Source organism: Bubalus bubalis, chromosome 11 (assembly GCF_019923935.1).
Source record: "Bubalus bubalis isolate 160015118507 breed Murrah chromosome 11, NDDB_SH_1, whole genome shotgun sequence".
NCBI lineage: Eukaryota > Metazoa > Chordata > Mammalia > Artiodactyla > Bovidae > Bubalus > Bubalus bubalis.
The window spans coordinates 63629886-63701974 of record NC_059167.1 but is presented as its reverse complement, the minus strand read 5'-3'; positions in this window follow the sequence as shown (position 1 = coordinate 63701974).

Below are 72089 nucleotides of genomic sequence, written 5' to 3'. Positions count from 1 at the left end.
ACCTGTATCTCCTCCCTCCCCCTTCTCTTCTCTACCCAACTCTGTGAATCTCTCTGGGTGTTCCAGGCTGTGGAGAACACTTACAGAACAGATTACTAGATCTAGAGGCTATATCTGTCTCTCTCCTTTTGATCCCACCTCTTCTCCTCCTGGTTACCTCTATCTCCTTCCTCCCGCTTCTCTTCTCTATGTAGCTCCATGAACCTCTCTAAGTGTTCCAGACTGTGGAGAGCACATAGGGAATTGATTACTGGCCAGATTGCTTTCTCCCCTTTTGACTCCCCCTCTTCTCTTCCTGGTCACCTCTATCTCCCTCCTCCCTCTTCTCTTCTCTGTGTAACTCTGTGAACCTCTCGGGGTGTCCCTCACTGTGGAGAATCTTTTCACCATTAACCTAGATGTTTTACCATCAGTGCTGTATGGATGGAGAAATCTTGAGGCTACTGTAAGAATAAGGCTGAATGTCAGAGGTAGGAGGCTTAAATCCAAAACTTGAGAACACCAGAAAACTCCTGACTCCAGGGAGCATTAATTGACAAGAACTCATCCAAAAGCTTCCGTAGCTACACTGAAACCAAGCTCCACCCAAGAGCCAACAAATTTCAGAGCAAGACATACCAAACGAATTCTCCAACAATGTAGGAACATAACCCCTGAGCATTAAAATACAGGTGGCCAAAAGTCACACCAAACCCATAGACACCTCAAACCTCACTACTAGACACTTCATTGCACTCCAGAGAGAAGAGATCCAGCTCTACCCACCAGAACACTGACACAAGCTTCCCTAACCAGGAAACCTTGACAAACCACTCATCCAACTCCATCCACAGGGAGCAACCTCCACATTAAAGAGGAACCACAAACTTCCAGCATACAGAAAGGCCACCCCAAACACAGCAATATAAACAAGATGAAAAGGCAGAGAAATATTCAGCAGGTAAAGGAACATGATAAATGCCCACCAAACCAAAGAAAAGAGGAGGAGATAGGGAGTCTACTTGAAAAAGAATTCAGAATAATGATAGTAAAAATGATCCTAAACCTTGAAAACGAAATAGAGTTACAGATAAATAGTCTGGAAACAATGATTGAGAAGATGCAAGAAATGTTTAACAAGGACCTAGAAGAAATAAAAAGGACTCAATCAATAATGAATAACACAATAACTGAGATCAAAAGCACTCTGGAGGGAACCAACAATAGAATAACTGAGGCAGAAGATAGGATAAATGAGGTGGAAGATAGAATGGTGGAAATAAATGAAGCAGAGAGGAAAAAAGAAAAATGAATTAAAAGAAATGAGGACAACCTCAGAGACCTCTGGGACAATGTTAAATGCCCCCAACATTTGAATCATAGGAGTCCCAGAAGAAAAAAAGAAAGATCATGAGAAAATACTTGAGGAAATAATAGTTGAAAACTTCCCTAAAATGGGGAAGGAAATAATCACCAAAGTACAAGAAACCCAGAGAGTCCCAAACAGGATAAACCCAAGGCAAAACACCTAAAGACACATATTAATCAAATTAATGAAGATCAAACACAAAGAACAAATATTAAAAGCAGTAAGGGAAAAACAACAAATAACTCAGAAGGGGATCCCCATATGGATAACAGCTGATTTTTCAATAAAAACTCTTCAAGCCAGAAAGGAATGGCAGGACATACTTAAAGTGATGAAAGAGAAAAACCTACAACCCAGATTACTGTACCCAGCAAGGATCTCATTCAAATATGAAGGGGAAATCAAAAGCTTTACAGACAAGCAAAAGTTGAGAGAATTCAGCACCACCAAACCAGCTCTTCAACAAATGCTAAAGGATCTTCTCTAGACAGGAAACACAGAAAAGTTGTGTAAACTCAAACCCAAAACAAGAAAGTAAATGGCAAAGGGATCATACTTATCAATAATTACCTTAAATGTAAATGGGTTGAATGCCTCAACCAAAAGACAAAGACTGGTTGAATGGATACAAAAATAAGACCCCTATATATGTTGTCTCAGAGAGGGCAATGGCACCCCACTCCAGTACTCTTGCCTGGAAAATCCCATGGACGGAAGGGCCTGGTGGGCTGCAGTCCATGGGGTCGCGAAGAGTCGGAGGCGACTGGGCAACTTCACTTTCACTTTTCACTTTCATGCATTGGAGAAGAAAATGGCAACCCACTCCAGTGTTCTTGCCTGGAGAATCCCAGGGACGGGGGAGCCTTGTGGGCTGCCGTCTATGGGGTCGCACAGAGTCAGACACGACTGAAGCGACTTAGCATTAACATTAGCATATATGCTATCTACAAGAGACCCACCTCAGAACGAGGGACACATGCACACTAAAAGTGAAGGGCTGGAAAAATATATTTCGCACAAATGGAGACCAAAAGAAAGCAGGAATAGCAATACTCATATCAAATAAAATAGACTTTAAAATAAAGGCCGTGAAAAGAGACAAAGAAGGACACTACACAATGATCAATCCAACAATAAGATATAACAATTATAAATATATATGCACCCAACAAAGGAGCACCACAATATGTAAGGCAAATGCTAACAAGTATAAAAGGAGAAATTAACAGTAACACAATACTAGTGGGAGACTTTAATACCCACTCACATCTATGGATAGATCAACTAAACCAGAAAATTAGCAAGGAAACACAAACTTTAAATGATACAATGGACCAGTTAGACCTAATTGATATCTATAGGACATTTCACCCCAAAACAATCTATTCATCTTTTTCTCAAGTGCACAAGGAAACTTCTTCAAGATAGATCGCATTCTGGGCCATAAATCTAGCCTTGGTAAATTCAAAAAAATTGAAATCATTCCAAGCATCTTTTCTGATCATAATGTGGTAAGATTAGATGTCATTACAGGAAAAAAAAAAAAACTATTAAAAATAAAAACATACGGAGGCTAAACAACACACTTCTGAATAATCACAGAAGATCAAAAAAGAAATAAAAATATGCATATAAATGAATGAAAATTAAAACACAACAACTAAAACCTATGGGGTTCAGTAAAACAGTGCTAAGGGGAATGCTCATAGCAATACAGCTTACCTCAAGAAACAAGAGAAAAATCAAATAAATAACCTAACTCTACACCTAAAGCAACTAGAAAAAGAAGAAATGAAGAACCCCAGGGTTAGTAGAAAGAAAGAAATCATAAAAATTAGGGCAGAAATAAATGAAAAAGAAACAAAGGAGGCCATAGCAAAAAATCAACAAAGCTAATTCTTCGAAAAGATAAATAAAATAGACAAACCATTAGCCAGACTCATCAAGAAAAAAAAGGAGAAGAATCAAATCAACAAAGTTAGAGCTGAAAATGGAGAAATCAGACAACAAACAATACAGAAATATAAAGTATCATGAGACTACTATCAGCAACTATATGCCAATAAAACAGCCAACTTGGAAGAAATGGATAAATTCTTAGAAAAATATAACTTTCCAAAACTGAACCAGGAAGAAACAAAATCTTAACAGACCCATCACAAGCACAGAAATTGAAACTGTAATCAGAAATCTTCCAGCAAACAAAAGCCCAGGTCCAGACGGCTTCACAGCTGAATTCTACCAAAAATTTAGAGAAGAACTAACATCTATCCTACTCAAACTCTTCCAGAAAATTGCAGAGGAAGGTAAACTGCCAAATTCATTCTATGAAGCCACCATCATCACCCTAATACCACATCCAAACAAAGATGCCACAAAAAAGAAAACTATAGGCCAATATCACTGATAAACATAGATGCAAAAATCCTCAACAAAATTCTAGCAAACAGAATCCAAAATCGTATTAAAAAGATCATACATCATGACCAAGTGGACTTTATTCTAGGGGCGCAAGGATTCTTCAATATTTGCAAATCAATCAATGTGAAACACCACATTAGCAAATTTAAAGATAAAAACAATATGATTATCTCAATTGATGCAGAGAAAGCCTTTGACAAAATTCAACATCCATTTATGATTAAAAAAAAAAAAACCCTCCAGAAAGCAGGCATAGAATGAACATACCTCTTCATAATGAAAGCTATATATGATAAACCCACAGCAAACATTATCTTCAATGGTGAAAAATTGAAAGCATTTCCCCTAAAGTCAGGAACAAGACATGGGTGCCCACTCTCACCACTACTATTCAACATAGTTTTGGAAATTTTAGCCACAGCAATCAGAGAAGAAAAAGAAATAAAAGGAATCCAGATTGGAAAAGAAGAAGTAAAGCTCTGACTGTTTGCAGATGGCATGATCCTCTACATAGAAAACCCTAAAGACTCCACCAGAAAATTACTAGAGCTAATCAGTGAATATAGTAAAGTTTCAGGATATAAAATTAACACACATAAATCCCTTGCATTCCTATACAATAACAATGAGAAAACAGAAAGAGAAATTAAGGAAACAATTTCATTCACTATTGCAATGAAAAGAATAAAATACTTTGGAATAAATCTACCTAAAAAAAAAGACTTATATATAGAAAACTATGAACACTGATAAAAAAATCTAACATGACACAAATAAATGACATAAATAGATGGAGAAATATACCATGTTCACAGATTGGAAGAATCAATATAGTGAAAATGAGTATACTACTCAAAGCAATCTATAGATTCAATGCAGTCCCCCTCAAGCTACCAATGGTATTTTTCAGAGAACTAGAACAAATAATTTCACAATTTGTATGGAAATACAAAAAACCTTGAATAGCCAAAGCAATCTTGAGAAAGAAGAATGGAACTGGAAAAATCAACCTGCCTGACTTCAGGCTACACTACAAAGCCACAGTCATCAAGACAGTATGGTACTGGCACAAAAACAGAAATATAGATCAATGGAACAAAATAGAAAGCCCAGAGATAAATCCACACACCTATGGACATTTTATCTTTGACAAAGGAGGCAAAAATATACAATGGAGAAAAGACAATCTTTTTAACAAGTGGTGCTGGGAAAATTGGTAAACCACTTGTAAAAGAATGAAAATAGAACACTTTCTAACATCATACACAAAAATAAACTCAAAATGGATTAAATATCTAAATGTAAGATCAGCAACTATAAAACTCCTAGAGGAAAACATAGGCAAAACACTCTCTGACATAAATCACAGCAGGATCCTTTGTGACCCACCTCCCAGAGTAATGGAAATAAAAGCAAAAATAAACAAATGGGACCTAATTAAACTTAAAAGCTTCTGCACAATGAAGGAAACTATAAGCAAAGTAAAAAGACAGCCTTCAGAATGGGAGAAAAAATAGCAAATGAAGCAACTCACAAAGAATTAATCTCAAAAATATACAAGCAGCTCCTGCAGCTCAATGCCAAAGAAATAAATGACCCAATTAAAAAAACAGGCCAAAGGACTAAAAAGACATTTCTCCAAAGAAGACATACAGATGGCTAACAAACACCTGAAAAGATGCTCAACATCACTCATTATCAGTTCAGTTCAGTCTTTCAGTCATGTCCGACTCTTTCAGTTCAGTTCAGTTCAGTTCAGTCGCTTAGTTGTGTCCGACTCTTTGTGATCCCATGAATTGCAGCATGCCAGGCCTCCCTGTCCATCACCAACTCCCGGAGTTCACTCAGACTCACGTCCATCGAGTCAGTGATGCCATCCAGCCATCTCATCCTCTGTCATCCCCTTCTCCTCCTTCCCCCAATCCCTCCCAGCATCAGAGTCTTTTCCAATGTGTCAACTCTTTTCATGAGGTGGCCAAAGTACTGGAGCTTCAGCTTTAGCATCATTCCTTCCAAAGAAATCCCAGGGCTGATCTCCTTCAGAATGAACTGGTTGGATCTCCTTGAAGTCCAAGGGACTCTCAAGAGTCTTCTCCAACACCACAGTTCAAAAGCATCCATTCTTCAGTGCTCAGCTTTCTTCACAGTCCAACTCTCACATCCATACATGACCACTGGAAAAAAGAAATGCAAATCAAAACCACAATGAGGTACCATCTCACGGTGGTCAGAATGGCTGCCATCAAAAAGTCTACAAGCAATAAATGCTGGAGAGGGTGCGGAGAAAAGGGAACCCTCTTACACTGTTGGTGAGAATGCAAACTAGTACAGCCACTATGGAGAATAATGTGGAGATTCCTTAAAAAAAAAAAAAAAAAAAAAAAAAAAAAACTGGAAATAGAACTGCCGTACAACCCAGCAAAACCACTGCTGGGCATACACACAGAGGAAACCAGAATTGAAAGAGACACGTGTACCCCAGTGTTTATCGTAGCACTGTTTACAATAGCCAGGACATGGGAGCAACCTAGATGTCCATCGGCAGATGAATGGATAAGAAAGCTGTGGTACATACACACAATGGAATATTACTCAGCTATTAAAAAGAATACATTTGAATTAGTTCTAATGAGGTGGATGAAACTGGAGTGTATTATACAGAGTGAAGTAAGCCAGAAAGAAAAATACCAATACAGTATATTAACGCATATATATGGAATTTAGAAAGATGGTAACAATGACCCTATATGCAAGACAGCAAAAGAGATACAGATGTAAAGAACAGTCTTTTGGATTCTGTGGGAGAAGGTGAAGGTGGGATGATTTGAGAGAAGAGCATTGAAACATGTATATTATCATATGTGAAATCGAACCAGTCCAGGCTCAATGCATGAGACAGGGTGCTCAGGGTGGGTGCACTGGGATGACCCTGAGGGATGGGATGGGGAGGGAGGTGGGACAGGGGTTCAGGATGGGGAACACATGTATACCCATGGCTGATTCATGTCAATGTATGGCAAAAACCACTACAATAGTGTAATTAGCCTCCAATTAAAATAAATAAATTAATTTTTAAAATAATTATAATACAGCCACTGGATAAAGTAGAAAGTGTTGCCTTATAGACCACTTAGAGTCTAAACTATGTATCTAGGCCATTGATACTTTTTTTAATTAATTTTTATTGCAGGATAATTGGTTTACAAACATTTGTTGTTTTCTGTCAAACCTCAACATGAATCAGCCGTAGGTATACATATATTTCCTCCTTTCTGAACCTCCCTCCCACCTCCCTCCCCATCCCAACCCTCTAGGTTGATACAGAGCCCCTGTTTGAGTTTTCTGAGCTATACAACAAATTCCCGTTGGCTATTTATTTTACATATGGTAATGTAAGTTTCCATGTTACTCTTTCCATAATCTCACCCTCTCCTCACCTCTCCCCATGTCCATAAATCTATTTTCTATGTCTGTTTCTCCATTGTTGCCCTGTAAATAATTTCTTCAGTACCATTTTTCTAGATTCCATATATATGTGTTAGAATACAATATTTATCTGACTTACTTCACTCTGTATAATAGGTTCTAGGTTCATCCACCTCATTAGAACTGACTCAAATGTTCACCTTTTTATGGCTGAGTAATATTCCATTGTATATGCACCACAATTTCTTTATCCATTCACCTGTTGATGGACGTCTATCTTGCTTCCAAGTTCTAGCTATTGTAAATACTGCTGCAATGAACAATGGGATACACGTGTTGTTTTCAATTTTGGTTTTCTCAGGGTATATGCTTAGGAGTGGGATTGCTGGGTCATATGGTGGCTTTATTCCTAGTTTTTAAAGGAATCTCCATATAATCTTCCATAGTGGCTGCATCAATTTACATTCCTACCAAAAGTGTGACAGTGTTTCTCCACACCCTCCAAAGCATTTATTGTTTGTAGACATTTTGATCATGGCCATTCTGACTGGTGTGAAGTGACATCTCATTGTAGTTTTGGTTTGCATTTCTCTAATAATGACTGACATTGAGCATCTTTTCACGTGTTTGGAATTTGTCTGTCTTCTTTGGATAAATGCCTGTTAGGTTTTTTCCCCACTTTTTTATTGGGTTGTTTGTTTTTCTCTTATTGAGTTGTATGAGCTGCTTGTATATTTTGGAAATTAATCCTTTGTTAGTTGTTTCATTTGCTATTATTTTCTCCTATTCTGAGGGTTGTTTTTTCACTTTACTTAAAGTTTCCTTTTCTGTGCAAAAGATTTTAAGTTTAATCAGATCCCACTTATTTACTTTGTTTTTTATTTCCATTACTCTAGGAGGAGGGTCATAGAGGACCTTGCATTTGATTTATGTCATCGAGTGTCCTGCCTATGTTTTCCTCTAAGAGTTTTATAGTTTCTGGTCTTACATTTAGGTTTTAATCCATTTTGAGTTTATCTTTGTTCATGGTGTTACTAAGTATTCTAATTTCATTCTTTTACATGTAGCTGTCCATTTTTCCCAGCACCATTTATTGAAGAGGCTGTCTTTACCTCACTGTATAGTCTTGCCTCCTTTGTAAAAAATAAGGTACCCATGGGTGAATGGGTTTATTTCTGGGATTTCTATCTTGTTCCATTGCTCTATATTTCTAGTGTTTTTTTGTTTGTTTGTTTGGTTGGTTTTTTTTGCCAGTACTATATTGTCTTGATGACTGTAGCTTTGTATTATAATCTGAAATCAGGTAGGTTGATTCCTCCAGCTCCATTCTTCTTTCTCAGGACTGCTTTGGCTATTTGGTGTCTTTTATGTTTCCATATGAATTGTGATTTTTTTTTATTCCAGTTCTGTGAAAAACGCCATTGGTAATTTGATAGGGATCGCATTGAATCTGTAGATTGTGCTTCGTAGTCTAGTCATTTTCACAATATTGAATCTTCTACCCAGGAATATGGAATATCTCTCCATCTGTTTATGTCATCTTTGATTTCTTTCATTCAGTTCAGCTGCTCAATTGTGTCCAACTCTTTGTGACCCAATGAATCGCAGCACGCCAGGCCTCCCTGTCCATCACCAACTCCCACAGTTCACTCAAACTCATGTCCATCAAGTCGGTAATGCCATCCAGCCATCTCATTCTCTGTCATCCCCTACTTCTCTTGCCCCCAATCCCTCCCAGCTTCAGACTCTTTCCAGTGAGTCAACTCTTTGCATGAGGTGGCCAAAGTATTGGAGTTTCAGCTTTAGCATCAGTCCTTCCAATGAACACCCAGGAGAGATCTCCTTTAGAATGGACTGGTTGGATCTCCTTGCAGTCCAAGGGACTCTCAAGAGTCTTCTCCAACACCACAGTTCAAAAGCATCAATTCTTCGGTGCTCAGCTTTCTTCACAGTCCAACTCTCACATCCATACATAACCACTGGAAAAACTATAGCCTAGACTAGACGGGCCTTTATTGGCAAATAATGTCTCTGCTTTTGAATATGCTATCTAGGTTGGTCATAACTTTCCTTCCAAGAAGTAAGCGTCTTTTAATTTCGTGGCTGCAATCACCATCTGCAGTGATTTTGGAGCCCCCCAAAATAAAGTCTGACACTGTTTCCACTGTTTCCCCATCTATTTCCCATGAATTGATGGGACCAGATGCCATGATCTTCGTTTTCTGAATGTTGAGCTTCAAGCCAACTTTTTCACTCTCTTCTTTCACTTTCATCAAGAGGCTTTTTAGTTCCTCTTCACTTTCTGCCATAAGGGTGATGTCATCAGCATAGCTGAGGTTATTAATATTTCTCCCGGCAATCTTGATTCCAGCTTGTGTTTCTTCCACCCAAGCGTTTCTCATCATGTCCTCTGCATATAAGCTAAATAAGCAGGGTCACAATTTACAGCCTTGACATACTCCGTTTCCTATTTGGAACCAGTCTATTTTTCCATGTCCAGTTCTAACTGTTATTTCCTGACTTGTATACAGGTTTCTCAAGAGGCAGGTCAGTTGGTCTTGTATACCCACCTCTTTCAGAATTTTCCACAGTTTATTGTGGTCCACACAGTCAAAGGCTTTGGCATAGTCAATAAAGTAGAAATAAGTGTTTTTCTTGAACGTTCTTGCTTTTTCGATGATCCAGCAGATGTTGGCAATTTGATCTCTGATTCCTCTGCCTTTTCTAAAACCAGCTTGAACATCTGGAAGTTCACGTTTCACATATTGCTGAAGCCTGGCTTCGAGAATTTTGAGCATTACTTTGCTAGCGTGTGAAATGAGTGCAATTGTGTGGTAGTTTGAGCATTTTTTGGCATTGCCTTTCTTTGAGATTGGGATGAAAACTGACCTTTTCCAGTCCTGTGGCCATTGCTGAGTTGTCCAAATTTGCTGGCATATTGAGTGCAGTAGTTCACAGCATCATCTTTCATGATTTGAAATAGCTCAACTAGAATTCCATCACCTCCACTAGCTTCATTCATAGTGATGCTTCCTAAGGCCCACTTGACTTCACATTCCTGGATGTCTGGCTCTAGGTGAGTGATCACACTATCGTGATTATCTGAGTCGTGAAGATCTTTTTTTTACAGTTCTTCTGTGTATTCTTGCCACCTTGTCTTAATATCTTCTGCTTCTGTTAGGTCCATACCATTTCTCTCCTTTATTGAGCCCATCTTTGCATGAAATGTTCCCTTGTTATCTCTAATTTTCTTGAAGAAATCTCTAGTCTTTCCTATTCTGTTGTTTTCCTCTTTTTTTTTTTTTGCATCGATTGCTGAGGAAGGCTTTCTTATCTCTCCTTGCTATTCTTTGGAACTCTGCATTCAGATGCTTATATCTTTCCTTTTCTCCTTTGCTTTTCGCTTCTCTTCTTTTCACAGCTATTTGTAAGGCCTCCCCAGGCAACCATTTTGCTTTTTTGCATTTCTTTTCCATGGGGATTGTCTTGATCCCTCTCTCCTGTACAATGTCATGAACCTCCATCCATAGTTCATCAGGTACTCTGTCTATCAGATCTAGTCCCTTAAATCTATTTCTCACTTCCACTGTATAATCATAAGAGATTTGATTTCTGTGTACAGTTCTTTTTTCTCCTTAGATAAGTTTATTCCTAGATACTTAATTATTTTTGTTGCAATGGTGAATGGGAAAGAATCCCTAATTTCTCTTTCTGATTTTTCATTGTTGTTAGTACATAGAAATGCAAGTGATTTCTGTGTATTGATTTTGTATCCTGCAACTTTGCTAAATTCACTAATTAACTCTAGTAATTTTCTGATATTATCTTTAGTATTTTCTATGTACAGTATCATGTCATCTGCAAACAGTGAAAGCTTTAATTCTTTTCCAATCTGGATTCCTTTAATTTCTTTTCCTTCTCTGATTGCCATAGCTAGGAGCTCCAAAACTATGTTGAAAAATAGTGTTGAAAGTGGACACCCTTGTCTTGTTCCTGATCTTAGGGGGAATGCTTTCAGTTTTTCACAATTGAGAATCATGTTTGCTGTAAGCTTATATATGGACTTTACTATGTTGTGGTAGGTTCCTTCTATGCCCATTTTTTGAAGAGTTTTAAACATCAATGGGTGCTGAGTTTTGTCAAAGGCTTTTTCTGCATCTATTGAGATTATTATATGTTTTTCATCTTTCAATTTGTTAATATTGTGTATCACATTGATTGATTTGCATATATTGAAGAATCATTGCATCCTTGGAATAAACCGAACTTGATCATAGTGTATGAGCTTTTTGATGTGCTGCTGAATTCTGTTTGCTAAAATTTTGTTGAGGATTTTTGCATCTATGTGCATCAGTGATATTGGCCCATAGCTTCCTGTTTTGTGTTGTCTTTGTCTGGTTTTGGTATCAGGGTGATGATGGCTTCGTAGAATGAGTTTGGAAGTGTTGCTTCCTCTTCAATTTTTTGAAAGTGTTTTAGAAGCATAGGCATTAGCTCTTCTATAAATGTTTGATAGAATTGTCCTTTGAAGACATCTGGTCCTGGGCTTTGGTTTTTTGGGAAATTTTTGTTCACTGCTTCAATTTCAGTGCTTGTAATAAGGTTGTACATAATTTCTATTTCTTCCTGGTTCAGTCTTGAAAGATTGAACTTTTCTAAGAATCTGTCCATTTCTTCCAGGTTATCCATTTTATTGCCACATAGTTGTTCATAACAGTATCCTATAATCCTTTGTATTTCTGCATTGTCTGTTGTAACCTCTCCTTTTTCATTTCTAATTTTGTTGATTTGCTTCTTCTCTCTTTTTTATCTTGATTAGTCTGGCTAAAGGTTTTTCAATTTTGTTTATCTTCTCAAAAAACCAGCTTTTAGTTTCATTAATCTTTACTATTGTTGCTTTCATTTCTTTTTCATTTATTTCTGCTCCAATCTTTATGATTTCTTTCCTTCTACTAATTTTGGGAGTTTTTATTCTTCTTTTCCCAGTTGTTTTAGGTGTAAAGTTAGGTTGCCTATTGATGTTTTTCTTGTTTCTTGAGGTAGGATTCTATTGCTTTAAACTCCCCTATTAGAACCGTTTTGCTGCATCCCATAGGTTTTGAGTTGTGTTTTCATTATCATTTGTTTCTAGACATTTTTTGATTACCCTTTTGGGAATTTCTTCAGTAACCTTTTGGTTATTTAGAAATGTGTTGTTTAATCCTCATGTGCATGTGTTTCTTACAGTTTTTTTCTTGAAATTGATATCTAGTCTCATAGCATTATGGTTGGAGAAGATGCTTTCAATTTTCTTAAATTTACTGAGGTTTGATTTGTGACCCAAGATATGGTCTATCCTGGGGAATGTCCATGTGCACTTGAGAAGGTGTATTCTTCTGCATTTGGATGGAATGTTCTAAAGATATCAATGAGATTCATCTCATCTAATGTATCATTTAAGACTTGTGTTTTATTATTCTTCTGTTTTGATGATCTGTCCATTGGTGTGAGTGGCGTGTTAAAGTCTCCTGCTTTTATTCTGTTACTGTCAATTTCTCCTTTTATGTCTGTTAATGTTTGTCTTATGTATTAAGGTGCTCCTATGTTGGGTACACAGATATTTACAATTGTTATGTCTTCCTCTTGGATTGATCCCTTGATCATTATGTAGGGTCCTTCCTTATCTATCTATTTTTTTTTCTTATCTCTTTTAATATTCTTTATTTTAAGATCTATTTTGTCTGATATGAGAATTGCTACTCCAGCTTTCTTTTGCTTCCAATTTGCATGGAAAATAGTCTATATGTGTCTTTAGATCTGAAGTGGGTTTCATGTAGATAGCATATATATGGGTCTTGTTTTTGTATTCATTCAGCCAGTCTGTGTCTCTTGGTTGGAGCATTTAATCACTTAAAGTAAGTATTGATTTACATTTAAAGTAATAATTGAGATATATATATATATATATATATTCCTATTGGCATTTTCTTAATTGTTTGGGGTTGATTTTTTGTAGATCTTTTTTCTACTTTTGTATTTCTTGACTATATAAGTTCCTTTAACATTTGTTGTAAAGCTGGTTTGGTGGTACTGAGTTCTCTTAACTTTTGCTTGTCTGAAAAGCTTTTGATTTCTCCATCAATTTTGAAGGAGATCCTTGCTGGGTACAATAATCTTCGCTGTAGACTTTTCCTTTTCAGTACTTTAAATATATCCTGCCATTCCCTTCTACCTGCAGAGTTTCTGCTGAAAGGTCATCTGTTAAGTGTATGGGGTTTCCCTTATATATTACTTGTTGCTTTTCCCTTGCTGCTTTTAATAGTCTTTCTTTTTGTTTAGTATTTGTTAGTTTGATTGGTATCTGTCTTGGCATGTTTCTCCTTGGGTTTATCTTGTATGGGACTCTTTGTGCCTCTTAGACTTGATTGACTATTTCCTTTTCCATGTTGGGAAATTTTCAACTATAATCTCTTCAAAAATGTTCTCATACCCTTTCTTTTTCTCTTCTTATTCTGCTGCTGGTACTGCTGCTAAGTCACTTCAGCCGTGTCTGACTCTGCGCGACCCTGTAGATGACAGCCCACCAGGCTCCCCCATCCCTGGGATTCTCCAGGCAAGAACACCGGAGTGGGTTGCCATTTCCTTCTCCAATGCATGAAAGTTAAAAGTGAAAGTGAAGTCGCTCAGTCATGTCCAACCCTCAGTGACCCCATGGACTGCAGTCTTCCAGGCTCCTCTGTCCATGGGATTTTCCAGGCAAGAGTACTGGAGTGGGGTGTCATTGCCTTCACCGCTTCTTCTTCTGGGACCCCTATAATTTGAAGGTTGTTGCATTTGATGTTGTCCCAGAGTCTCTGAGATTATCTTCAGTTCTTTCAGTTCTTTTCATTCTTTTTACATTATTCTGCTCTTCAGAAGTTATATCCACCATTTTATCTTCCAGTTCACTGATTCGTTCATCTATTTCAGATATTCTACTATTGATCCCTTCTAGCAATGGCACCCCACTCCAGTACTCTTGCCTGGAGAATCCCATGGATGGAGGAGCCTGGAAGGCTGCAGTCCATGGAGTCACTGAGGGTCAGACACGACTAAGCGACTTCACTTTCACTTTTCACTTTCATGCATTGGAGAAGGAAATGGCAACCCACTCCAGTGTTCTTGCCTGGAGAACCCCAGGGACGGGGGAGCCTGGTGGGCTGCTGTCTATGGGGTCACACAGAGTCAGACACGTCTGAAGTGACTTAGCAGCAGCAGCATTTTTACTTTCAGTAGTTGTGCTGTTTGTCTCTGTATGTTTATTCTTTAATTCGTCTAGGTCTTTGTTAGTTGATTCTTGCATTTTCTCCATTTTGTTTTCAAGGTTTTTGATCATCTTTACTGTCATTATTCTGAATTCTTTTTCAGGTAGTTTGCCTGTTTCCTCTTCATTTATTTGGACTTCTCTTTTTCTAGTTTGTTACTTCATTTGTGTAGTGTTTCTGTACCTTTTCATTATTTTTTTTTAACTTATTGTGCTTAAGGTCTCCTTTTCCCAGGCTTCAAGGTTGAATTCTTTCTTCCTTTTGGTTTCTGCACTCCTAAGTTTGGTCCAGTGGTTTGTGTAAGCTTCATATAGGGTGAGATTTGTGCTCAGTTTTTTGTTTATTTGTTTTTCCTCTGATGAGCGAGGCTGAGTGAGGTAGTAATCCTGTCTGCTGATGATTAGGTTTGTATTTTTGTTTTGTTTGTTGTTTAGATGAGGCATCCTGCACAGGTTGCTACTTTGGTTGGGTGATGCTGGGTCTTGTATTGAAATGGATTCCTTTGTGTGAGTTCTCACTGTTTGATACTCTCTAGGGTTAGTTCTCTGGTATTCTAGGGTTTTGGAGTCATTGCTCCCACTCCAAAGGCTCAGGGCTTGATCTCTGGTCAGGAATGAAGATTCAACAAGTGGTTTGTTATGGCACTAAGTGAGATTAAAACAAATTCCCAAAAATGAGAAATGAAAGATGAACCCCAGACAAATGGCAGTTAAAAAATCAGGCAAATGATAATTAAAATAGTAGAATATACACATATACATATACACCCATCAGATCAGATCAGTCACTCAGTCATGTCTGACTATTTGCGACCCCATGAATCGCAGCACGCCAGGCCTCCCTGTCCATCACCAACTCCCGAAGTTCACTGAGACTCATGTCCATCGAGTCAGTGATGCCATCCAGCCATCTCATCCTCTGTCGTCCCCTTCTCCTCCTGACCCCAATCCCTCCCAGCATCAGAGTCTTTTCCAATGAGTCAACTCTTCGCATGAGGTGGCCAAAGTACTGGAGTTTCAGCTTTAGCATCGTTCTTTCCAAAGAAATCCCAGGGCTGATCTCCTTTAGAATGGACTGGTTGGATCTCCTTGCAGTCCAAGGGACTCTCAAGAGTCTTCTCCAACACCACAGTTCAAAAGCATCAATTCTTCGGCACTCAGCCTTCTTCACAGTCCAACTCTCACATCCATACATGACCACAGGAAAAACCACAGCCTTGACTAGACGAACCTTTGTTGGCAAAGTAATGTCTCTGCTTTTGAATAGGCTATCTAGGTTGGTCATAACTTTCCTTCCAAGGAGTAAGTGTCTTTTAATTTCATGGCTGCAGTCACCATCTGTAGTGATTTTGGAGCCCAGAAAAATAAAGTCTGACACTGTTTCCACTGTTTCCCCATCTATTTCCCATGAAGTGGTGGGACTGGATGCCATGATCTTTGTTTTCCGAATGTTGAGCCTTAAGCCAACTTTTTCACTCTCCTCTTTCACTTTCATCAAGAGGCTTTTGAGTTCCTCTTCCCTTTCTTCCATAAGGGTGATGTCATCTGCATATCTGAGGTGATTGATATTTCTCCCGGCAATCTTGATTCCAGCTTGTGTTTCTTCCAGTCCAGCGTTTTTCATGATGTACTCTGCATATAAGTTAAATAAACAGGGTGACAATATACAGCCTTGACGAACTCCTTTTCCTATTTGGAACCAGTCTGTTGTTCCATGTCCAGTTCTAACTGTTGCTTCCTGACCTGCATACAAATTTCTCAAGAGGCAGGTCAGGTGGTCTGGTATTCCCATCTCTTTCAGAATTTTCCACAGTTTATTGTGATCCACACAGTCAAAGGCTTTGGCATAGTCAATAAAGCAGAAATAGATGTTTTTCTGGAACTCTCTTGCTTTTTCGATGATCCAGAGGATGTTGGCAATTTGATCTCTGGTTCCTCTGCCTTTTCTAAAACTAGCTTGAACATCAGGAAGTTCACAGTTCACATACTGCTGAAGCCTGGCTTGGAGAATTTTGAGCATTACTTTACTAGTGTGTGAGATGAGTGCAATTGTGTGGTAGTTTGAGCATTCTTTTGGATTGCCTTTCTTTGGGATTGGAATGAAAACTGACCTTTTCCAGTTCTGTGGCCACTGCTGAGTTTTCCAAATTTGCTGGCATATTGAGTGCAGCCCTTTCACAGCATCCATAAGCAAAGTCAAAACAGTCCAACAAAAATAAAGTACAATAGATTGATCTGGCAAACAAAGGAAATCAAAAATTATATTTAGCAGTTAAGAACAAAACTAACTAAAGCACAAACTGGAAAACAAAACTAAAACAAGATGCCAAGTGGGGAATAAAGCAATGAAAACAAATTTAACAAATATGTTGAGAGGAAAGAAGAAACAACAGATATGCAAAGTTAAATAGAGGTAGATGAAGATTTATATACATTAAAGATTAACTCCAAGGGGAAAATAACAGTAGGAAAGGAGAAAAAAAAAAAGGAATAAATGTAGAAAAAATATAATAGGTTTAAAAAAATTAAAAATTGTATTTATAAAAAAGAGAAAATAAAATAAAAGGAAGAAGAAAGAAAAAAAAAAGGAAAATGCCACAGAACTGCAAAAGCCCAATGTAAAGACAGAGGTTTATGACAACAATAAAAAGTGTGACTGAATATACACATATACATATACACCCATGAGCAAAATCAAAACAGTTCAACAAAAATAAAGTACAATAGATTGACCTGGCAAACAGACGAAACCAAAAATTATATCTACCAGTTACAAACAAAACTAACTAAAGCACAAACTGGAAAACAAAACTAAATCAAGGTGCCAATTGGGGAATAAAGCAATGAAAATAAAACAAACAAATATGTTGAGAGGAAAGGAAAGAAAAGAAAGAAAGAATAAATATGTGAAGTTAAGTAGAGGTAGCAAAGAAGATTTATATACATTAAAGATTAACTAAAAGAGGAAAGCAGAGACATTACTTTGCCAACAAAGGCCCGTCTAGTCAAGGCTATGGTTTTTCCAGTGATCATGTATGGATGTGCGAGTTGGACTGTGAAGAAAGCTGAGCACCGAAGAATCAATGCTTTTGAACTGTGGTGTTGGAGAAGACTTTTGAGAGTCCCTTGGACTTCAAGGAGATCCATCCAGTCCACTCTAAAGGATAATCAGCCCTGGGATTTCTTTGGAAGGAATGATGTTAAAGCTGAAACTCCAGTACTTTGGCCACCTCATGCGAAGAGTTGACTCATTGGAAAAGACTCTGATGCTGGGAGGGATTGGAGGCAGGAGGAGAAGGGGACGGCAGAGGATGAGATGGCTGGATGGCCTCACGGACTCGATGGACGTGAGTCTGAGTGAACTCAACTTTTGTGGGAGCTCTTAATGTCCTTTCATATATTCCATAGACATAGAGTCTGCCTAGTTGATTGTGTGGATTTAATCTGCAGCTTGTACAGTTGGTGGGAAGGTTTTGGGTCTTCTTCCTTAGCCACACTGCCCCTGGCTTTCAATTGTGGTTTTATTTCCACCTCTGCATGTAGGTCATCATTAGGGTTTTCTTCTGCCCTGGAGGACTTGGGTTTGCCCCTGTGAGGGCCAGGTGTGGAGGTGGTGCAGCTGCTTGGGTTTCAGGGGTTCTAGCAGCACCAGGTACTCAGGCGGCATTGGTGGCTAGGGCAGCAGGAAATACAGTGCTCTAGAAGGATATGACAACTAGTATTGGCCAATACCCTCCAGTATTCTTGCCTGAAGAACCCCCCGCCCCCGACAGAGAAGCCTGGCAGGCCGCTGTCTACAGGGTTGCAAAGAGTTGGTCACAACCAAAGTGACCCTACGTGCATAGATCCAAGACTTTTTTTGCCTGTTGCAGTTCTGCCTCAATGAGAGTTGAACAGGAAGGTGGTGCAGCTGCTTGGATTGTGGGGACCCTGGTGGTGCCAAACGTGCAGGGACACAAACTGCCTCCACTGCAGGAGTTACGGCCCTATCAGAGTCTTTTTTCGAGCCTGTTGTAGCTGGCGATCAGAAGGTCTCTTTGGCCAATTTTTCTCTGTAGCTCCATTCAGGCACTTAGAGGGCTCCCTTGCCTGGGATCCTTCTCTGTTGTTTGGGGCATCAGGCACATAGAGGGGGCCCCCCTGGCTGGGGTCCTACTCTGTATATCAGGCACTTAAAAGGGCACCCTGGGTGGGGTCCTACTCTGTAGTTCAGTGTAGTTCAGTGCATCAGGCATTTGATGGCCAGCCTCCCTATTGTTCAGCTGCTAATGCTGGTGTGTGGGGAGAGAGAAGCTATGGTGATGGCTCCACCCCCTATGCATGATTTAGCAGTATTGCCTTGCTTCCATCGCTGCCTGGCTTTCCTCCACAGGCATTTCCCACCACAATCCCCTCCCTCACATCCCCTCAATCTGTCACTCTGCGGTCAACAGCAGCCCTTGCCCTGGGATTGCTCCACAATCCCTAAACCCCAGCTCCCAGCTGCTGTACCTTCCAGGGGATCTGCGTCCCTGTCCAGGGTATGTATGGTTGCAGTAAGGACTGTCTGATTCTCATTCCATTTAGGCTGCCACAGATCAGCTCTTTCACTCTCATCCTTAAATGTTTCTCCTTTGACTCAGACGATTGCCCCCATGTGGGGATTGGATCCCTGCTTCAGTTCCCCCACCGGCTGAGGGCAGGTCAAGTCCTATTAACACTCCTGTTTTTCCCCCTAGTTCCTTAATCCTACAGAGTTTTGCATGGTTCTATATATTCTTTTCTGCTGGTCGGGTACTCCTGTCTGCTCCCAGCTGGTGTTCTGCATGCACTTCTGCGTCTAAAGGTGTATTCCTGATGTATCCATGGAGAGATATGTACTCCACGTACACCTACTCCTCCGCCATCTTGTTCTCTGAGTTCAATACATTTTAATATAAACTGTACTAGCATACTCAAACTATATGTTATGTATATAAAATGTATTGAAATTATTCAATTTGATTACTACAAAGTTTACTTTACATATAAAAATAAATATATTTTCTTAATTTGTTTTTTAAATCAGGCATTTACAGAAATATAAATATGTGGATTTTTCTCTTCATGCTAATGAAAACCTAGCAAGATATTTAGAGAACAAATCTCTGTTGCAAACATTGACAGAAAATGGACAAGACTGATCAGCCATCTGTACAAGACATTTTTAAAGCTCACTTAATTAATCAGTTCCATTTTACCGTATCAAATTGCAAAAGGCACACTGGTCCATTGAATTTGCCCTAACTGAAATGATACCCAGGCAGCACTTTAACAGGAATGTGCAAGAGAAAGAACTTTCATCACTGAGCTGCTGAATTTGCACTCTCAGGCCTCTAAGGCAAGGATTTTTTTTTAAGTTTGCAGAACTTTGAGTGGAGAATTAGCCTAGGCTCATATGATTCCCACTGATAGTCTTAGATCTAAATGGGTTTATTGCAGTTTTAACTTCAACTCTAAAAGGGAATTATGTTAATAATTGTTTTCCTGATATTTTGAGGTATTATTCATTCAACTTTGTATTTCAGCTTCAGAGTCACCCAAGTCTGCTGATCTTTCTCATATTTTCTTAATTTTCAATTTCAAGATCTATATTTTTAATTTTAATTTTTTAATAAAAATTTTTAATGATAGACTTTTTGATGGAACTTTGTTAAACGTTTTTTGGTTGTCGTTATTGTTGTTTAATTGCTAAGGCATGTCTGACTCTTTGCAATTCAATGGACAATAGCATGCCAGGCTCCTCTGTCCTCCACTATCTCCCTGAGTTTGCTGATATTCATGTGCATTGAGAGAGTGTGCTATCTAACCATCTCATACTTCTTTAAAAAAGCTTTGAAGCCAGGCATTGACTTCTCCTCTCTAACAGTGAAAGTCTTGGAGTAGAAGGCTGTTTAATCTACACTGAAAATCTGTTTTTCAGTGTGGGCACCTTCATTAGTGAGCTAGATTTTCTGGATAACTTGATGCAGATTCTACATCATAACTTTTGGTGCTTTACCTTTCACTTTTATGATATGAGGGTGGGTTTTTCCCTTAATTCTCATTAACCAACCTCCACTAGCCCTAAATTTTTCTTCTTCAGCTTTGTCACCTTTCAGCCTTCCTAGAATTGAAGACAGTTAGGGCCTTGCTCTGGATTAATTCTTTTTTATTTATTTTTAATTGAAATATAATTGATTTACAATATTGTGTTGGCTTTTAAGGTAATGTGTTTGATCTGATATCCTATCCAGACCACTAAAACTTTCTCCCTGTCAGCAGTAAGGCAGTTCCACTTTCTGATCATTCTGTGTTCATTGGAGCAGCACTTTTAATTTCCTTCAAGAACTTTTCCTTTGCATTCACAAGTTGGGTAACTGGCACAAGAGGCTACCTTTTGGCCTATCTGGGCATTCAACATGTCTTCCTCACTAAGCTTTCGATTTAAAGTGAGGGACATATAACTCTTTGCTTGAATGCTTAAAAGCCATTACAGGCTTATTAATTGGCCTAATTTCAATATTGTTGTGTCTCAGAGAATAGGGTAGCCCAAGGAGAGGGAGAGAGATGAGAGAATGCTGGTCAATGGAGCAGTCAGAATACACAATCTATTGATTAAGTTCTCCTTGTGTGAGCATGGTTTGTGGTGCCAACAAGCAATTACAAATTTAACATCAAAGTTCACAGATCACCATAGCAAATATAATAATAATGAAAAAGTTAGAAATATTGTAGAAATTACAAAAATGTGACACAGATATAAAGTAGGCAAATACTGTTGGAAAAAAATGCACTTTTTTTTGGTGCAGGGTTGCCACAGATCTTCAAATTGTGAAAAACACAGCTCCAGTAAAGTGCAATAAAGTGAAACACAATAAAATGAGATAGGCCTCTATTATTAACTATAGTTTCCATATACATTATATCCCCATGACTTCTTTATATTATGACTGGAGGTTTGTACCTTTTGACACCTTCACCCTCTTTCCCACTCTACACGCCACATCTCTGGCAACTATTACTACCAATCAGTTCTCTGTATCTATGAACTTTTTTTTTTTTTTCAAGATTACACATACAAGTGATATCATATGATATCTGTCTTCTTCTTTCAGACTTATTTCACTTAGCATAATGCTATCAAGGTCCATTCATATTTTTGCAAATGGCAAAATTTTGTTCTTTTCATGACTAAATAACATTCCAGTGTGTGTGTGTGTGTATACACATCATAGTCTCTTTATCCATTCATCCATCAATAATGCTGCAATAAGCACAGGGATGCAAATATTTTTACAACTTTTATTTTTTTAATTTTATTTTATTTTTAAACTTTAAATAATTGTATTAGTTTTGCCAAATATCAAAATGAATCCGCCTCAGGCATACATGTGTTCCCCATCCTGAACCCTCCTCCCTCCCTCCCTCCCCATTCCATCCCTCTGGGTCGTCCCAGTGCACCAGCCCCAAGCATCCAGTATCGTGCATCGAACCTGGACTGGCAACTCGTTTCATACATGATATTTTACATGTTTCAATGCCATTCTCCCAAATCTTCCCACCCTCTCCCTCTCTCACAGAGTCCATAAGACTGTTGTATACATCAGTGTCTCTTTTGCTGTCTCGTACACAGGGTTATTGTTACCATCTTTCTAAATTCCATATATATGTGTTAGTATACTGTATTGGTGTTTTTCTTTCTGGCTTACTTCACTCTGTATAATAGGCTCCAGTTTCATCCACCTCATTAGAACTGATTCAAATGTATTCTTTTTAATGGCTGAGTAATACTCCATTGTGTATATGTACCACCGCTTTCTTATCCATTCATCTGCTGATGGACATCTAGGTTGCTTCCATGTCCTGGCTATTATAAACAGTGCTGCGATGAACATTGGGGTACACGTGTCTCTTTCCCTTCTGGTTTCCTCAGTGTGTATGCCCAGCAGTGGGATTGCTGGATCATAAGGCAGTTCTATTTCCAGTTTTTTAAGGAATCTCCACACTGTTCTCCATAGTGGCTGTACTAGTTTGCATCCCACCAACAGTGTAAGAGGGTTCCCTTTTCTCCACACCCTCTCCAGCATTTATTGCTTGTAGACTTTTGGATAGCAGCCATTCTGACTGGTGTGAAATGGTACCTCATAGTGGTTTTGATTTGCATTTCTCTGATAATGAGTGATGTTGAGCATCTTTTCATGTGTTTGTTAGCCATCTGGATGTCTTCTTTGGAGAAATGTCTATTTAGTTCTTTGGCCCATTTTTTGATTGAGTCATTTATTTTTCTGGAGTTGAGCTGTAGGAGTTGCTTGTATATTCTCGAGATTAGTTGTTTGTCAGTTGCTTCATTTGCTATTATCTTCTCCCATTCTGAAGGCTGTCTTTTCACCTTGCTAATAGTTTCCTTTGATGTGCAGAAGCTTTTAAGGTTAATTAGGTCCCATTTGTTTATTTTTGCTTTTATTTCCAATATTCTGGGAGGTGGGTCATAGAGGATCCTGCTGTGATGTATGTCAGAGAGTGTTTTGCCTATGTTCTCCTCTAGGAGTTTTATAGCTTCTGGTCGTACGTTTAGATCTTTAATTCATTTTGAGTTTATTTTTGTGTATGGTGTTAGAAAGTGTTCTAGTTTCATTCTTTTACAAGTGGTTGACCAGAATTCCCAGCACCACTTGTTAAAGAGATTGTCTTTAATTCATTGTATATTCTTGCCTCCTTTGTCAAAGATAAGGTGTCCATATGTGCATGGATTTATCTCTGGGCTTTCTATTTTGTTCCATTGATCTATATTTCTGTCTTTGTGCCAGTACCATACTGTCTTGATAACTGTGGCTTTGTAGTAGAGCCTGAAGTCAGGTAGGTTGATTCCTCCAGTTCCATTCTTCTTTCTCAAGATCGCTTTGGCTATTCGAGGTTTTTTGTTATTTCCATACAAATTGTGAAATTATTTGTTCTAGCTCTGTGAAGAATGCTGTTGGTAGCTTGATAGGGATTGCATTGAATCTATAGATTGCTTTGGGTAGTATACTCATTTTCACTATATTGATTCTTCCAATCCATGAACATGCTATATTTCTCCATCTGTTAGTGTCCTCTTTGATTTCTTTCACCAGTGTTTTCTATATATAGGTCTTTAGTTTCTTTAGGTAGATATATTCCTAAGTATTTTATTCTTTCCGTTGCAATGGTGAATGGAATTGTTTCCTTAATTTCTCTTTCTGTTTTCTCATTATTAGTGTATAGGAATGCAAGGGATTTCTGTGTGTTGATTTTATATCCTGCAACTTCACTATAGTCATTGATTAGTTCTAGTAATTTTCTGGTGGAGTCTTTAGGGTTTTTTGTGTAGAGGATCATGTCATCTGCAAACAGTGAGAGCTTTACTTCTTCTTTTCCAATTTGGATTCCTTTTATTTCCTTTTTTGCTCTGATTGCTGTGGCCAAAACTTACAAAACTATGTTGAATAGTAATGGTGAAAGTGGGCACCCTTGTCTTGTTCCTGACTTTAGAGGAAATGCTTTCAATTTTTCACCATTGAGGATAATGTTTGCTGTGGGTTTGTCATATATAGCTTTGATTATGTTGAGGTATGTTCCTTCTATTCCTGCTTTCTGGAGAGTTTTGATCATAAATGGATGTTGAATTTTGTCAAAGGCTTTCTCTGCATCTATTGAGATAATCATATGGTTTTTATTTTTCAATTTGTTAATGTGGTGTATTACATTGATTGATTTGCGGATATTGAAGAATCCTTGCATCCCTGGGATAAAGCCCACTTGGTCATGGTGTATGATCTTTTTAATGTGTTGTTGGATTCTGATTGCTAGAATTTGGTTAAGGATTTTTGCATCTATGTTCATCAGTGATATTGGCGTGTAGTTTTCTTTTTTTGTGGCATCTTTGTCAGGTTTTGGTATTAGGGTGATGGTGGCCTCATAGAATGAGTTTGGAAGTTTACCTTCCTCTGCAATTTTCTGGAAGAGTTTGAGCAGGATAGATGTTAGCTCTTCTCTAAATTTTTGGTAGAATTCAGCTGTGAAGCCGTCTGGACCTGGGCTTTTGTTTGCTGGAAGATTTTTGATTACAGTTTGAATTTTCGTGCTTGTGATGGGTCTGTTAAGATTTTCTATTTCTTCCTGATTGAGTTTTGTTAAGTTGTACTTTTCTAAGAATTTGTCCATTTCTTCCACGTTGTCCATCTTATTGGCATATAATTGTTGATAGTACTCTCTTATGATCCTTTGTATTTCTGTGTTGTCTGTTGTGATCTCTCCATTTTCATTTCTAATTTTATTGATTTGATTTTTCTCCCTTTGTTTCTTGATGAGTCTGGCTAATGGTTTGTCAATTTTATTTATCCTTTCAAAAAACCAGCTTTTGGTTTTGTTGATTTTTGCTATGATCTCTTTTGTTTCTTTTGCATTTATTTCTGCTCTAAGTTTTAAGATTTCTTTCCTTCTATTAACCCTGGGGTTCTTCATTTCTTCCTTTTCTAGTTGCTTTAGGTGTAGAGTTAGGTTATTTATTTGACTTTTTTCTTGTTTCTTGAGGTGTGCCTGTATTGCTATGAACTTTCCCCTTAGGACAGCTTTTACCGTGTCCCACAGGTTTTGGGTTGTTTTATTTTCATTTTCATTCATTTCTATGCAAATTTTGATTTCTTTTTTGATTTCTTCTGTGATTTGTTGGTTATTCAGCAGCGTGTTGTTCAGCCTCCATATGTTGGAATTTTTAATATTTTTTCTCTTGTAATTGAGATCTAATCTTACTGCATTGTGGTCAGAAAAGATGCTTGGAATGATTTCTATTTTTTTGAATTTACCAAGGCTAGCTTTATGGCCCAGAATGTGATCTATCCTGGAGAAGGTTCCATGTGCGCTTGAGAAAAAGGTGAAATTCATTGTTTTGGGATGAAATGTCCTATAGATATCAATTAGGTCTAACTGGTCTATTGTATCATTTAAAGTTTGTGTTTCCTTGTTAATTTTCTGTTTAGTTGATCTATCCATAGGTGTGAGTGGGGTATTAAAGTCTCCCACTATTATTGTGTTATTGTTAATTTCTCCTTTCATACTTGTTAGCATTTGTCTTACATACTGCGGTGCTCCCGTGTTGGGTGCATATATATTTATAATTGTTATATCTTCTTCTTGGATTGATCCTTTGATCATTATGTAGTGACCATCTTTGTCTCTTTTCACAGTCTTTGTTTTAAAGTCTATTTTATTTGATATGAGTATTGCTACTCATGCTTTCTTTTGGTCCCTATTTGCATGGAAAATCTTTTTCCAGCCCTTCACTTTCAGTCTGTATGTGTCCCCTGTTTTGAGGTGGGTCTCTTGTAGACAGCATATGTAGGGGTCTTGTTTTTGTATCCATTCAGCCAGTCTTTGTCTTTTGGTTGGGGCATTCAACCCATTTACGTTTAAGATAATTACTGATAAGTATGATCCCGTTGCCATTTACTTTATTGTTTTGGGTTCAAATTTATACACCGTTTTTGTGTTTCTTGTCTAGAGAATATCCTTTAGTATTTGTTGGAGAGCTGGTTTGGTGGTGCAGAATTCTCTCAGCTTTTGCTTGTCTGAAAAGCTTTTGATTTCTCCTTCATACTTGAATGAGATTCTTGCTGGGTACAATAATCTGGGCTGTAGGTTATTTTCTTTCATCATTTTAAGTATGTCTTGCCATTCCCTCCTGGCTTGAAGAGTTTCTATTGAAAGATCAGCTGTTATCCTTATGGGTATTCCCTTGTGTGTTATTTGTTGTTTTTCCCTTGCTGCTTTTAATATTTGTTCTTTGTGTTTGATCTTTGTTAATTTGATTACTATTTGTCTTGGGGTGTTTCACCTTGGGTTTATCCTGTTTGGGACTCTCTGGGTTTCTTGGACTTGGGTGATCATTTCCTTCCCCATTTTAGGGAAGTTTTCAACTATTATCTCCTCAAGTATTTTCTCATGGTCTTTCTTTTTGTCTTTTTCTTCTGGGACCCCTATGATTCGAATGTTGTAGCATTTAATATTGTCCTGGAGGTCTCTGAGATTGTCCTCATTTCTTTTAATTCGTTTTTCTTTTAACCTCTCTGATTCATTTATTTCTACCATTCTATCTTCTAATTCACTAATCCTATCTTCTGCCTCTGTTATTCTACTATTTGTTGCCTCCAGAGTGTTTTTAATTTCATTTATTGCATTATTCATTATATATTGACTCTTTTTTATTTCTTCTAAGTCCTTGTGAAACCTTTCTTGCATCTTCTCAATCCTTGCCTCCAGGCTATTTATCTGTGATTCCATTTTAATTTCAAGATTTTGGATCAATTTCACTATCATTATTCGGAATTCTTTATCAGGTAGATTCCCTATCTCCCTCTTTTGTTTGGTTTGGTAGGCATTTATCCTGTTCCTTTATCTGCTGGCTATTCCTCTGTCTCTTCATCTTGTTTAAATTGCTGAGTTTGGGGTGTCCTTTCTGTATTCTGGCAGTTTGTGGAGTTCTTTTTATTGTGGCGTTTCCTCACTGTGTGTGGGTTTGTACAGGTGGCTTGTCAAGGTTTCCTGGTTAGGGAAGCTTGTGTCGATGTTCTGGTGGATGGAGCTGTATTTCTTCTCTCTGGAGTGTAATGAAATGTCCAGTAATGAGTTATGAGATGTCTATGGTTTTGGGGTGACTTTGGGCAGCCTGTATCTTGAAGCTCAGGGCTGTGTTCCTTTGTTGCTGGAGAATTTGTTTGGTATGTCTTGCCCTGGAACTTGTTGGCCCTTGTGTGGTGCTTGGTTTCAGTGTCGGTATGGAGGCGTTTGATGAGCTCCTGTCAATTAATGTTCCTTGGAGTCAGGAGTTCCCTGGAATCAGGGTTTGGACTTAAGCCTCCTACTTCCAGTTATCGGTCTTATTTTTACAGTAGTTTCAAAACTTCTCCTTCTATACAGCACCACTGGTAAAACACCTACGTTAAAGATGAAAAGTTTCTCTACTGTGAGGGTCACTCAGAGAGGTTCACAGCATTACATGGAGAAGAGAAGAGGGAGGAGGGAGTTAGAGGTGACCCAAATGAGATGAGGTGGAATCAATAGTAGAGAGAGTGGGCTAGCCAGTAATCACTTCCTTATGTGCACTCCACAACTGGGCCGCTCAGAGATGTTCACGGAGTTATACAGAGAAGAGAAGAAGGAGGCAGAAGACAGAGGTGGCCAGAAGGATAAAAGGGGGAAATGAAAAGGAGGGAGACAGATCCAGCCAGTAATCAGTTCCCTAAGTGTTCTCCACCGTCTGGAACACACAGAAATTCACAGAGTTGGGTAGAGTAGAGAGGGGTTAGGGAGGAGATACAGGCGACCTGGTGGAGGAAATGGAGAGTCCAAAGGGAGAGAGAGCAGTCAAGCCAGTAATCTCGTTCCCTAGTGAAAAATGGGTCCTGAAGATTGGGTTCTTAAAGGTACAAAATTGGTAACAAATACATAAAAGCAAAAATTAAAAATCTAGAGTAGAGTTTGGAATTTCAAAAATACAATGTTAAAAAAAGAAGAAGAAAAATAAAGAGAGAAAACAAACAAACCAACAAAAACAATGTCGCAAAAATTATAAAGAAAATACAGGTACAAAATTGATATCAAATACCAAAAAGCATAAATTAAAAATCTTGAGTAGAGTTTGGAATTGCAGGTATACGATGTTATATAAAAGAAGAAGAGAAAGAAACAGAGGGAAAAAAAAGAAAAAAAAAAGTCACAGAAATTATAAAAAAAAACTATAGGTACAAAATTGATAACATATACCAAAAGGCTAAAATTAAAAATCTAGAGTAGAGTTTGGAATTTCAAAAATACAATGTTAAAGAAAAGAAGAAAAAGAAAAAAAAAAAAAAACACGGTCCAAAAATTATAAAATATATATATGAAGTTTGCTGAAGAAGAAAAAAAATAGGGTCTTTTTTTTTTTGTAAAGTAATAGTTATAAAAGTGAAAATTAAAGGACAATAGAGGACTTAAAATTAAAAAAAAAATTAAAAAAGAAAAAGAAAGAGAGATTGATCGTAAAAATAGTAAAAATATATCTAGGTCTTTCTCTGGTTTTGTTGTGAGTATTGTGGGTTCAGTTCATTTTTGGCTAGTTCCTTGGTCCGACTTATATTTCTCAAGATCTATAGGCCCCTTCCTATGTAGCCCGTAGTAACCACAGGGTTTTAATCTATGGCCTGTAGCTTCCAAGGTGTTTCCCTCTGTTATAGCTTCTTCTGTTTGCTGGTCTCTTCAGTGTCTGGTTCCCGCCCTGACACAAAGGGGACGGTGGAGGACGCTATTTTTTTTTTTTTTTTATTTAGGCTCACTTGTTCAGCCGCACTGTGGGGAGGGAGGGAGGGATGCTGCAAACAGATAACACTGGCGTGCGCTCGCAGTGCCTCAGCCACACTGGGTCTGCCCCCGCTCACGGCGCGTGTAGCCTCCCTGCCCACACTGCTCGGGCTCTAGGTTGTTCCGCCGGGAACAATCAGAGGCCGGCCCTGGGCTGAGCTCCCAGGTCCAAGCCGCGCAGGTTCAGGCACTGGGGTAGTCCTCAGAGGCGCAGACTCGGTTGGGCCTGCGTTTTGTGCTCTTCCCAGATCTGAGCAGCTCAGGTGATGAGGTGTTTGGCGGGCGCCAATGCTGCGACCTATCGCCTCCCTGCCACTCGGTTATCTGGGTGTAAAACCGGCGCACCTTCTCAGGTAGATGTTGACCTTCCAGACCCCCAAGAAGTTTTAGTTAGCAAAGAAGCCTGCTTACAGTTTTATAGATAGTGTCGCTCTGGGGCTGCGATTGCCCCCTTCCGGCTCTGGCTGCCTGTCACCGGAGGGGGAAGGTCTGCAGCCGGCTATCTCTGTTCAGTCCTTTGTTCTGTGAGCAGGCCTGGCGGTGTATTAGGTTAGGGCTGGCTTTTCGCGTGGTAGATATCCCACAGTCTGGTTTGCTAGCCCAAATTATTTCGCTCAGATAGCGCTCAGGACATTCAGGCCCGATTCTTACTCTAAGGGACATAGCCCTCACTGCGCTTCCCTGCCCAGCCCCCGCTTGCTAATGCCCTGTGCAGGCATCCGCGCTGCTTCTCCGCTGGGGGAGTTACCGTAGGGCTCACAATCTGCGATTTTTTATTGTTTTTTTTTTTTTTTTTTTTTTTTCTCCCTTTTATGTTGCCCTCTGTGCTTCCAAAGCTTGGCACAGATTCGGCAGTGAGAAGGTTTCCTGGTGTTTGGAAACTTCTCTCTTTTTAAGACTCCCTTCCCAGGATGGAACTCCATCTCTCCCTCTTTTGTCTCTTTTTTTGTCTTTTATATTTTTTCCTACCTCCTTTCGAAGAGTTGGGCTGCTTTTCTGGGTGCCTGATGTCCTCTGCCAGCATTCAGAAGTTGTTTTTTGGAATTTACTCAACGTTTAAATGCTCTTTTGATGAATTTGTGGGGAAGAAAGTGTTCTCCCCGTCCTACTCCTCCGCCATCTTGGCTCCTCCCCCCTTTTTACAACTTATAATGTTTCCATTTTCTTTGAGTAAATACTCAGCTGTGGAATTGCTAGATCACATGGTAAGTTTATTTTTAATTTTTTGAGAAAGCTCCATAATGCTTTTCACAGTGGCTGGAGCAATTTACATTCCAACCAACACTGCACAAGGGTTTCCTTTTCTCCATATCCTTGCCAACACTTGTTATTTATTGTCTTTCTAATGATAGCCATTATAACAAGTGTGAGGTGATATCTCACAATGATTCTTATTTTCATTTCTTATATGCAGAGTACATCATGAGAAACACTGGGCTGGAAGAAGCACAAGCTGGAATCAAGATTGCTGGGAGAAATATCAATAACCTCAGATATGCAGATGATACTACCCTTATGGCAGAAAATGAAGAGGAACTAAAAAGCCTCTTGATGAAAGTGAAAGAGGAGAGTGAAAAAGTTGGCTTGAAGCTCAACATTCAGAAAACGAAGATCATGGCATCTGGTCCCATCACTTTATGGGAAATAGATGGGGAAACTGTGTCAGACTTTATTTTTTGGGGCTCCAAAATCACTGCAGATGGTGACTGCAGCCATGAAATTAAAAGATGCTTACTCCTTGGAAGGAAAGTTATGACCAACCTAGATAGCATATTCAAAAGCAGAGACATTACTTTGCCAACAAAGGTCCATCTAGTCAAGGCTATGGTTTTTCCAGTAGTCATGTATGGATGTGAAAGTTGGACTGTGAAGAAAGCTGAGCACTGAAGAATCAATGCTTTTGAACTGTGGTGTTGGAGAAGACTCTTGAGAGTCCCTTGGACTGCAAGGAGATCCAACCAGTCCATTCTAAAGGAGATCAGTCCTGGGTGTTCTTTGGAAGGACTGATGCTAAAGCTGAAACTCCAATACTTTGGCCACCTCATGTGAAGATTTGACTCATTGGAAAAGACTCTGATGCTGGCAGGGATTGGGGGCAGGAGGAGAAGAGAATGAGATAGCTGGATGGCATCACCAACTCAATGGACAAGAGTTTGGGTGAACTCCGGGAGTTGGTGATGGACAGGAAGGCCTGGCGTGCTGAGATTCATGGGGTCGCAAGGAGTCGGACACAACTGAGGGACTGAACTGACCTGAACTGATGATTAATGATGACTTTTTTTTCATGTACTTGCTGACCATTTGTATGTCTTCTTTGGGACATTATCTATTCAGATCTTTTGTTCATTTTTAATTGAATTATTTTTTATTGCTATTGAGTTGTATGAGTTCTTTATATATTTTGGATATTAACCCTTTGTCAGATATATAATTTGCAAATATTTTCTCTCATTTCATAGGTTATCTTTTCTTTTTTTGAATATTGATATTTTATTTTATTAAAGTATATCAATATTTTTATTATTTTGAGAACTTTTATTTTCTATTGGGATATAGCCGATTAACAATGTTATGTAGTTTCAGGTGGACAGCAAAGGGACTCAGCTATACATATACATGTATCCATTCTCCCCCAAACTCCCTTCCCATCCAGACTGCCACATAACATTGAGCAGAGTTCCATGAGCTATACAGTAGGTCCTTGTTGGTTATCCATTTAAAATATAGCATTGTATATATTGCCCATCACAAGCTCTTTAACTGTCCCTTTCCCCTGAAGTTGCCTTTTCATTTTGCTGATTTTTTTTTTCTTTTGCTGTGCAGAGTTTTCAAGTTTGTTGTAGCTCCACTTGTTTAATTTTTTTATTTGCTTTTGATGTCAAATACAAAACATCATCACCAAGTCTGATATTGAGTAGCTTACTGCCTATATTTTCTTCTAGAAGTGTTATGGTTTCAGGTCTTATATTCAGTCTTTAATCCATCCTGAGTTAATTTTTGTGTATGGTATAAGAGAGTAGTTCAGTTTCATTCTTCTGCATATAAATGTCCAATTTTCCCACCATCATTTATTGAAAAGACTGTCCTTCATGTATTGCATATTCTTGACTCTTTTGTGGTAAATTAATTGCCATATGTGTGTAGGTTTATTTATGGGCTGTCAATTCTGTTCCACAGATCTCTGTATCTGTTTTTATGCCAATACCATAATATTGTAATACTATAACTTTGTAGTATGGCTTGAAATCATGTGATCCCTTTACCTTTTTCCTTGTTTCTCAACATTTTGTTTGCTGTTCAAGTTTTCTATGGTTCCATACAAATTTTAAAATTGTTCTAGTTCTGTGAAAAATGCCATTGGAATTTGTTAAGGATTGTAGCAGACATCTTATGTCACTTGCACCTAAACAGTACATTACGAGACTGCTCAGTCAACTTCTACTGGTCAAGAATAACAATGTAAATAATATCAGTCAGTACAGTTGCTCAGTCATGTCTGACTCTTCATGACCCCATGGACTGCAGCATGCCCAACTTCCCTGTCCATCACTAACTCCTGGAGCTTGCTTAAACTCATGTCCATTGAGTCAGTGATGCCATCCAACCATCTTATCCTCTGTTGTCCCCTTCTCCTTCTGCCTGCAATCTGTCCCAGCATCAGGGTCTTTTCTAATGAGTCAGCCCTTTGCATCCAGTGGCTAAAGTATTAGAGCTTTAGCATCAGTCCTTCCAATGAATATTCAGGATTGATTTCCTTTAGGATCGATTGGTTTGATTTCCTTGCAGTCCAAGGGACTCTCAAGAGTCTTCTCCAACACCACAGTTCAAACAATATAAAAGAATCAAACAAGATAAGCAATATAAAAGAATTAAAAAGGACTCCTTCTAAATGTTTTTCCAGAAAGCTATTTAATATTGAATGACTAAATGATATATTGATGTTAAAAATTATTTCCATTCATCACTGGAGTTTAGAGCCGAAAACTGCATAGGTTATGTCTAAATTAACGTTTAGATAAACATTTAGGTAAACACCTTTCTATAATTATCAAGATTTATTAAGTTTATGCTACTTCCAAATATTTTTTGTTCCTCTGAACCCTGTAGTCTTAATGAGTTATCCAAGCTAGATATAAACAAGATATCTTACAATAAATGTTTATATTTATAACGCTATAGTCCATGGGGTCACAAACAGTAGGACATGATTGAGTGACTGAACAACAATAGCAAATCAGTTATTGCAACATTCATGCGACATTGCTTAACTTTATCACTATGGTGACAAGTCAAGTCATGAGCTGATAAATATGATAATACTATATGTTTAATACTTTATAAATTATAAATATATTATTAAAATTATTATTTCTCTGGAACTGAATAGGAGAAAATAATTGCAAACAAAACAACTGACAAAGAACTAGTCTCTAAAATATATAAGCAGCTCAATGCCAGAAAAATGAACAACCCAATCAAAAAGTGGGCAAAAAACCTAAACAGACATTTCTTCAAAGAAGACAGACAGATAGCTAATAAACACATGAAAATATGTTAAACATAATCCATTATTAGAGAAATGCAAATTGAAACTACTATGTGGTATCATCTCATTCTCACTGGTCAGAATGGCCATCATCAAAAAGTCTACAAACAATTAATGCTGGAGAGTGTGTGGAGAAAAGGGAAGCCTCTTACACTGTCGGGGGGAAGGCAAACTGGTGTAGCCACTATGGAGAACAGTGTGGGGTTTCCTTAAAAAATTGGGAATAAAAACCATCATATGATCCAGCAATTCCACCACTGGGTATAAACCCAGAGGAAAACAGAATTGGAAGAGACACATCTACCCCCATATTCATTGCAGCACTTTTTACAATAGCTAGGACATGGAATCAACCTATATGTCCATCAGCAGATGAATGGATAAGGAAGTTGTGGCACATATACACAGTGGAATATTACTCAGCTATAAAAAGGAATGTATTTGAGTCAGTTCTAATGAGGTGGATGAACCTGGAGTCTATTATACAGAATGAAGTCAGAAAGATAAAAAACAAATACTGGATATTAGAGAATATATATGGAATTTAGAAAGACAGTACCAATGATCCTACATGCAGGGCTGTAAAGGAGACACAGATGTAAAGAACCAACTTTTAGACTCAGTGGGAGATGGTGAGGGTGGGCTGATTTGAGAGAGTAATATTGAAACATGTACGCTACCATATGTAAAATAGATGACCAGTGCAAGTTTGATGCATGAAGCAGGGCACCCAAGGTCAGTGCTCTGAGACAACCCAGAGGGATAGGGTGGGAAGGGAGTTGGGAGGGGGTTCAGGATGGGGGGACACATGTTTACTGTAGCCAATTCATCTTTATGTATTACAAAAATCATCACAATATTGTAAAGTAATTATCCTCCAATTAAAATAAATTAATTTAAAAATAATAAAATTATTATTAGTATGAAGGGTTTGTATTTATAAAAATACTTCTAGTATTTAATCAAATGTTTCCTTTCATTCTTAAGCAATTCTTTTTGCCTTTTAGTTTTACTATATTTTCTCCTAAAGCATATTCTTCCTGAGAAGTTATTTCTACTTTCTGAGAAGTTGGAAGAACAGTTTTACCAGTTATTTTCTTCCCATTACAGTGCCATCAAATAAACCTCAGACACATTTTAATATCAAACATCAGTGCAAAGCAGAGGAGGCCAAGAGAATATGGAGGAGGCATATTCACCTCTAAAAGCCTTATCCTTAGCCTTGATGCACACATCTTAAGTCATAGTCTGTTAGTGAGTACAAGTTACATGACCACACACAAATGCAAGAGAAACTGGGAACATGTAACCATCTGCTCTTCTGGTCATCATTTGCTTTTAGAGCCTTCTTTAGCAAGAGAAGCATTCAACCCCCACCTCAAGGTAAACAATCCAAAGTCAGACTCCAAGATCTCAGGGTGATACAGCATCTGATCTACCAAGTTCACACATGGTCCCTCATGTGTTAGTGACTAAATGCTACATAATCTGCTGCCTGTGAATACACACATCCATGCACACTCATGCCCTGGCCTGGAAATAATATATAATTATATTATATATAATATATATATAATATAATATATAATAATGTATAATTCTCTTTATATTTCATCAAAGTATATTGAAAATCTCACTTGACACTGAAAATTTTAGAATTATTGAGTTGCTTTCTTACCATAACGTTTCAGTGTTATAAAGTACTTACTTTTACTGTTCTCTGACAAAATGTCAAAATAATTTGGCTGTCATTTTCCTGTTATTTTAGACTTTTATGATTGACAATATGTACCCATCACTTTATGCAACAGCCTCTGTGTCTTATACTTGGGTTTACACTTGTGTATACACCTGTGCATGCTGTTAAAAATAACTATTTCAGTTCATTTAATTGCTCTATGTGTTTATATCTAGTGGCTAAAAGCTATTATATTTTTAAAATGCTAAAAGCAAGGGTAAGACATTTAAATCAGTGAGGCTCTGTCTTTACCACAGATCAATAAAGTGCCAAAATTTGATTTTGTGGTGCATAAATTTTTAAAAAGTCTCTGGTGGCTTGAAAATTTTACTTTACCTTCATGTTTTTAAATGACCACAAAGTGATTAAAATAATTTAAAATTATTATAATCTAATTTTTATAGCTCACCAAGTTTCTCTGTTATATTGTTTGCATTTTTTTCCCCTTTTAGGAGGAAACTTTGTATTACTATTTACTATGAATACAAAATAATTGTTAAAATAACTCCACAAATCTTATCATGGAAATAAATTTAGAAAGGATTACTACTTTACTATATCGTTGTGTTCACAAAGAATCCGTTTCAACTTTAAAGGAGAGAAAAGTAGTCTAAAAAGAGAGTGCCTCCATGCTTCTTTTCTATCACTCTCTGTCCTTATAAAGATCCCAGAATAAGACACAGCAGTTCAGTGCATTCCCTTTCCAGGCAAGACATTGCTCAGGTTCTGACTGGGACCCCTCATTCCATTGTAGCATAATAGTAAAGTGGATCCTAGCCTTTCCATCACAATGTCAACATCTACATTTACTAGACATTTGCACATCATTTGTTATGGAGTCAAAGTTTCCAATGAAATTGAGAGTTTTGGGTGCTCTAGTATTACCACTTGCATGAAATGGAAACAAGCAGAACCTCAAAAATTCCTAATTCATTTTTCACTGCCAGTAACCATCTCCACCCCTTGTATTTCAAGCTAGTTATTTCTACATTCAATCATTGTGTTAAACTCAGCTCCATTAGAAAGAGGTGATATACGTAAAGAGGTGATATACGTAGATAAAGAGGTGATATACATGCGTATCTACATGTAGATACATAATAATAAGGAATAATATCCAGTGAGAAAGAAAGACATCCTTCTGTTTGCAATAACTTGAATGAAACTGGAGGGCATTTTACTAAGTAAAGTAAGTCAGACAGAAAAGAACAAATATTGTATGATACCACTCACACGTGGGATCTAAAAAGAACAAATTCAGAGAAATAGAGTAGTTGCCAGGTATTGAAAGTGGGGGAAATGAAGGGAGATTGGACACAGGGTATACACTTCTAGTTAAATTTAAAGATGGACAAATTTAGGGTTCTTGATGTACAACATGTTCTCAAGTGATCTTGTGAGACTGGATTTCCTCAGGTTACACTAAAACTAAAAGGCTGACAAGAGGAAGGGAAGAAATATTCATCATTTTCAGTGCTATTTCACTCAGCTTCTTAATTACAGTTTTGTCTGTTTTCTATGTATGTACATTTGTTTAAAGGTGTTTTGGATATATGGTTCCTAGAGCTTTTACCAAAGACAAATTGTACCAGGCAAGTTAAAATAGCAAGAAAACTTTATTCGATGCTGTTATAGCAGGAGAGAGGCGCTGTTGAAACAAAAGGCATTAAAGTTTATTTTTAACTACTAACGTGAGCTGGTGAAAAAGTCCTGGAGTACATTGAGGGAAGGCTGGTCAAAGAGGAGAAGCCATCTATGTTTGCTAAATGGTGCTCACAGGATAGGCCCTTATTCTCCTATAGACACTGGAAGATAGACATACCATCTTAAGGGTTAAATTTCACTCTATTGACTCCCAGGTCCTTGCAAAAGACCTTCCTGGGTAATAAAACTAGCAAGAGGCTCTGAGAAGGTTTACATCTCAAAGGAGCAGAGAAAAATTTACAATTATAAGTTTTCTAAAGTTTATGTTCTAAGAAAAGTGAAGTCAGGAACCTACAGTCAGAAAGAAGCCTGTCTACTATTTAGTTAATCTGAGGGTGACATTAAAGGCTGTCTGCTGCTGCTAAGTCACTTCAGTCGTGTCTGACTCTGTGCGACCCCATGACGGCAGCCCATCAGGCTCCACCATCCCTGGGATTCTCCAGGCAAGAACACTGGAGTGGGTTGCCATTTCCTTCTCCAATGCATGAAAGTGAAAAGTGAACGTGAAGTCGCTCAGTCGTGTCCGACTCCTAGCGACCCCACGGACTGCAGCCTACCAGGGGATCCTCCCTCCATGGGATTCTCCAGGCAAGAGTACTGGAGTGGGTTGCCATTGCCTTCTCCATTTCAAGTTAAACAGCTCATATAAATCTCTTACCAAAAATGACTATGGTGATTGGCTTTTAGGACACAAAGGTAAGAAATTTGCTTTGCTTCCACACTGATCCCTTTTTTTAATACTTGATACCTATTTTTTAATGCTTCTATTTTTGAGTAAACTTAATGTTTAGTAATCATATATTTTACATAGTCATTCAAAAATTTGGAAAAATATTAACTGGAGAACGCGAAAGTGATAGTGTGTAAGTTATCTATTTTTACTAGAACTCTTAAGCCCCAATTAAGTAAAAACTATTTACATAATTATATCAGTATTCAGACCACAATTTTCCACTTGTTCATAAGTATTTCATAAATACTTTCCCAAAATCCAGATGCATAATGTTCATATCATTGCCTAAATCCCAATAAAGAAGGGAATCAGAATAATGTGATTAATTTCAGAGTGGTTTTCTCCTGCTGTTGATGATTAGAGCAGTATTTCCTTAATTATCTTTAAGCATTAAGCTTAACCTTTAAAAGTCTCATGTATATTTTCAGCATATTTTGTGAGCTTCATATGATCTTCTTCATGGTATGTCACTTTTATGTTAATTTTTATTTTTATAATTTCATGATTATACATTTTCTCTCATCTTCTCAATGATTAGTTATAAACATTTTTTTGGTCAGATGTAATAACTTTTTTCTAAATACAGTGTTATAAAAAAGACACTTTTTGTGTTCCTTTATTATCCCAAGATTGAATCATCCCAAATCCTGGATGCATACATATGTCTTATATTTCTCCTTTATCATAGAGGTGGTCCTAACCCTCAGTAACTTGTAAAATAATTGATTCCTTACATGATTAATTTGCAACATTAATGTCTCTCATGAATACTTTGAAAGAATTACTTAGCTCTTTGGCAATGCTAATGCCCTTGACTTTGTAGGATACCCTTGCCAGTCCTCAGTGGGCCTATTTATTTCCTTTAGAAGAAAGTTATAATATTCTGTTGGGATAATGACCTTAAGTTTTGACTTTTAATAAAAAAAGAAGTAAATTTTTGCCATAGCATAAATTTAATGATCACTAAATTTCAAGAATTTTTAAAGAAGTCTTTATTTAAACCTTCAATTCTGAAAATTCTCTAATTATCCTATATAATTAATTACTATACTACCAATGGAATTTTTATAACTATAAAAATAAATAAGTTATTTATCCTGATTATGATCATTACTCATATGCTAAATGACAGAACCATTTAAGTATTCTTATTATTACCAAATAATAAAAATTCACAATGATTTTTTTTCTTTCAGATAAGTTTTTTAAAATGTTTTAAAAGAGTCAGATCATGGTAAATCATTTACTAAAACTAAAACTAAAAGCCAATCTAAACAGTCATTAAAGATATCTCCAAACAGGCAGATTTTTTACTCTCTGAGCCACCAGGGAAGCCTTATTTAAAAAAAAAAAAAAAAATATATATATATATATATATATAACTATTGAGACTGTGTTTGGAAATCTCTTTAATATCTGTTTAGATTGGCTTTTAGTTTTAATTTATGAAAAATTGAAGTAAAATTTAAATATTATTTTCTTTTTCTCTAAAGTTCATGAATCTAAATTGACCATAATAATTAGGATAAATAACTGATCTATTTTTATAGTTATAAAAATTCCATTGGTACTATAGTAATTAATTGTATAGGGTAATTAGAGAATTTTCAGAATTGAAGGTTTAGTCCTTTGTAATCAGAAAAGTCACACAGATTCTTGAATTATAACAAGGTTATCATTGGATGGAAAATAATGAGTCTATGTCTAACGTCTGTTCTGTGGAATAGTCACTATTAAAGTTCTAAGATATGCAGTAAATTATATTGAGGCACAAATTTGGCTTTTATTGCTTTGCCTAATGTATTGAATCCTTCTCATCCTTCTGATAGTGAATAAGCCTTGTTTACTGGTCAGTATTTACATTTCAATGTGAGTCTGATGATCTGTTGAATATATGATGCTTCTGTGAAGTGCAAGAAGAAAACACCTGTATTAGTTTCCTAGGGCTGTCCTAACAAATCCCCACAAACTGGGTAGCTTAAGACAGAAATTTAATCTCTCTCAATTCTTAAAGCTAAAAATCTGAAACCAAGGTGTTAGCACAATAGGGTCTGCCTGAAGGCTCTAGGCCAGAATCTTTTCTTGCATCTCCCTAGCTTCTGGTGATCGCTAACAGCCCCAGTGTCTCCTGGCTTGTAGCTGTGCCACTCTCGTCTCTGTCTCCATCTTCACAGGGCCATCTTTCCTCTTTATGTGTCTGAGTCTTAAGGAAATCTGTCATTGGATTTAGGGCCAACCCGTATTCAGTATGATGGCATCTTAATTTGATTACAGCTGCAAAGACCTATTTCCAAATAGGATCACATTCACAGGTACTGGAGGGTTAGGACTTGAACTTATCTTTTGAGGGTGGGAGGCATGGTTCAACTCACACCACCATTAAACTTTATTTCTATGAAAATTAGCCAACTTAGTAATTTAACTACTGTAATGTGACCTTTTTAAAAAATGATGATTCTTAGCTACAAATGGAGATTTTGAATAAAGTGTACAACATTAATCTATCTTTCATCAATGGAAAGAGAAAAATCTTTGTTTTTCGGAGTACACAGGCTAGACTTCCCCCTTCCTGGTCACTGGCCTAAAATTATTTCGTAATCAGACTTTGGTAGTAGCTATATCACCCCGGTGTGTGATGGCAAATATACAATTTATTTGCCTGAGTTATCTGGATTGCTTTTCTAGATAATCTCAAATTAATCAGATTACTGTGACGTTGTCTTGTATTGACTGTCATCTCTATAAAACTGTTACTCTGGAAATCATTTTTACATTTTGTGAATAATGAGTGATTCTAGTTATTTCACAGTAGATATGCTAAGAATTGTGCATAATTCTTGTCATATTTGTCCTAGTATTTGTTTCCTTATACTATAGTTTGTTGGAAAATTTGGGGATGTTCACAGAAGGTGTGTACCTATTGAGGCCATTCGTGTAGCAATGAGATCTAAATAGTCAAACTTCTACTGCTCAGAAAAAGTTCCTCCATTGAAAGAAGATGAGAAAAATTGAAATATAATAATAACAAACATTTAAGAGAATGTCAATGAACAAAAATAACTCAAAGTGAATAAGGAAGGAGATTATATATACATGTAAGCCAAACTGATAAAAGCTTTACTGTGTAATTTCTTAGAACTCATAAAGATTAGAGTCAGCTTTTCTCTTCTTATATGTTAAATCATATCCTTGTTTTAAATATGTGTGCCTATCTGAAAGATAATGAAGATGGTGATTCTCTTACTTGCTAATTTTAATTACATTTTTAAACAGCATGTGGCCACTCTCAAATGAAAGATTAGATCATTTACTTTATTGGAATAGTCTTGAGATTCAGGAAGGATGGATTTTTTTGGCGTTGGGGGGGGGGCGTCTTTTGTATTTCTTCACACTTGAACCAAAATTTTACAGTCTATCATTTTAAGCATCTGGCTAAAATAAACACTTTCAGCATCATCCTTCAGCCTTGTTCAGAATTTACCATAGTGCTAGACATATACTAGGGACCCACTAAATACCCATTGCATGTTTTCATGAAAGAACAAAATATGGATTTTCTAGTGGTGGTTTATGACTAAAAATGTATAAGGAAATTGATGACATTTTATAAAATCTCATACTATCATGTTGGAATATATGTTTTTCTTGATACCTCCTATGAGATCTAAAAAGAGTTATGCTGAACAGATATACTTTACAAATAAACTATTATTTGATTAATCAGTTTATTGAAAATTCTGTATCTAAACTATATAACTTTCAGGTTAATGTTACTTAAACTGTGTTCCTAGAATATGTCCACTGGAGTCATTTGAGGTACTCATTAAAAAATACAGATTACCAGACTATACCCGCACTATATAATCATAATCTATATACAATGTCCAAAATTTGTCATTTTAAATAAGCCTCACTAATGTATTTTATGTACCTTCATGTTTTAAAACAACTGTTTTAATATAATTTATGCATGTCTAGGAAGATGATGTCAAATGTCTAAGTCATTGTCTTATGGAAGCAGAGGTAATGAAGAAAGTCAGAGCTTATATATCTGAGTTGAATGAATTTAACATACATAAAAACTACATAAAAACTTCAGTTCCCTGAAGATAGCCAAAGAGTTCAACATATCATTATTCAACATACACACTCTTCTACGGGCACAGTGGTTTCAAGTTAATTCAGTACTTAACAATTTTCTGTGAGAAGTCTTATCTTCTAAGTCAGACATGGTAGTGGCAGCTTTGAAAATGCTAAAATTCTGAGTCATCCAGTCTTGCTCTGGAATGGAATGAAGGATTCACCTATCTATTATAATAATCACTTAGTGGTTAGAGAATATGGGGAGCAGAATCAGATCCTTCTAGATTCAGGGTTTTTTAAGAAGTGGGTAGGACCTCAGGACTATAGTTTCTTTTATGACTCAGGACTTGGCACATCATATTTGTAAACCATGAGACAGCCCTTTGGTTCAAAGTCAAGTGGAAGTCAACACCACAGAGATACAATTCTCTGTTAATTAGAAGCCAGGCATGAAACAGTGAGGTGAGAAATGTAATGTAAGTCCTAATTCTAATTCACATAGAAATCTTGGCAAGTCTGGTATTTGAGTTCATTGCAGATCATGCCAGATTTTAAAAGGAGAGAGAAAGATGATGCAGGGATTGGCAACATTTTCTAAAATATCTGAAACATGATTCTCTAAAGCAAATCTTCATTGTGGAACCTAACCTCTTCATCAGAAATTTTAATTAAACTTTGAGCCCACTTATATGTTTAATAAGATTAAATGTGAACACTCATGAATTCCTATGGTTCCCACACCTAGCTCAAAACCTTTCTTACCTGGTGTTCACAGTTTTTCATACACGTTCATTATGACTTTAAATCCAAAAGTTTTTCAAGGATTTTAAATCCAAAGTAAGGGGCTCTTTTGACCAGTGATATACGAAGGAGAATTTATGTGATGAGTTTGGGGAACTGTGAGTAGCATTAGGTTTCTGGGTGTCTTCAAACATTTGGTGTCTTCTTTGAAAGTAATGAGGGATGGAGAATCTAGAACAAAAGAGCTACAAATAGATGACCTTGTTTATTTGCTAATTTTACATTAATATCTATGGTCTCTCAAAGAAATCACTTAAATACTTATTTCCTCATCATAACTTATTTATATAACTAGAAATAAGTTACCCTACAGAATTATTGTGAGGATCATATAGAAAGTGCTTTCTGAATAATACTTCGGATTCTCTTCAGCTTGTGACAGTGAGACATAAATGTATATACCTCTCTCCAAGAGCGCTGCCGTTGACCATGAGCAGAGTTAATCAAGCAGAAACATCTAGTGGACAACTAGATATATTGGACAAGAGTGTTGAACTAGATAGAGATCTGGAAACCATCTGCACAAAAGTAGATTTCACTTTGGCAATTCAATCATAAAAGATTTTGAATTAGTGTTAATATTATGGAAGTGTAAAACATGCATTGAATTATAGACAACCTTTTAAAATATTTGTTACATTTGTTTAAAAGCATCACATAGAGAAAAGGTGATTTTAAATATGGAATCAAAAGTAGTGTCTCTGGTCTCTATTTTAACTTGGCAGAAGGGAAAAAACCATAGACACAAAAGTGAAAAGTATTGGCATTTATAAAATGTTAGGACCATCATAATTTGTAGATAGCATTTGAAGTAAAGAGTCCTGATCATCTGTGGCAAGGCAGATCATTTTGGCAAGGCAGAGCCAAATAAGATATCTGGGAAAAGAAAAGACAGAAAGAAGTAGGAAGAACCTAAGGCGGTGGCCGACTAAGCTATATGGCTCTGATAGTGACTCTATATGTGAATAAATGAATTTCTGCCCACTTGGCTGAGGTCCAAATAGGTTGTCCTTATTCAGATGTGCAAGAATTCATTCACTCAGTTACTCACTTATTCAATTCACCTATTAAAAGATTACCACATATAAGAAATTATGCTACATGCTAAAGATAAAAGTATATCAAACACCATTTATCTTCAACTTCTTTTAAATCTAGTAGAAAAATAATTTAAAAATTTGTGTTATTTATTTGTTAATAAAAGCTTATATTTATTGAAAGTTCACGAGGTTAAAGACTTTAATATAAATGATTCAAAAACTCTAGGCTGAAAAGTAAAGTGTTACCTTAATTAGTGTCTGCAGTTGCTAAGGGCTATAAAGGGCAGGAACTCAAAACTAGTATTTACTTTTACTTAGGTTTCTACATGTAATATGAAGAAGGAAATGGCAACCCATTCCAGTATTCTTGCCTGGGAAATCCCATGGAGAGAGAAGCCTGGTGGCTACAGTCTATGGGGTTGCAAAGAGTCGAATATGACTGAAATAAGTATACAGGTAATAAGGAAATAATTTTTTTCAGGTCATAAAATCATATGTTGAAGTATAAAAAATGAAAACAGCTGACAGAATTGGAAGCTTTAAAGATCCCCCATTTTTTACAGATAGGGAAATAGAAGATGAGAATTAGCAAATAAGAACGTTTGGTTTAATTATAGTATTGGGGAATATATAGTGGTTTTTGTCTTGAAACTGCTTTGTGTTGTTCTATGGTTACTATCTTTGTACATATTAGGTGGCCATAATAACTTTAAAACAAACAAACAAAATAGCAAATTTCAAAGCTCTTTGTTTAAAATCCTTAAGTGAACTTCTAGGCTTTTAAAAATAATCAACATCTTTAATTGACTCGTACTGCCTGCAGGGCCTGCTCTCCTCTCTAATTACTGGCTTCCTACATCTCAGTCACACTGACTGCTTCTCCTTCTCCCAGCACTGTAATGCTACATCTGTCCTCAGGGTCTCTGTACATACTGTTCCCTCTGCCTGGATTTCCCCTTAACTTGCCTTGTTAACCTCAAGGCCTTCTTCAAATCTCGGCTCAGGCATTGTTTCCTCAGATCCCTTCCATGACCCTTTAGACTTGGGAACTACTTCAGCAGTATGGCCATATAGCTTTCCAAAATATTCTTTGTAATCATATTAATACATTTATGTGGAGGATATAAACTCTTTACATGTATGTTCTTTCTAATTGCATATTTACTGGGGGGATTATTTGGTCTATATCCCTCCTGTCTTGCCCCAGGTTCCCTCAAAGCAGAACTGAAAGAAATGCTGCGTGCAAGTATTTTAATTGGGAGTGGATCCTAGGGAGTAAGAATGAGAGACCAGACTGAGGAAAAGAAGGAAGGAAGGCCACTAAAGATTACAGGTGTCCAGATAACAAATGCTGAAGGCATTCCCACCAAAATGTGACACCATTTGGAGATGGGGACCTTTGGGAGATAATTAGAATTAAATTAGGTTTACAGGGGTGGAGTCCTCATGATGAGATTAGCACTCCTATAAGGAAAAATGCCAGAAAGTTTGTGCTCTCTGTCAGCCATGGGAAGATATAGCAAAAATGTAGCAAGTCAAGGAGATAACCTTCACCAGAAACCAACCAGGCTATCCCCTTGGTCTTGGGCTTTCAGCCTACAGAACTGTGAGAAAATAAATTTCTATTGCTCAGTCACCAATCCATGTTATTTTACTATGACAGCACAAAATGACCAAGACATCCATTGAAAATATCTTTCAAAAGTAAATGCAATATAAATAGTATATGGGGGCTTCCCTGGTGACTCAGAGGGTAAAGAATCTGCCTGCAGTGCTGGAGACCTGGGTTTGGTCCCTGGGTTGGGAAGATCCCCTGGAGGAGAGCAGGGCAACCTACTCCAACATTCTTGCCTGGAGAATTCCCATGGAGAGAGGAACCTGGCAGGCTTCAGTCTATGGGGTGACAAAGAGTTGGACATGACTGAGTGACTAAGCACAAATATATATGGGATCTAGAAAGATAATACTGATAAACCTATTTGCAGGGCAGCAATGGAGATGCAGATATAGAGAACAGACTTATGGACACAGAGGTCAGGGGAGAAAGTGGAAGGTGGGATGAACGGAGAGAGTAAAACTCGGTAACAAATACACTACAATATGCAAAATTAATAGCCAATGGAAATTTGCTGTATGACTCAGGGAACTGAAACCAGAGCTCTGTAACAACAAGAGCGGTGGGATGGGGTGGGAGATGGGAGGGAGGTACAAGAGGGAAAGAATATATTTATACCTATGACTTATTGATTTATAGCAGAAATCAACACAATATTGTAAAACAATTATCCTTCAATTAAAAATAAATTTAAAAATAAATGCAATATAAGACTTATTTAGATATACAAAGTAGATAGAGTCTATCACCATCAGATTCTTACTATAAGAAATTTAAACAGAATCCTTCAGGGAGATTGAATAAAAAGCAAGACCCACTGATATGAGTCTTTGGGAAATGCACCTCAAATGTTAAAAAAAAAATTAAAAGATTAAAAGTAAAAGGATAGGAAAAAATATGCTATGCAAATACTAAGCAAAATGAAACTGGAATGACTATATTAATTTCAAAGTAGTTTCAAGAACAAAAAAACCCTGGGGAATGATGAATTCAATTTCCTAATGCTAAAGGGATCACTTTAAAAAGATATAAAAATCTTAAAAAGTGGTGCACCTCAAAATCCATCAAGCAAGACTTGAAAGATCTGAAGTAGAAATAGTCAAATCATACATTTATTCTTTATGCCATGATCCTGGACAAAATCCCTATTACTGTAAATAGTCTACATTGTCTAGATTATTGTTTAAGAGTCTAACTTGTCGCCAGGTTACTACATTACTGTTGACTTCCTTGGTGGCTCAGACAGTAAAACCTCTGCCTACAATGCGGGTTCAATCCCTGGGTTGGGAAGATCTACTGGAGAAGAAAATGGCAACCCACTCCAGTATTCTTGCCTGGAAAATCCCAAGGATGGAGGAGCCTGGTAGGCTACAGGCCATGGGGTCGCAAAGAGTCGGACACGACTGAGCGATTTCACTTTCACGTACTACATTACTGAGAGTATTTCGCATCATCTGCCTTTGTATCGTTAAACTTTGCTTCTTTGCTGCTGCTGCTAAGATAGAATCTATCACCATCAGATTCTTACTATAAGAAATTTAAAGGGAATCCTTCAGGGAGATTAAATAAAAAGCAAGACCCACTGATATGAGTCTTTGGGAAATGCACTTCAAACATTAAAAAAAAAAATTTAAAAGATTAAAAGTAAAAGGATAGGAAAAAATATGCTATGTGTTGAGGCACGGAACTCCGCTTGCCTCTCGAGTTGTTAATGGGGTGTCAGGCCACTTGTTGAGACTCTATGCGACCCCATAGATGGCAGTCCACCAGGCTCCCCCGTCCCTGGGATTCCCAAGGCAAGAACACTGGAGTGGGTTGCCATTTCCTTCTCCAGTGCATGAAAGTGAAAAGTGAAAGTGAAGTCGCTCAGTCGTGTCCAACTCTTAGCAACCCCATGGATTGCAGCCTACCAGGCTCCTCCGTGCATGGGATTTTCCAGGCAAGAGTACTGGAGTGGGGTGCCACTGCCTTCTCCGTTGCTTCTCTACCACATTCCAATTTAAGGAAACAGTCTTCAGCCTCATATCCAAAGCCCTCCACAACTATGCCCCTCAACCTATCTTTCATAAACTCTTTCTACTCACAAGTGTTTGAGACTCCAGAACAACTGAAGTACTCACAATTTCCTATACATTTTAATATTTTTTGTATCTGATATTCTCTGCTCATCATTTTTATCCTATATCTTTTTCTGTACAGATGTTTGCCTCTATAATGTTGTACATTTTATGTTTTCATAATTCCCTTTCATTAGTGATACCTCCCTCATATGAAGTGCCATCAGTTTGTCACTAGTGTGTGACAGATTATGCTTGCATTATAGTTTGGTGGCGCTAGTGGTAAAGAACCTGCCTGCCAGTGCAGGAGATGTAACAGACGCCAGTTTGGCCCCTGGGTTGGGAAGATCCTCTGGAGAAGGAAATGGTAACCCACTCCAGTATTCTTGCCTGGAGAATTACATGCACAGAGGCTTGGCAGGCTACAGTCCATGGGGTTGAGAAGAGTCAGACAGGACTGAAGTGACTTAGCGTGCATAGTTTATTGCAATTGTCTTATATTCCTTTTGTATCCTTCAGATCAAGGATTTCTGCCATGTTTATTCCCATATTCACCAAACTAACTGGCACAGATGATCTACAAGAGAGAGCTAAAATTACTGTTGAATTGGTTTCAGTGATTGTCATTTGAGCGATTATTATGCCCTGAATGTATGTTTCTCCCTAAAATTCATGTGTTTAGATCCTAGCCCCCAGTGTGTTGGTATTAGTAGATGGAGGTCTTCTGGAAGTGTTTAGGTCATGAGGTAGAGCCCTTATGATTAATTCCCTTATAAAGGAAACTCTAGGGAGCTCTTTCCACCATGTGAGAGTACAGCAAGAAGTAAGCTGTCTGCAACTTGGAAGAAGTTTCCTATCAGACATCAAATCTGCTAGTAGACTGATCTCAGGCTTCCAGTCTCCAGAACTGAGAGAAATAAATTTCTGTTATTTATGAGCCACTCAGTCTATGGTAATTTGTTTCAGCAGCTTGAACTACATCAGTGATGAATCAAAAAATGTGCTACCCCTAAATTTTATTCATGTTACCTTTTCTTTAAGTATTTCTTTTATGTAGTACTATCTCATGAATTTTGTAATCAGGTATCTGGCTTAGTGTTCTGGCCGCACCCTTGCAAGATGCATAATGTGGCTTAGATATAACCTGACTTCTTTTTACCTTTGTTTCCAGATTATGCTTTCAAATAGCTCTGCTGATAAATAGAAGAAAAAATAAGCAGTTAGAATCCAAGGATACTTGCAATACTGAGTATAGAAACTCCTGAAGTATTTCTTATTATATACATGATTATGAGTATTCAAACCACAAAAGCTCATGACTTCATGCCAGCATTCAACTATAAAGTTTAGGCATCACATTTTGAAGAACTGTTTCTTTGTAAATAATAGATCAGTTGATCACAGCATTTTCCAGAGGCAGTGAGTCATCAGAGAGAAGTACATAATATATTATTTTTAAAGTTGCTGATAATGTCCAGAGAATAACTAAATCCTCCAGGAAAATACCTGCAGCAAACAACTCACTAAATAAATTTGCCATGCAAAGAATTGCAGCTATATACAATATCTATGTTTGGAATCTTTAAAAGAAACCTCTTGCATTAAATAATATCCACAAAGTCCAAGTTTTACTTTTAGAAGAGTTTCCATGTGGAAGGAAGAAGCTGATCAAAGAGTTCCTCTCTCTCCAAGTTTCTCCTTTCCTTTGAAATATCTACTGTGCAGGACAAGAACCCTGAATGTTTCTCTTTTAGATTTCTTGTCCATGTGTGAGAACAAATTGTCTTCCCTTGGTATAATCAGCATAATTTATATTTTAAAAATGCAAAACTCTATATTGTTCTTAAAAAATAAAATAAAAATGCTAAAATCCTGAGATGAAATTTAAAATTCAATTATTATAGAAGTAATTCAAATGAAAACTATTGTAAGATACCATTTTTCTCATATCAGCAAACTAAAAATTCAAATTATAGAAAGCATATTCTGTTTTTTAAATTGTGGGGAAGTAAGTACTCTTTTATCATTGGAACATCAGAAAATCCACTGTGGTGAAGGGCCCTGATTTTGTGTGATTTTTTCTGTGAATATCTATCTAGCTTCCATATGTTGCACTAAATCATCTAAAATACTTGTTACTTGCTTCTTATGAGACTCTATCAAAATAATGTTTTCAAGGTAGCATAATTTCATACGGAATGACAAAACAATTGAGATCATCCAATCTGCTCAGCAGACAGATAGCTATATAAGTTGGGAAGTTAAAGGAGAGGTCTGGGTTAGAGATGTAATTTTTTTGAGTCTTAACTGTACAGACAGCATTTAAAGCAATGGGACAAGAGCCAATCAACCACTTTATCTATATTCATTAGAGATCCAAAGCGAAGAGATTCAAAGTCTGAACCCTGAAGCAGGACAAAGGAAATGATTGAGGTGATAAAGAAGAATCAGTAAAGGAGCTTGTGAAGAAGTAGTCACTGAAGTAAAACCAAGTCCATATAAAAGTGTGTGTTCTGTGTAAGAAGTGAACAAAATATTTCAGGGAGCAGATTGATTATCTGTGTCAAAGGCTGCTGAAGTCAAGCCAGATGAAGACCAGGAAATAACCACTGGATCTATCAATGGAGAAGACACTGTGTGTGTGTGTGTGTGTGTGCTCGCACACACATGCTAAGTCTCTTCAGTCATGTCCAACTCTTTGTGACCCCATGGTCTGTAGCCCACCAGGCTCCTCTGTCCATGGGATTCTCCAGGCAAGAATATTGGAGTGGGTTATTATGCGCTCCTCCAGGAGATCTTCCTGACCCAGGGATCCTGTGGCTCCTGCATTGCAAGCAGATTCTTTGCAGCTGAGCCACCAGGGAAGCCCTGGGGAACTAGTGACACCCAAAACAACATTTTCTGTGAGTTGTGAGGATGAAAGCCTGACTGGTATAATTTTAAGAGATAATGGGCAGGAAAATTTAAGAGTGAATATAGACCACTCTTTCCAAGGGAACTGGTGTAATAAGAGCACAGATGTGGAACTACAGTTAATAGAAAATAGATATATTTTTTTTTAAGATGGAAGAAACTATAGGATAGGTGTACGCTAATGGAAACAATACATAAGAAATTTCTGAACAATGTCCTTGATTATATGAGAGGGCACAAGTAGAGGAGTTGGTGTTGGATAAGTACAACAGTAATACAACCATGGTCAAGAAGGAAACAGGCACAGATTCTGGTTATTCAGTAACTATGATAGTGGAAGTTAAGAATGTTCTCCTCTGATTACCCTATTTTCTCACAAAAGATGGAAGATGATTAGAATGGAGCGGGGGAAGTGTGAGTAGTTTAAGGAGCAGAAGGTGTGCAGTCGTCCATGAGAATAGAAGAATATTGGACCAGCACAAGACAGCGTATTTGCTGAGCAGCCTTAAGGACCTCTATGAGGTTATTGTCCTTGAATTTAAGGTAAAAGCAATCAATCTGGCTGCGTGTGTGGGGGAGGGGGTACAAATAAAGGCTTGAGTTTTACCAAGTAAATGTGGTGAAGTGAGAATAAGACAACCAAGTTAAGAGTCATGTAAGGGAGCTATTATAGTAATTGGCCATGGAATTTAAGATGGCTTAGGAGGGTAGGGAAAAGGTGATAAAACCAATGGGTTGTAGTTATTGATGACTGTAACATCAGAGGGTGAAAAATTTAATATAGCGGTAGACACTTGATAATGCTGCAATAAGGAATTCAGCATGATAAAACACATAACCGATATGTATAGCAGATTCACAGAACAGCATAGAGGGTCAAAAAATTATTCAGTGAACAGCTAACAGTTTAATTTTTCTAAATTTCAAGAAAAAAATCTCAAAATATAACTTCCATAATTAGTTTACCAGTTCATCCTTCAGTGTTTGTAATTGAATAATGCATTCTGTGGCCATTAACACTAAATCTAACATGTATATTATATTGTATATATATTATAATGTGTATATTATATTGTATATATCATATTATAATATACATATAATATATGTATATTGTATTATATGTATATGTATATACATATAAAATATGTATTTTATATGTATAATATATATAATAGTTAATCTAAAACTTGTACATGTCAGCTGAGACTTAACTATAACAATACTTTATTATTTACAATATCCATGTGAATAATTCAGAAAGTGTTTTCAGGATAATCTGGTTTATATTTATGTCAGTATTAATTTTTGAATAAACAAAGAGCAAAGGCCTTTAAACTTTATAACAAAAGTTACCTTCAGGAATTTGTAATTTGCAAAATTTGCTATAGTAGCAATATCAATAACAAGATTCCCTTCTTTCACATCAAGTAAAAATAGAAGGAAAATTCCTTTTTGGAACTAAACTTCTGGCATACCTAAGAAGGAAATAGAAGCATATTGGAAGCACCTGCTTTTTAGAATACTTCTTTGGGTTTGTAGATCTGAAATAAAAAGGATAACTCAAAACAGTAGAGATAAGCTGTTTTAAAATTCTTCATAAATCATAGTGTATTTCTGTAAACATTAAGCAAACATGTCTCAGGAAAGTGTTGGTATATTCTTGCTTAAACAAATAATAAGCCTTTGTACTGGGATTTTATGGGCAGTCATCCATGAGAATAGAAGAATATTGGACCAGCACAAGAGAGTGTCCAGCTTCCAGTGGCCACTTGATGCAAAGAGCTGGTTCATTTGAAAAGATCCTGATTCTGGGAAAGATTGAGGGCTAGAGGAGAAAGGGACAACAGAGGATAAGATGGTTGGATGGCATCACCAACTCAATGGACATGGGTTTGGGCGAACTCCAGGAGTTGGTGATGGACAGTGAGGATCCGTCTCACTGGACTTTGTCTTGGATATTGACATTTTTGTTATGAAAGTAAATCTTTTTTCTGAAGATAGTAAAAATTGAAATTCCTAAACATGTCATTGTTTTCTGTGGACTAGGATTAATATATAGACCTACAGCAGTGTGGTGGAACAACACCAGAAACTAATCTGATGTCTATAATTGTCAATAACAATAACAAATGAACAACAATAACCAGACTTGAAATATGGTGTCAGACTGCTGAATGATGTTGGAGGGAGATATGGAACTGAGTTGTTGGGGTCTGGATGCTGGTCAAGTAGAGAATTGAATGTCCTATTGGGAAGCCAGTTTGGGAGCTGTCCTTGAAAGCAGTGAAGGACACTACAAAAGAACCTACCTAAAGTCTTTCCTCTCAGGAATAGATTCTACTGAGTGTAAGCAAGGAAGCTATCATAACTTTAGTATTATCAACTGGTTGTGTCTTTCAAACACAGAAAGTAAGATTACAGTTCTCCAAGTACTTTTTAATTTTATAATAAGATAAAAACTACTTGAGTATTCAGATAGGTATCAAATAAATAATTTGTAAGAAGTTATTTTTTGCTAACTGTGTGATGGTAGAATAATATACTTTAAAAGTGTCATAATTAGGCTTAAAAAAGTCTTCCCTACAAAAGTGAAATTAATTATTTTCTCATAAAACAAAAAAAAATTTATTGTCAATCTAACAGGTGTAAGGCAATGTAGAGCCTAATGATAAAATTCTAAGATCATGACATCTTAACTTCATTAACTATATGCATTTGTACATATGTATTACTCAAAGAGACTTTCTTAATCATAGGGAAATAAAAGGGATGTTTAAACATTAGCCTAGTGTTATAGGAATAGAAGTCTATTCCTATGACTTTAGGTGGTGACAGTTCCCGAATTTATATCCACAGGCCAGACATTGTCTCTGAAATCGAGACAGTCTACTTGACATTCCCATTTGAATGTCTAATTAGGATCACACATTCAATATTTCCAAAATAAACTGTGGCTTCATTTACCAGAATATGTTATTCTTCCTAGATTTATGTTTCAGTGAATGGTCCTAGGTGCTTGTTTTCTCTCCTCTCTCATTTTTTATAACCAACAGATAACCATGACCTCTTCTCACATTCATCTCTAATTCATCCAAGTATTCCCACCCTACTGCTTCCATATAACCAAAAACATCCATCATTTCTCTTGGACTATTGCAGAATCTTCTTTACTGATCATGTATTTTCCACTTTTGCCTCCACTTCTCATCCTTTGAAACCCCGTGGGGCTGCTAGACGTGCACATGCCGAGTTGCTTCAGTTGTATTAGATTCTTTGCGATCCTATGGACTGCAGCCGGCAAGCATCCTCTATCCATGGGATTCTTCAGGCAAGAAAACCGGAGTGGGCTGCCATGCCATCCTCCAGGGGATCTTTCTGACACAGAGATTGGACCCACATCACTTATATCTCCTGCATTGGCAGGCGAGCTCTTGACCACTATCACCACCCAGGAAGCCATAAGGCAGCTAGGCTAACCTTCAGTTCAGTTCAGTTCAGTCGCTCAGTCGTGTCTGACTCTTTGTGACCCCATGAACCGCAGCATGCTAGGCCTTATTGTCCATCACCAACTCCCAGAGTCCCATGTCCATTGAGTCGGTCGGTGATGCCATCCAACCATCTTCTCCTCTGTTGTCCCCTTCTCCTCCAGCCCTCAATCTTTCCCAGAATCAGGATCTTTTCAAATGAACCAGCTCTTTGCATCAAGTGGCCAGATATTGGAGTTTCAGCTTCAACATCAGTCCTTCCAATGAATATCCAGGACTGATCTCCTCTAGGATGGACTGGTTGGATCTCCTTGCAGTCCAGGGGATGCTCAAGAGTCTTCTCCAACACCACAGTTCAAAAGCATCAATTCTTCAGCACTCAGCTTTCTTTATAGTCCAACTCTCACATCCATACATGACCACTGGAAAAACCACAGCCTTGACTAGACAGACCTTTGTTGACAAAGTAATGTCTCTGCTTTTGAATATGCTGTCTATGTTGGTCAGAAAAATAAAGTCAGCCACTGTTTCTACTGTTTCCCCATCTATTTGCCATGAAGTGATGGGACTGGATACAATGATCTTAGTTTTCTGAATGTTGAGCTTTAAGCCAACATTTTTACTCTCCTCTCTCACTTTCATCAAGAGGCTCTTTAGTTCTTCTTCACTTACTGCCATAAGGATGGTGTCATCTGCATAGCTGAGGTTATTGATATTTCTCAAAGCAATCTTGATTCCACCTTGTGTTTCTTCCAGTCCAGCATTTCTCATGATGTACTCTGCATATAAGTTAAATAAGCAGGGCGACAATATACAGCCTTGACATACTCCTTTTCCTATTTGGAACCAGTCTGTTGTTCCATGTCCAGTTCTAATTGTTGCTTCCTGACCTATATACAGGTTTCTCAAGAGGCAGGTCACGTGGTCTGGTATTCCCATCTCTTTCAGAATTTTCCACAGTTTATTGTGATCCACATAGTCAAAGGCTTTGGCATAGTCAATAAAGCAGAAATAGATGTTTTTCTGGAACTCTCTTGCTTTTTCAATGATCCACCAGATGTTGGCAATTTGATATCTGGTTCCTCTTCCTTTTCTAAAATCAGCTTGAACATCTGGAAGTTCATGGTTCACGTACTGCTGAAGCCTGGCTTGGAGAATTTTAACCATCACTCTACTAGTGTTTACCAGTTATTTAATTTAGTGACGTCTTGAGCCATATAAGAATACATAAACTATTAAAATTATTTTCTCCATTTTGTGTCATCTCTCCTTCTCTGAGGGCCACAACTGCTATACTAGCTAAGCTTTCCTCTTTTGAATCCTCGTTTTTCTTCATGGTGTTAGTTGGTCTAGTCTTTAAGTCATGTCCAACTCTTGTGACCCCATGGACTGAAGTCTGCCAGGCTTCTCTGCCCATGGGATTCTCCAGGCAAGAATACTGGAGTGAGTTGCCATTTCCTTCTCCAGGTGATCTTCCAGACACAGGAATTAAATTGATTTTTCATTTTCTGCTTCTATTTGAAAATGAAAATTCATATCAGTAATTTTCAAAATACACTGTACTTCAAAATCATATCCTGGACACAACTGGTTTGTCTTAAGAATCAGAATGCCCAGAGAGGCCTATGAGCCAGTATATTTTGAGAAACTTGCTCAGGGCATTATGAATACCTCTGACTAAGGAAAAGTAGGTCACGTTGACATAGTGATAACTTTTTTGGACTACTGTATTGCATAAATCAATATTTCATTGATTTTCCTTTGTGAGTCTCAAGACGATCTCATCTGTCTTCAGGGAGTGGCAGTGAGACTTGTTTCATATTAAAGCTTAATTCATTCAATGTCTTTTCCTTAACAAGTATAATTGGAAATTAAATGCTACAGCCAGGCTCTCTGGTGGCTAGGTCCTTAGAACTTCCTAAAGTCATTCAGTTTTCTCTTTACATCATGATGACACCCTCACCTGCTTGCACCATTGAGCCTCTGCTGTGGTTTCTTAGTAGTTGCATTCAGCAAGAGCTATAGTTATAGTTATTAGGGGAAATAGATATACTAAATCACCTTGGTGGCTTTTGCTCCTGATTTTTAACAACATAAAATTAGAGATTTCACCTCTTCTCATTTTCATATTAGCAATATCAGAATCCTATAATAGCTAATTCCTTGCTTTGCCTTTTGAGTGATTCAGTAAAGTCTAAGGATGAGTAGCCCGTGTGGTACACTTGCTGAGGTCACCCAATTTTATTCAGTTTGTCCCCACACAATTTTCATACAGCTTCCCACCTGAAACTGTACTCTTAACAACTGTTGTCCTTAGGTTGGGATATATTGGGGGGGTGGGGGGTGGATTACTTACATATTTTTGTGGGAATCATTGCTTTTCTGACATGAAGTCTTTGGTATTCCAGCATTGATGGCCTTTTCCTTCAACTTAATTCCTTCTGCTACATATATTACAGAAATTGTACTGGACTTTCTGAAAGTATGCCTGGTCTAATCACATGCAGCCTGAAAGCAGAGAACTTTTCCCAGCTAAGATCAGAGTCAGAGATGTTACTACAGAAAAATGGTCAGAGAAGTGCAGTATTGCTGACTTTGAAGATAAAAAATGATGACCAGAAGCCAAGGAATGTGGACAGCCTCTAGAAGGTGGAAAAGGCAAGCAAGTAAATTCTCCTCTAGAACATTGCCATAGGACTGGAAAAGATCAGTTTTCATTCCAAGCCCAAAGAAGAGCAATGCCAAAAAGTGCTCAAACTATGGTACAACTGTGCTTATTTCACATGCTAGCGAGGTAATGCTCAAAATCCTTCAACTAGGCTTCAGCAGTATGTGAACCGAGAACTTCCAGAAGTTCAAGCTGAATTTAGAAAAGGCAGAAGAATTGGAGATCAAATGGCCAACATTCATGGAGCATGGAAAAAGCAGAATTCCAGAAAAGTAATCTACTTCTGCTTCAGTAGGTGAAAGCCTTTGATTGTGTGGATCACAACAAACGGGAAAATTCTTGAAGAGATGGTAGTAACAGATCACCTTACTCGCTTTCTGAGAAACCTGCATGCAGATTAAGAAGCAACGGAACTGGACAAAAAAACCCTAAGATCATGGCATCTGGTCCCATCACTTCATTACAAATAGACAGGGAAAAAATGGAAGCAATGATAGATTTTACTGGGCTCCAAAACTACTGCAGATAGTATCTGCAGCCTGAAATTAAAAGATGCTTGCCCCTTGGAAGGAAACCTGCTGCTGCTGCTAAGTCACTTCAGTTGTATCTGACTCTGTGCGACCCCATAGATGGTAGCCAACCAGGCTCCCCCATCCCTGGAATTCTCCAGGCAAGAATCCTGGAGTGGGTTGCCATTTCCTTCTCCAGCATATTAAACAGCAGAGACATCACTTTACTGACAAAGGTCCATCTAGTCAAAGCTGTAGTTTTTCCAGTAGTCCTGTATGGGTGTGAGAATTGGACCATAAAGAAGGTTGAGCACTGAAGAACTGATGTTTTCGAATTGTGGTGCTAGAGAAGATTCTTTAGAGTCCTTTGGATAGTAAAGAGATCAAACCAGTCAATCCTAAAGGAAATCAACCCTGAATATTCATTGGAAGGACTGATGCTGAAGCTGATACAGAGTCTTTTCCAATCCGACTCATTGGTAAAGATCCTGATGCTAGAAAGGGCTGAGGGCAGGAGAAGGGGGAGATAAAGAATGAGATGGTTGGATGGCATCATCAACCAAATGGACATGAGTTTGAGCAAACTCTGAGACATAGTAAAGGACAGGGAAGCCTGCTGCTGCTGCTGCTGCTAAGTCGCTTCAGTCGTGTCTGACTCTGTGCGACCCCACAGATGGTAGCCCACCAGGCTCCCCAGTCCCTGGGATTCTCCAGGCAAGAACACTGGAGTGGGTTGCCATTTCCTTCTCCAATGCATGAAAGTGAAGTTGCTCAGTCGTGTCCGACTCTTAGGGACCACATGGACTGCAGCCCACCAGGCTCCTCCATCCATGGGATTTCCCAGGCAAGAGTATTGGAGTGGGGTGCCATTGCCTTCTCCGCAGGGAAGCCTGGTGTGCTGCAATTTATCGGTTCACAAAGAGTCAGACACAACTTAGTGACTGAACAGCAACAATACTGGATTTTAGTCCAGTGAGACACCTCTCAAACCTATAACATCTGTGACTGTAAGATATTAAGTTTACATTGTTTTGAACCCCTAGTTGTGCAGTGATTTATATAAGAAGGACTTGGAAGCTGATAAATATGGTCAGGTATCAGCCAGATGTTGAGGTATAGATTAGACACAGAATTTGGTGCTGCTCCTCTCTGACTATCTTCTGTATAGTTATGCATTTTTTCAAGTTCTATTCTGTGGTTCTTTAAGCCAGTAAGACCACACATTTTTCATTGAAGTTTTAGATAACCCACATGGCATAGACTGGTAACTAACCTAAGAATAAGAGTTATAACAATCGATTTTAAATTCCTTTCATTTCCTTTTTCCAAGAGTAAATTCTTCTCAGTATCTACTTTTACAGGTTTACTTTTGAATGTCTTCAAGTAGTTGCTATTTAAAATTTGTTGGGTGTTTATACATGCTGTCTAAGAGAGGATTAGTCTATTAAAAGATTACTAGGCCATACTAGAAGTCAGACTACATTGCATTACCCATAAAATTGAATAAAAATATTTACTTATAAGAAGAAAATAAGAGAAAATAACAAAAGTATAGTCACTTATTTTGTAGGGCTTTCATTGTTCACGTAGGCATAATTTCATATTATGCAGAATATTAAAAAAAATAGTTTGCATGCATTATAAGTTGCTTCAGTTATATCTGACTCTTTTGCGACACCATGGACTGTGTCCTACCAGGCTCCTCTGCCCATGGGCTACTTCAGGAAAGGACACTAGAGTAGGTTCCTAAGCCTTCCTCCAGGCGATCTTCCCTATGTAGGGATCAAACTGGTGTCTCTTGTATTAGCAGGCAGGTTCTTTACCACTAGCCCCACCTGCGAAGCCTGTAGTTTGCTTAGCCAAGTCTTATTGGCCATTTGAGTATTTTTTTACTTTACAGTGATAATATCACTTCTAGGAGTATTTCAATAAAACAAAGGACAGAGTAGGGAAGTGGGGGATAAATTTCTTGAAGTGCATGCTCAGTCATGTCTAACTCTTTGCAATTCCCTGGACTATAAACCCCCAGGTTCTTCTGTCCATGGGATTTCCCAGGCAATAATACTGGCATGGGTTGCCATTCCCTTTTCCAGGGGATCTTCCTGACGAGGGACTGAGCTCTTGTCTCCTGCATCTCCTGCATTGGCAGGTGGATTCTTATCACTGAGCCACCTTGGAAGCCTAAATTCCTTGGAGTACAGTTCCCAAGTAACACTTTATTGGGGAAATACATGACTGTATAGTTCATATAACACATAGTAAAATTGCCATTTTAAAATACTGAGACAAATTACTATCAACACATAAGTATATTCATTCTCTCATCACAACACTAAATTATATGTGATTTACTTTTATTATTTTAATTGGTGAATAATGATATCTGTACTTGACTGGTATGGCTTTGAGCTGTCCAGTGTCCCATTGTTCTGGTAATAGTCAGATGTTCTGCAGAATCAATCACCTACTCTTAATTCCACGTGGTTTGGGTGGACAGACCTAACATTGGCTCTTACCTAAACATTATGCATTGAGCTTAAGACTAAAAGTGACTGCAATTGATTCGTCCTGATGGATGAATATTGGTAAGATTGTGCTTTAATCTGGACATCCAAATCTCCAGAGCTGCATCACATTGTTTTTCCTGAGCCTGTGTCAGTAGCTTTTCATTTGAATATATGAGTAATTTTTTGAATATACAAATAATGATCCTTTATTTACCTAAATTTGTCAGTAGCTTTCTATTGTTTGAAAGAAAATTATCTAATTTTATACAGAGATTTATGTATGTATGTAGGGTTTCCCCAGTGGCTCATTGGTAAAGAATTTGTCTGCAATGCAGGAGTTGCAAGAGACGCAGATTCGATCCCTGGGTTGGGAAGATTCTCTGGATGAAGGTATTGCAACTTACTCCAGATTCTTGCCTGGAGAATCCCATGGACAGAGCAGCCTGGCAGGCTATGATCCCCAGGGTTGCAGAGTTGGACACTGCTGAAGTGACTTAGCATACATGCACACATATATGTATGTATATGTTTATTTATTTATTTAAAATTGCTAATGAGGATATCAAGTTACTTTTTACATTAAGCTTATCATACTCAATTCAACTAGTTATTTTGTACTCTAATATAACACAACATTCTATTAACTGGAGGCAAAAATCTAACATGATATAATTCTGAGTCAGGAAACTTACATATTTGCATAATCAGGTATGCAAATATCTAACAATAACAAATACATTCCAACTAAACATTTCTTTTTCTGACTTTTAAATATAATTGAATTTAGCTAATATATTTGAATACATTTTTTACATTTGAATAATGGCAATTCTCTGTTATGTTCCTAACATATTTTCTTGCTTTCCTTTTAATATTTATTTTCATTATGTTTTAGTGTATGTATTTTGTACTAGAATGTTATAATATATAACCATCCTTCTTCTGATTGAATAAAAACACTATGTATCTTCATTTGCCTGCTATATAATAATTCTTGACTGACTTTTAAGCATAACATTTATGTATTCAATTAGATTATGACATGAGGTATGAGGTCTATTTCACACTGTATCGCTTCTTACATTTAATTGTACTAATTAATCTCATTACAACACTATTCTTAAAAGTTTTTAATGACCCTTCATTAATTTCTAGTTTTGATTTAAACTCCTCTGCCAAAGGACTCTCAAAACCTGTCTCCATATACATTTTAGGATTATTATTTTTTAATTTCTTTGAAATATGCCATTGGGATTTTGATAGTGATAACATTGAATCTATAGATGGCTATGGGTAGTATGGTCATTTTAACAATATCAGTTCTTCTGATCCATCAACACAGGATATCTTTACATTTGTTTGTGCCTTCTTCAATTTCTTTCATCTGTGTTTTGTAGTTTCTGTTGTATCATTTTTCATTTCTTTGGCCAAATTATTCTTAACTAATTTATTATTATTATTTTATTTTTTATCTTTTTATTTTTAATTTTAATTTATTTTTAAACTTTACAAAATTGTATTAGTAAATGGGATCATTTTATTTATTTCCTTTTCAGATATTTCATTATTAATGTATGAAAACACAACTGATATCTGTAAGTTGATTTTATATCCTGCAATTTCATTGAATTCATTGATTAGTCCCAATTGTTTCCTCATTGAGTTTTTCAGATTTTCTATATATAAGATCATATCATTCGCAAATAACAACAATTTTATTTCTTCTCTTCTGACTTGGATACCTTTTATTTGTCTTGCCCAATTGCTTTAACTAGGTCTTCCAGTATCATGTTAAATAAGGATTGTGAGAATGAACACTCATATCTTATTCCTGATCTTAGAGAAAAGTTTTTACTTTTCACAATGAGTATGATGTTAGCTCTGAAGTATGGCCTTTATGATGTTGAGAAATATTCCTTTTATATATAATTTGTTGAGAATTTTTATTATGAACTGATTTGTATTTTATCAAATGCTCTTTCTGTATTTATTGAGATGATTATATTATTTTTATGATTTATTATTCTACTAATTCTATTTTATTTATTCTACTAATGTGTTATTATATCACCTAGACAATGTATTAAAAAGCAGAGACATTACTTTGCCAACAAAGGTCCATCTAGTCAAAGCTATGGTTTTTCCAGTAGTCATGTATGGATGTGAGAGTTGGGCTATAAAGAAGGCTGAGCGCTGAAGAATTGATGTTTTTGAACTTGAGAGTGCCTTGGACTGCAAGCAGATCCAGCCAGTCCATCTTAAGGGAAATAAGTCCTGAATAGTCATTGGAAGGACTGATGTTGAAGCTGAAACTCCAATACTTGGGCCACCTGATATGAAGGTGGAAAAGACCCTGATGCTGGGAAAGATTGAAGGCAGAGAAGGGGATGACAGAGGATGAGATGGTTGGATGGCATCATGGACTCAATGGGCATGAGTTTGAGTAAACTCTGGGAGTTGGTGATGGACAGGGAGGTCTGGCATGCTGCAGTCCATGGAGTCGCAGAGTCAGACACGACTGAGTGACTGAACTGAACTGATATCACATTTATTGATTTGGTATGCTGAACCATCCTTGCATCCCAGGGATAAATCCCACTTGGTCATGGTGGGAAGCTTTAAATATGTTCTTGAACTTATATCTGCTCTAATGTTTATTGTTTCCTCTCTTGTTCACTTTGGACTTAGTTTATACTTCTTTTTGTAGTTATGTGTGGTATAAGATTAGGGTTTTTGTTTTTTTTAAGATCTATTTTCTTAACAAAATAGAGGGTACTCTTGTATGCTGTTCTTGGGAATGTAAACTGGTTCACCCACTCTGAAAACAATGTAGATGTTCCCCCCAAAATTAAAAATACAACTGCCATATGATGCAGCAATCCCACTTCTGGGTACATATCCAAAGAAAATGAAAACAGGATATTGAAAAGTTAAATGTTTTCTCTTGTTTCTTGCAGCATTATTCACAATATCACAGATATGAATACAACCTATGTGTCTGTCTAGGGATGAATAAATAAAAACAATGTGGTGCAATAGGATATAATCAGCAATGAGAAAAAGAAAATCCTGCCGTTTACAACTGCATAGGTGGGCCTTGAGGGCATTATGCTTAGTGAGATAAATCAGACAGAGAAAGACAAATATTGTATGTTATCACTTATATGTGAAATATAAAAAGGTTGAACTTGCAAAAACAGAGAATAATGGTAGTCACTAGACCTAGGAGATGGGAGAACTGGGGATATTTAAAAACTGCCATTGCAACTGGAAGATAAAAATGTTCTAGATATTTAATGCACAGTATCATGATTAAAATCATTAATATTGTAGTATGTACTTCAGAGTTGCTAAGAGACTAGACCATAAATGTTTTCACCTCAAAAAAGAAATGATAATTGATACAGTAGAGGTGTTAACTAAAGCTATGGTGATAATCATATCACAATATATAAATGACCTTCATATCTCCCTGAGTTTGCTCAAACTCATGTCCATTGAGTCAGTGTTAACAGAATAATTTCTGTTAATTCTGTTGCTCATCTTTAGAGCTTTTGGTCTGTATATTTTTATTTGAATAAAATAAATCAGTTTCTTAATTAACTAACTGAAAGATGTCAATAAAAGGATACCTTCAAAAATAAAATAAAATAAACAACAAAAAAACCATTTCTTCAAATTATCATTCCAACATTTTCTCTCAGTGATACTATTTTATATATCTGAGCCACTGTTAAAATTTAACTGATCATCACTGTTTTCTTTTCTAAGGAATATGAACAAAAGTAGTTTTGAAAGTTGTAAAACTACTGATACTTTTTGCCAGAATACAGATATTCTTCAAATACTTTTGCGAGCTGTCTTACAGACTTTGCTATAGTAGGTGATCAACAAATGTCAAGGACATTTTTGAAAGGCTGAGGGACTGCTCCTTATAATACTTTAAGAAATAGCCCTACATCCCTGTATTCTGCCAGTATTGTCATAGAAATGATGTAATATGTGCAATACACACTAGCAATGGAAATATTCCCTCCATGAGCAGGAAACTGAGGCATTTTGTAAGTAAATAAACCCCAATATACAGCAACATTTCATTAGGTTCACATCTAGAAGAGTCCAGATTCTCTTTTAAAGTGAGAGTGTTTATATAGTAATATAAAAGCGTATCCTAACTGCTGATGCTGACTGCAGCCATGAAATTTAAAGACCCTTGTTCCTTGGAAGAAAAGCTATGACAAATCTAGACAGCATATTAAAAAACAGAGACATTACTTTGCCAACAAAAGTCCGTATAGTCAAAGCTGTGGTTTTTCCAGTTGTTATGTGTGGATGTGAGAGTTGGACAATAAAGATGGCTGAGCACCAAAGAATTGATGCTTTTGAACTGTGGTGTTGGAGAAGACTCTTGAGAGTCCCTTGGACTGCAAGGAGATCAAACCAGTCAATCCTAAAGGAAATCAACCCTGAATATTCATTGGAAGGACTGATGCTGAAGGTGAAGCTCCAATACTTTGGCCATCTGATGCAAAGAGCCGACTCACTAGACAAGACCTTGATACTGGGAAAGAGAGAAAGTTTGAAGACAGGAAGAGAAGGGGACATACAGAGGTGGATGGTATCACTACTCAATGGACATGAGTTTGAACTAGCACTGAGAGATGGTGAAGGACAGGGAAGCCTGGCATCCCATAGTCCATTGGGTTGCAAAGAGTCAGACACAACTGGAATGACTTAGCACAAATGGAAATAGAAAGGTTTATGTCATCTATGCTATACTTAGAACAGATGTAATCTTCAGTCTACAAATTCTGCACAAAAACCTATTTGGTCCCCAACCCCCAAAATGGCATATAATCAGTCAAGGCACAGTTTCCCTTTCTTGGGTACATTTCAGTACTGCAAGAAATAGGCAAAGAGAATTTTGAAGCATTGATCAGAAACTCCCAGGTACAAAGTCTGGGATGTCTGCAGACTGTAGCAAAGGCATGAGCCACTTCATTTATACACTATGTCTATGCCATGTGTCAGCTGTGGTGTGGGAGCTGGAAGACAGGTTCACCTAATATACCTCCATGTTTCCCTTTCTCTGATCTAAGTTCTGAACAGTGACAAAGGAAGTCTGTATTCTCCAGAAAAATTGATAACAAGGTGATATACTGGAACCTGAGTGAACAAACTCATGGAACACAGCAGGATCCTGATGCAGGAGTTCAAATATATCAGAAACACATACAGATACAAGGATTTACAACCAGAAAACAGCCACTCAAGTAAGAGAACACATTAAACTCATTTTAGAGATACCAACTCTCAAAAAGGTTTACCGCACATAGATCCTTTCTGAATACGTTACTGGAAGATAAGCGGCATATAATAAGGGAGTAAATCAAGAGAGAGAAAAGGATAGTATTTAGAAAATAGTGAATCTTTGCCAGAAGTCTAGTGAATAAATGTCCTAAGGCCCAGTGTGATATAGAGTAATTAAAATGTTCTTGATCACCATTATCATTAATCATTAGCACATAATGACTAACATTTATTGTCTACTTATTATCCTGAAGACACTGTTTTACATGTGTTAACTCATTAAATACCCACACCTTTCTATAAATATTGCTGAAGGTAAGGAGCTTGCCTTAGAAAACAGCTAGTAGTTGGGGGTACCAGGCCACCAATCCAGGCAGTCTGATTCCAGAAACCACATTCTGAGCAGCTCTGCTCCAGGCCCCTTCATCAGTATCATCCAGGAGTTGGCATATCATTTAAATACATTATAAATCACCTGGGTAAATAACTAACCCCAAGAAAAAGAAATAATAAATAAAATTAACTTATCTGAATTGGGATTAAAACTGAACACAATGTAACTTTGATTTGGCTAATCAGGAAAAAATAGTCATTATCTTTAAATAATTTGCTTGTCTAACTACACAAACAACTTATCCATGAGGGGGCAGATTTTCTTTTTTTTCTCTTTGCAGGATCAAGTCTCTTATAGCATACTTGTTTCTCCAGTATTTAAAGTTTCAACATTATGCAGCTTTCAGGCCTGGTCTGTGGGACTGCATTATGAGGGTTTTTTTTATCCTCAATGACTAAATTAACTCACTTGTGTGCCTTCAAGAAGAGACCTATCTTATGATTTTTTTAATGATAAATTTATATAATGTGTATAATAAAAACATTGCCTATAAATTAAACAGTTTTTTTCCCTAGAGTCAATACAAAGCTGTAGCTAATATGACATGTGAGTTTTATTTTTGGTGTTTTATTTTAATTTAAAGTTATTATCATGAAGGAAACAGTTAATTTTTAATCATTTGTTTATAATCTAAATTATTTACCAAATAAAGTGGGCTTATGCAAATTTTCAAAATATGTCATTAGTACTAAATAAGAATGAGGAGCTAAGGAAATTGGTACAAGGATAAAAGTAAAAGTAGAAAAAAGTTTTAAATGTATCACAAAAGCATTTGTATAAGTCAGGATTCTTAATTGTTGATCACAGAAATACAGCTCAAGTTGAGCTAATCATGAGTTAAGAACACTGGAGTAGGTCAGAGATTATAGAAAACCAGCATCATGAAGCATCAAGATAAGGGCAACTCTAAAATCCTCAGCTAATAGATCATGGGACAGAAATATTTTAAGGACTATCTTGTCACTCATAGTTGTTTCTTTTTTTATTGATTGTTTTTTCTACTGAAATAGTTTTTTTCACATGTTAGCAGAATGGCTTTACCTGGCCAAGGGTTTACATTCTCAAAAATCCACAACCAGAAAGCAAAGGAGGTAAGCTAAATTAAAATAAAATTAGAGAAGACTGGTGTTCAAGTTGGGTCATGTACCCAGTCATAAAACCATAAGTGTGACTGTAGGGGTAAAATACTAATGCTGGCTACTTTGGGTCAGATACTTTGGCAATTTCTTTTGGGCATTTCCTATCCCTGGATCTAATTCCCTTGGTTTTGGTTTCATCTGTGATAGCAGTAGACAATTCCATACAAGTTTAGACTTATTCTGAAACTATCCCTCCTTGGGCAAAATCCAGATTTTTTTTCCTGCTTTCATTCTCAGGACCCTCCATGAAGGCACAGGAGCCATACACATAAGAAGCCTCATGAGATAGGTGAGTTAGTGTCCCGGGAAACTCCCCTCCATCAACAGAAAAGTAAGCCGATGTGAAAGTGCTCTAGCCATCATTAGTTAATTCTTAGAAGCCCTAGTTTCCCATAGAGGTAACCAGATTAATAGTACCCCTTTATGTAGATCTCCTGGAAAAGGAAGTGGCAACCCACTCCAGTATTCTTGCCTGGAAAATCCCATGGATGGAAGAGCTTGGTAGGCTACAGTCCATGGGGTCACAAAGAGTCGGACACAACTGAGTGACTTCACTTTCACTTTCACTTTTTATGTAGCTCTTTCCTTGATTCTTGCCACTTTTGTACTCTGGCTTCATGATTATCTCCCAAACAAACTAGCCTTACCTAACCCTTACCTCAGACCCTGTTTTCAAGGGAACACAAACTAAGATATCCATCACTTAATCAACTGTTGTATCCAGGAAATTAGTTTTCTCTTGGTTCTTCTAGTTATAACCATAATTGAAAAAAATAGTTCTTATTCCCCTTTATTCACCAACTGTAAGCTTGAATGTGGTTTCCATGTCTTCTCTTTTTATACACATTCCTGAATGATGTCATTGTGGTCTCACGTCTTTAAAAATCATTTGTATTTGGGAATTCTTGCTTGTACTTCAGACTTTTGAATGCTTATTTGAAGTCACTTGTCAGTCTAGTAGGCATCTCAAATTTAGCAAGTCCAAAGCCAAACTCTCAGTACCCTTTCTGAACCTGCATTTTTCACAGTCGCCCCTGCCCCATCTCAATACACAGCAATTACATTTTCCTAATTGTTCAGGCTCCAAAACTAATGTGATCCTTGAGATATTTTTCTTTTTTGAGACATCTTTCTTTCTTTTAAATTCCAGTAATCAATCAACAAAATTTCAAAATTTTACTCAAGATTCAACCATATCTTGCTATCTTTATTTCTAGCAGCCTGAATAGTTCAGTAGTACCCTAGATAATCTCCATTCTTCACACCTGCTGTCCTAAAATCTATTTTCTACATAGTGCTGAGAATGATCCTTAGAAACATCAGTCAAATGTAACACTCTACTGCTCATCTTCCAACAATTTACTAAACTACTCAGAGGAAAAGCCAGTACTCATGATAGCCTATTAAAATATTCATAACCTGATTATTTTTCTTCTATTTCTATCCCTACTTCACTTCATTCTAGCAACACTGATCTCCTTGCTTTCCTTGAATAAGTCAAGCATATTCCCCCAAATATCTACATACTTCAAACCTTCACTTATTATACAGGTTCATCAAGTCACAGAATCAGAGATGCCTTTTGAGAATACCATGTGCAACAACTTCCATATTTCTTTAACCTCTTTAGTAAATGTCGTTGCACTTATTATTACTTGCATATATATTTGTTTGTTTATTGGCTTTCTTCTGTCTCCAAAATGTAAGCTTTATGAAGGGAAGAGATACTTTGCTTTCTTTATTTCTGAGCTGCAAGACCTCCAAGAGGGCTTGACAGGTAGAAGGCTCACACCCTATATTTGTTGAATGAATGAGAGGAGATGGATGAAAGAAGATGACAGTTCCAGTTCAGTCTGTATCATTGAATTAATGAGCTACTAGAGAGGAGAGGAGATTCTTCCAAATGGAATCTGGTATGAGTGATTTGGGTAATTAGTGGAAAACAGTATGATCAGGGCAGGGCAGTGCCCTGTTCTGGTGTATATTATAATCTTTTACTGTTACTAGAATTATAAACATAACTAAATTTTTAAACATGACTAAGGGACACACATGCATAATATACAATGTTGATACAAAAAAATAAATAAAAGCTTTGTAAAAAGCACAGTTAATTTTGGGTTGAAAATGGAGAAAATGTTTTTCTCTGAGATCAAATAAAAGGATTATATAGTATAATGACAGTAAACAGCAATAATATTTATGATAGTATATACATCAAGAATGCAATGTTTCCATGTGATTTAAATTTTGATAGATTTTTTAAAAATAAATGTGTCCCTTATAATTTATCTGAATTAAAAATTGATCATTGATAGGAGGACTTTAGGGAGAAAACCTAGTGGCTAATGCCACTGAATATACTGAAGAAACTGTTATAAGTTTCAAAAACTGTACTTTAAAAATAAATCTTCTTTTATAACATCTTCATATTCTCTACATCAAAATGCTGCAATCAACCCATTGGATCATTATGAAAACTGGATTAAAATCCATCCATCTTTTTTTTATTACAATTCAGCAGTATTTCTCAAATCAAGTAAAATTTAATAAATTTTTGTAGGACTTAATAAAAGAACAGAAGATTTATATATCTAATAAAAATTTCATTCAGTTCCAATGGTTTTATTTAATTTGTTTCCATATGTCTTCTTACCACCTATTAGACATCAGTTTGTTTCTCAAAATTCAAAGGATAAAAATCGCTCCTAAAATAATTTTTTTACTATTCCATATGTTTGCTTTTTAAAATGTTGTTTCAAGTGGTTTGAACAATCAGAAAGTATCTGGTGAAAGTCCTCTTGGTTGCTGAACTTCAGGCCGATTTTGTGATTTTAATAGTCTTTTCTCCATAACTCACAAAGGGTTTTCTCTAAAGAGTTTCAGAGAATAAGAAAGAATTATATTTAAGCATTTTAAAATGTGTTTGAAATTCATTTTTGTAGCTAAAAAGTGGGATTCAAGCCTTAGTCCTTTTTGTTTTTAGAGGCAAAGAGGCTACTTTATGATGAATATTTCATAGCTTGTCAGATTATGTTGCAATACTTCTTTTCTCAAGGAGAAATAAGTGTAGCTCTCATTTAAAAGTTCTTTTGAGTATTTATAGCTTATTGATTAAGAATTAGAACAAATTAAAACAGAATCTATAAGATTAACTCTTTGTAGACATAACTGGAATGTGCTTACTCTGAATATAAGCCTATGAGGATTTGAATAATGGGGATTGCTTTGCTTCATGAAGATAATATTTAATGACAGTGATACTATAAATTTCTCCCAATGAGGTATGCATTTACATCAAGGACCAGAAGAGAGGTTTAAAAGTAGATAAGGCACACAAATGAGAAGTCAGTTCTGGCGTAAGCTTTCCTGAGTCACATAGGTATGTACTCCAACTCTAATTAAGAGCTCTGCAACAACTATCTCAGTACCACTTTGGAAAACCTTTGTTCTAGTCCCTTTTCCCATTTAACTGGTTATTTGATCTTGAGCAAAATATTTGATTTTTTGGGAGCCTCGTTTTTCTTTCTTATAAAATACCAAGAACTTCCACCAAGAAGATTGTTCAGGTAATGCATATGATGTTTTCCTACTAATACTTAATCTCTAAAATATTATATTAAATGTAAAGTTTTGTCAATACAAATGCTTTCCATATATTCCATGCTTAAATTATCATTTTGGTCTCTTTCCCCTATTGCAATAGCCTAAAATAAAGTCTTTCTTACCTATTCAACCTTGCCCAGTGGAAACTTTGCTCTGAGAAGCCTAAGTATGTACTGTGGGGAAAAAATAAAGCAGGGTCTAGGGTACTAGTGCTGTGAGGAGTACTGTTGAGAAGGGGGAACCTTTGTAATTGTAAACAGCAATGGCCCTACATGGCCACAGCTAATGACATAGGGCATCATTTACCATTTTAAAGACTTTTGCTTTTATCCCAATATAGAGGAAAGGGGAGCCATTTTGAGGAGGATTTTGAGCAGGAGCAGGTCATGGTCTAACATGTTTTTAAAAGGTCATTGCTATTTAAAAATAAACATTCGGAGACAAAGGAAGAAGTAAGGATATGAGTTAGATGCTTATTGCAATCATTTAGGAAAGAGAGAAAGAGAAGGTGAGAGAGAGAGAAAGAGGTGTTTTTGAACGAGAGTAGAAGTGGTTGGATTTGGATGTATTTTTAATACATATTTTTAGGTAGAGTCAATAGCATTTTAACATTGGGTTATGAGATAAGATAAATGTAAAGGATAGATTGAAGTATTGTTGTTTTATTTGGTTCTTGTTATTTAGTTGGTTTTGGTGTTTCATTTTTGAGTATTTGATGAAAGTTAATGGGGAAGGGGATATGCCCTTAGGGAAAATAATCTTCCCTTTGCAGTTATTACAAGGATCTTCAAGCAGAGGAAGATTGAAATCCACATTCAACTGAGAAAAAGCTGGGCTGCTTCAGTGGGAAAGAGAGGGTCAGGAAAGCTTAGCAGTTCAAGGTTATCATTTCTATCCTAGTACAACTATATATTACTATTCCAAGTCTTATGATTTCATTACTCCTAATCATTGCCCCAATATTCACAAAAGAAGCATATCAATTTATTTTCTGCAAACTGTACCTCAAAATACAGGTCTGACTTTTAGCTATAAATTTATTGTGGCTACAAAAAGTTAGAGATTAAAGTTGTCATAGAATTCTTCCAGTTCTCTGACATAATATTAACAGTTTAAACCCTTTGGTTTCTTGCTTTCTTTTTAAAAAAACTCTCTACTGTAGTTAGAGGCAGCCATCACACCTCAGAGCCCTTACCATCAGAATTCCTACCATAATAGTTGAGTTCTGGGACCACTTGCTTTCCTAAAGACTTGATTCTAACAGATATTCTATCCAAATTACTTGTGGTGATAATTTATGTGATGACACTGCATGTAAGAGATTACCAGAATCCTATTTTCCATTGGCAAAGAGCTGAGCCAAAACTGATCTTTGTTTCAAGGTCAAAGACAGAAGCAAATCAATACTACCCCTAGAAGACTCTTCCTACCACAAATTATTGTAGTTAAGGCCCAGTTAAGAAATACTGCTGCTGCTGCTAAGCCACTTCAGTCGTGCGACTGTGTGCGACTGACTTCAGTCGGGCCGACTCTGTGTGACCCCATAGACAGCAGCCCACCAGGCTCCACCGTCCCTGGGATTCTCCAGGCAAGAACACTGGAGTGGGTTGCCATTTCCTTCTCTAATGCATGAAAGTGAAGTCACTCAGTTGTTTCCGACTCTTAGCGACCCCAAGGACTGCAGCCTACCAGGCTCCTACATCCATGGGATTTTCCAGGCAAGAGTACTGCAGTGGGTTGCATTGCCTTCCCTGTAAGAAATACTAGGTATCTCAAAAATAGGATATTCCATGTACAGAATTTGTTGCAGAGTGTTAGCAGGCTGAAAGAGCAAAAGGGATGCTGAATTCATAGAGAGAACTGCATGAAACATCTACCACCACAAGGACACAACAGAATCTGCTTGACCAGAACCTGGAACTCAGGGGACCTGCAGGGATAGTGCTTGACTCTTTAGGGAAAACTGGGTAGCTGATGCTCAAATATTGAAGAAGAGATGTGACCCATAAATATTCATTGGGAGCTGTGTCAGACTCTGGAAGAAGAGGGATGAGCAAGGCTGCACTCTGATTAACAAAGAGGTACAATGAAGGCTAAGACTGCTATAAGCTGGATGATGAAATGATTCTGATGGGGACTTAAAAACAGGAAGGAGTGTCTTCCTTAGGAGTACTACTGTCATTCCACTTTCCAATCTCCTTTGTGAACATTCCATTGGTAGAACCTAAGAAAGCATGTGTATATGTTTGGCCTTCTTTTGGTGTAGAAGTTCAAGAAATGTACTTTACAGAGCTCTTGTTTCAGCATCGCAAAGCAGAGGATAGAATATTTTGGAGCAGAAAAACAATAGGTAAATTACCAGCACTCACATATTAACTCAATTTTACCAACACAACTGACCGCAGG